Raw genomic sequence first — 71,669 nt, forward strand, 5'->3', positions numbered from 1 at the left:
CTTTGCCGCCCAAATAAATTTGAAAATATCCCGCTGTAGGGTTTTTATCTCGGATAGAGGTATACGCACCGGGAGAGTTTCAAAGAAGTAAAGTAACTTCGGGAGGATCGTCATCTTGACCGAAGCCACTCTACCCAGGAGGGAGATGAAATGGGAGTTCCATTTGGCCAGAAGGGCCCTAAGTTCTTTAAAAAGAGCAGGATAGTTGGTCGCGTATAGTGAAGAGTATGTAGGAGTAAGCCGGATGCCCAGATACTTAATAGAGGACTCAGACCACTTGAATCGGAAGACAGATTGAAGGTGTGTTATCGTGGAGCTAGGGAGGTTGAGGGGCATGATTTCAGATTTAGAGGTATTTACTTTATACCCAGAAAGTACTCCAAATTGGGAGAGCAAGGCCCTGAGTGCCGGTAGGGTCGTATGAGGGGACGACAAGGTGAGGAGGACGTCATCTGCAAAAAGCATGATTTTGGACTCCTTGCCTCGGACTGATACACCACGGATGTCTGGGCAATTCCGGATGGCCGCCGCCAGGGGTTCGATACAAAGGACGAACAAAAGAGGAGAAAGCGGACAGCCCTGGCGGGTGCCATTCCGAATTGGAAAGGTCCCAGACATCATATGTGGGAATTTGATAGCAGCAGTAGGTCGTGTGTATAAGGCCTCAATCGCAGTCAGAAAGGGTCCCCGAAAACCACAGCATCGGAGGGTCTCAAACATGAATGGCCACCCTAGGCGGTCAAACGCTTTCTCAGCATCTAAACTAAGTATCAGGGCCCTCTCCGACTGCTGATTAACTGCATCGATAACATCAATTGCACGTCGAGTGTTATCCCCCCCCTGTCGTCCAGGCACAAAACCCACTTGATCGGCATTGATAAGTGATGGCAGCCAATAACCTAGGCGGGTGGCAAGTAGCTTAGTAAAAATTTTAAAGTCTGAATTTAGGAGGGAAATAGGCCTGTAATTGGCACATTCTAAAGGGTCCTTACCGGGCTTGGGGATAAGTGTAATGTAGGAGTGGGACAGTGTTGTGGGAATAGGGGAACCTTGCATAAAAGAGTTAAAGAGGGACAGGAGTCGAGAGGATAACTCAGAGGAAAAGGTTTTGTAGTAGAGGTATGTGAATCCATCTGGCCCCGGTGCTCGTCCCGACGGGAGGGATTTCAGTACTTCTGATAGCTCCTCCTCCGTAATAGGTGCATTTAGGGTTTCCAAGGCATCTGCAGACAAAGTCGGCAAGTTGCAGGCAGACAGGAACTCCCCAATACGCCGAGAGCGAGCATCTGGGTCAGAGGGTAGAGTAGAAGGTAGTGAGTATAGGTCAGTGTAGTACTGCAGAAAAATGGAGGATATATCAGCAGGGTTATAGTGGAGTCGCCCACCAGGGTCCCTTAGGACCTGAGGAGACTGGGCCAACGCCCTATCATTGAGCATATTTGCCAGTAGCGTATGTGCTTTGTTGCCCTTCTCATAGAATCGCTGTTTAGAATAAACAAGCAGCTTTTCAACTTTAGATAGTGATAGGTCTTTTAAGCGGGCTCTCGCAGCTACAAGTTTCCTCAATGTCCGAAGGGAGGGGGACTGAGCAAGGGAGCGTTCTAGGGTTTGAATGTCACATTTGGCAGCGTGCATGGCCAATTGGGCGTCTTTTTTCTGTCGCGAACTGAGGGCTATACAGTGCCCTCTGATAACAGCCTTATGGGCTTCCCATAGAGTCGATTCAGAGGTAACTGTCCCGCTGTTCTCTAAAAAATAAGTGGAAAGGCATGCTTTGATTGAATCACGGGAAAGTGGGTATTTTAGCAAGCTCTCATTCAAGCGCCAGTGACACTGGCGGGTGGGGGATTTAAGACTTTTAAAGCACACCAACACCGGGCCATGGTCCGACCACGAAATCGGGTCAATAGAAGCGCTTTCAAGGAGGCGTACAGTAGGAACATTACCAAAGAAGTAGTCAATTCTAGAGTGCACGCGGTGTGGGTGTGAATAGAATGTGTATTCCCTCTCCGTAGGGTGGTCAATACGCCAGAGATCAAATAAATGATGTTTGCGGATAAGCTTACGGAATTCAGCAGACAGTCTGGCCTGGTCTACAGGCACTGGACGACCCGAAACCGAGTGTCTATCCAACTTCTCAGAGAAGGACAAGTTGAAATCGCCTCCTAGTATTCTGGGGGCCGGGGGGTATTTTGCGAGTTTATTGAGCACCCTACGGAGGAAGGGGATTTGACATTTGTTGGGGGCATAAACATTACAAAATATAAGAGGCTTTCCGTGCAGTTGACCTTCCACTATTACAAAGCGACCTCCCGGGTCTAAAAAGGAGGAGGAGACTTGGATGGGAAATGAGCGGGAAAAGAGAATCGCTACTCCAGCTCGCTTAGAGCCACTAGATGCGGCAACGGCTGTGGGGAAGGCATGCCTAGCAAAGGCAAACGTAGCAGCTCCATCAAAGTGAGTTTCCTGAAGGAATGCCACATCAGCCTTCGCATGTTGCATTTCCCGCAGAGCTAGTCTACGTTTCACATTAGAATTAAGGCCTTTCACATTTAATGTCACACACTTAGCCATATGGGTAGCATGATGAAACGACCAAGCAAATGTGATGGCTTACCCACACAGAGAATACCTTATGGCTGACAAGTCCTGGCCGGGTCATGTCCAGTATTGCAATCTCCGCGGCAGAGACCCTAGAAAGGAAGGGAAGGGGACAAAAGGGGGGAGAAGGATCGACAAGGACAACAAAGACACAAGACAAACAAAACAGGAACCCCGTAGGGTTCAAAGCACTCGGCTCAGGTCCTGGGTACATAATGCCAGGAAGTGGGGAAGAACAGAAAAAGTAATGGAAACTCGGTGTGGAACACCGTAGAAAACACAACCAAAAGGTTGAGCAACAGTATCCCCTTAGGGGGGGGGAAGGAATCACCAACAAAAGATACATAGTGATGTACAACTTCAGGTAGAGAACTCAGGCCATCCAGCTATGAAGGAACTTTACAATTCTAAAATAAGCCATGTGAAAAAGAAAAGGAGAAAAACAGGGCCTCTCGGCAGCAGAGTGAGAGGACCATCAGGGGGCTACAGAGAGCACAGCGGGTCGTTGTAGAGGTCTCATGGAACCTTAGTCAGGTCTGCTTCTGGGCCGGGTCCAGGCTCTCCAGAGCGAGGACGTCTCCTCTTCTGACGTGCAGACTGCCACACCGGTGGAGGGGGAGGAGGTGGAGGTGCAACAGTCCAATCTGAGATCTTGGGAACAGGAATGTCCAGAAGATCACAGAATTTCTGAAGGTCTGCGAGGTTACGGAGAACAGCGGATCTGCCATCTCTACGGGCAGATAGGGCAAATGGAAAGTTCCACCGATACGTAGCGTCATAGTCCCGCAGAGTAGTTAGGAGTGGACGGAGGAGGCGGCGTTTCTGCAACGTTATCCACGACAAATCGGGGTAGAGTTGTAATGTTGCACCATCAAAGTCCAACTCGCGGAGGGAGCGCGCTTTTGCCATAATTGCCTCCTTGATGGCATAGTCATGTAGGCAACAGATAACATCTCTTGGTGACCCATTGGTAGGCTTAGGTCTCAGAGCTCGGTGCGCCCTGTCAAATTTTATTTTGTGACTGGGTGGCTCACCTAATATGGTGTTAAACAGGCCTTCAAGAGTGTCCATCAAATCGGTGTCTTGTGTAGCCTCGGGGAGGCCCCGTATGCGGATGTTGTTGCGCCTGCCCCTGTTATCCAGGTCCTCAATATGGCGTTGCATGTCATCGAGTGCAAGAGCCTGGGTGGAAACAGTGGAGCACAAGGCGCCGATGTAGTCCCTGGTGGAGTCATGGTCATTTTCAAGGGTATCAACTCTCAGGGATATATGCTGTATATCTTTCCGGACCTCCGCAATTTCCACCCTACAGGCTTCCTTTACCTCAGAAATGAGGGACTTAAAGTCCTGCTTAGTAGGGAGTTGAGATAGTATGTCATGCATCTCCCCCTGAGACCTGGACCCCACCACCGAAGTCTCGGATTCAGAGTCAGTGTGAGGCCAATCAGCCTCCTTATGTGAGGCAGATCGGGTATGTGGCTCAGATGACTTAGATGCTATTGCCTGTCCTCCTCGCTTCACCCTGTCCCCTTTTTGAGATTTAGTAGGGGCAGCCATCATGTACTGAGATATGCGCTGCTGGCCCTTTAAAACGGCAAGGTCTTTGAGCAGGGTCCCAGGTACGGAGAGAGGGTGGGGAGATATAGAGGGATCGGGGTCCCTACAGATCTCCAATGTGTCAGGGATAGTACCTGTGGTGGCAGGGGAAGGCCCAGGAGGAACGCCGGCGGAGCTGTGTCGCAATAGAGGCATGCGGTATAGGCCGCAAGATGGCGGCGCCTCACTCCCTCTCCCGGCCTCACTCGTGGCTCCGTCTGAGCTGTGGCGGCGGCCGCTGTACCGCGTCGGTCTCCGAGAGCGGCGGAGACGGGATATGCCCAGGGCCCGGTTCGATGGACCTCCCGGACCGCTGGGGCCAAGAAGATCCCGTCGCCACGTGTCACGAGGCCTGGGGCGCAGCACCACTGCCGGACGTGTGATGTCCGGGGGGATCACCGGGGGGCCGGGGTCCGTCTCGGGGCACTCACAGGATGGTCCGGGGGTCCCCCTGATCTTCCTCTCCATGCACGGAGGTAAGTCACTGCTGTGGGTGCAAGGTTTGGCTGCGGATGTAGCTGGATGGCCGGGAGCTCCTCTTCTATGCTGCCGCTCTCATCGGCGGTTCGCCACGCCCCCCCCTCTGCTATTTCTTATTCTGGATCCGCAATGGTAAAGTATAAAAGATCTAAGCACAGATGCCATCTGCTCTCAGACTCAATGGCCGTCATATTTCATTAGCATCATCGGTTTGAGAACATGTTCCTTTTATATGGAAGGAAAATAAACCCCCTCCTCCACCTCCTTCACCAATCACCTTGTATAATGAAAAGGAACAAAAGGAACCATCCCTGGAAACCAGAGCAGTGACCGCCGTGTCCGCATCAGCCGGGATGGATGTTTTGCTCAGGAATAAACACTTCATGCTGTTTACTTAAGATCCAATCTGAACACTAAACACACAAACACTGGAGCGGGCACATCACATTGAACAGATTGCTTTTTTAAGGAGCAGCGGTGACTCGCACCAGATGTTGGGCCTTTATTACCGTATTACATGGATGACGTCCATTTCTGATCAGACAAGTCGTCCAATTCCAGAATCTGACTGGTCGAAAGTTTATTCAAACAAGATAAGTGGGAGCTAAAATCCTGTTATTAGCTAAACACTGCTTGTCCAAACTATGGAGAGGAGATATCACTTGTAAAAGGCGCAGATAAAAGGAACTGTCCTGGTTACATGGGGGTTAGTGCAGGCAGTACAGTGTGCAATGCCATAAAGGAGAGGTGGGGAGCCAGTTAGCCTCCAGCTGTTGCAAAACTACAATTCCCATCATGCCGGGACAGTCGAGGCAGGGGCGTAACTACCACTGTAGCAGCCATAGCAGCTGCTATGGGGCCCACTCCACAGGGGGCCCGTAGCCTGCTCCTGCAATACCCTGTGCCCCTTGAGCTGTCATTATTTGCAGCACAAGTTGGCCGAGTGGGCCTCGTAGGATCTGCAAATGTCCCTTTAACTGAAAGCTGTGCGGTTATGACTACACTTCACAGCTTAGTGGTCAGTCGGGAAGGGGCCCATTCAAAAGTTTGCTATGGGGCCCAGCCAAGGTCAAGGCTTGGCTTAAGCTGTCCCGGCATGATGGGAATTGTAGTTTTGCAACAGCTGGAGGGCCGGAGGTTCCCCATCCCTGTCTTAAAGGGACCTTGATACACAGTATCAGGAGTTAGCCAGTAGTAGGTAAAAGAGTGAGGAGTGTAGGAGTAGTGAGAAGTCAATCTAGACATCCTGCTTCTAGCATGGGACCTGACCACAGCGTAAAATGCCAGTAACCAAGCAGAACCAGTCCAAAAAGGGTCCACATATATTTCTATAATTTATACAGTTGCAGTGATTGAGAGGAACACATCAGTGTTGAGAGTTAGTAAGGAGAAGTTGTACTATGTACCTTGCTGCATTCCAGGACCTTATAGGCCTTCAGGCCGGGCCTGGTCATTATAGTAATTATACCACTAATTCCACCTGGATAATAAAGAAGTCACAAAATTACCCCTGTCTCAACACAGGTTATATCCAGTCTACCTTTTAACATCAACACCTCTATAATTTATTTTATACAAAAAAGAACCATATTGAGGCTAGTTTACATTTTAAAACCAAATACTTTATTATAAAAATAACAACACACAAAAAAGATTTGCAATAATAGAATAGACCAGCAGATGGCAGTGTACATGCAAACAGGTAAAATTATAGAGATTTCTATTTTTTTAACATCTAGGGTGGTGCTATATATTCTGCTAATTCCCTATACATAGGTTAGTATAAATACTATCGCCGTCGTCCACGCTGGGACTAGTAGTACCGGCTAACTAACCCCAAAGCAAATTAAGATAATATAGTCCTGAACACTTACCCATGTCTGTTGCAATGTCTCTGCCACCGAATACCCCTCTACTAGGTACTATGTACCTTGCTGCATTCCAGGACCTGATAGGCCTTCAGGCCGGGCCTAGTCATTATAGTAGCTACAATTATATCTACAAGACTCTGCAGTATCTGGCACAAGCCAAGTGGTCCACATTAGAAATCCCTTGGCAGAATAGAAACGTGGGACTGTATGTTTATCAGAACAGGAGAGACCAAAGGAACCCCATACAGCATGCCAATCTACTACCAGCGAGAAGCCTTGCTAGGGCTATAAAAGCTGTGAAGTGTACCTCTTTGCTAAAATCTGGATTGTTTTGGTCATATGAAAGATTGTTCTACAGTCAGTTATATCTCCTGCAGTAACCTATTGCATTTTTTGTATATTTCGGCCCTTGAAGGGATGTTTAAATAAAATACACAAAAATTAGAACAACAAAAAAAAAATGCTATATGTTAACCAGCCACACTCCACTCTGTTTAAAAGGGGACACCTGGTTAAAGGGTTTGTCCCCCCCCCCCCCAAAAAAAAAAATTCAACTCGACCGGTGCCATAAAGTGACAGAGATTTATAATATAAATCTATTAAAAATTTTCAAGTCTTCCAGTACTTATCAGCTGCTGCATGTCCCACAGAAGGTGGTGTATTCTTTCTTTTGGTGTATTGTTCAATATATTTAGGATAACCATGAGGGGTCAGCTGACATAGTATTGGACTACTATAGCCAATACTAGCAATAGCTAGCCCAGCATAATGGAAAGGCATTGGCCAAAGAAGGCTACCTACTAACCTTAAAACCCAAATTCCACACCCTATATATTTTATACATATTTTATCTTGGATAGCGAGACCAAACTGTACACAGGAATACTATATTAGGAAAAATTCTTCTGTCTTGCCTAAAGCACATTGGCATATCCAGTAAATACAGGGTTTACCAAACCTAGGTCATCAGCCGGCCATGGCCACCGCGTCTGTGGTCAGCGATTACGGATAGACAGATCGTTCTCATCAGGGTGAAGTTCAGTCTTGAGCTATTTTAATTGAGGACAGTCGGGCGTACCTTAGTGCTACATCCTGTGATTCTGCTGATATGGAGTGATTCATGTCCATGAAGCACAGGGAGCGCCGTATTCTGGGCACAGGGAAGTCTTAAAGGGCTTGATTTATGTGGTGAAAATAGTTTTAGTAACCTGATGGTCGTTCTGGCCCCTGATGGATGGAACTGGATTTAAATGATCACATATTCTCATCAATTGCACTTATTTGCTTCATCCGCAACGTCTCCGGGGAACGTTCCGAGGACTGAATGAGTATTATTCTGGGTTAACCTGGATTCCATTACAATAGGATTAGGAAATGATTCACCAATAGATAGAACATTTTTCCTGCCAGCAATTTATCTATCTTTGCATGAGAACAGCATCGTACGTTAAATTGAGTCATTCATTGGTACATCACAAACTACCTAGATGTCACACAAGTCATTTGTTACAGGGAGGCTGAAGTTCTCTACAAATTCATGTAGTTTAAAAATGTCGCCCGCGACCGCATGATCTCCGCCGGCCCCTCCCGTAACCCACAGATGCTTGTCAGGGCTGGAACAATTTTTCATTTCGGTAAAAAATGGCATCTAGAAATTTACAGGGATCAGTGACTTCTGTGAATTTCATCCGCAAAACATTCCTTATATAATAAGAACTAGGTGAAGGGAAAAGCAAAGTCAAAAAAGTCAAAAATTTAAAGCAATTTTCCACCCTAGAACATAGGATCTACATAGAAGTTTTAGTAACTATGGGAGAGATTTATCAAACATGGTGTAAAGTGAAACTGGCTCAGTTGCCCCTAGCAACCAATCAGATTCCACCTTTCATTTTACAAAGAGTCTGTGAGGAATGAAAAGTGGAATCTGATTGGTTGCTAGGGGCGACTGAGCCAGTTTCACTTTACACCATGTTTGATAAATCTCCCCCTATGAGTATAGAGCAGCATTCCCAATTCTGCTGGTCGTCATTGGAAACAGTCAACAACTCTGTTGACAACCATAACATGATGGCTGAGCACTATAAAGGGGACACTAACCCTAATGTAACTAACAAAGTAAAGGGGGGTAAAGTTCTGAAGTCAGTAAAACTCTACACAGATTACCATATGGCTCTATATAAATGCACATGTACTGAAACAAGATGGGTAGGTGTCACACAGTTATTTTGTCTTTGTATTGATTTGCTGTGATTTTGGAATGATATGCGATGTTTATGTATTCAGTGTTTGTACTTATTATTGGCAGAGATCAGAAAGGTTAATTTACACTCAATAAACTACCGTATATACAGGCCTACAAAACTAGTAAAAATCCTACTCCTATAATAGAGATGGTTCCAGGCCAAGGAGGATGAGTCTAGAGTAGCCTTCCTTAGGAGGGAAGGTTTGCTAAAAAGAAACTCATAGAGACATGTAAAAAGCTTTGATCGGTCCGGGTCTTAGTGTTCACATCCGTACTGATTGGGAGAACGAGCCGAGGGGAAGATGCGCCTGATTTCTTACACAAAGCGAGGAGAGGACTGTGCTGCAGCGCATCTTCTCCCAGCTCGTACTCCCATTCAGTACATGTCTGAACACTTAGACCCTAACGGATCAAAACTTTTGACAGTGACACTTTAAGGCTTCGGGCCAGGCCTAGTGCAGCACATCTGTCTTGTGGAACCTGGAAAATGTGACAATATACCGTATTTTCCGGCGTATAAGACAACTTTTTAACCCTGAAAAATCTTTTCAGAAGTTGGGGGTCGCCTTATACGCTGGATATGGGCACCACATATGGTGGCGGAGCTCAAAAACGTCCACAACCCCGCCGTATGTGGCGACCACTATAAAAAAAAAAAAAAAAAAACTATTCAACTCAGCTATTCAACCTGTCACCCATTCCCGGCAGCCGCGCGCCTCACGTCAAGTTTTCAGAGGTCGCCAAAGCTCTCCCGGCAGCCGAGCGTCTCATCTGAGAGGCTCGGAGATGCTCGGCTGCCGGGAGAGCTTCGGGAGAATGACAGAAGCGCTGGAAGTCCCCAAAGCCTCTGCCATTCTCCCAAAGCTCCTCCGGCAGCCGAGCGTCTCTGAGCTTCTCCGATGAGACACTCGGCTGCCCGGGAGAGCTTAGATGACCTCCGGTGCAGGCAGTGTGCATCACACTGTCTGCGCCGGAAACATGACGGCGAGACAGGTGAGTTGATTGTTGTTGTTGGGTTTTTTTTCAACTTCAGTTAACCCCTGCCTGACCGTAGCAGGGCTCCAGCTAGTAAACTCTGCTGCGGTCAGGCAGGGGTTAACATTTTCCGGTGTATAAGACAAACCCCTGAAAATCTCCATAAAAGTCAGGGGTCGTCTTATATGTCCCCTCGTCTTCTACACCAGAAAATACAGTACCCTCCACCTTAAGTGAGCATCCCACCAATACACCAGTCCACAGAGTGAGGGACCATCTTGTAGAAACCCGTGCTCAAGTAGTAAAACGGCTTCTCAGAGCCCCCCCAACCCCTCACCCCAGGGTTCCCCTCTTCAATAACAGTTGCTAAAATCATTGCGACCAGATTTACCATTTTCTATTGAAGCCCAGGAACTAAAAGTACTAGGGGAGGTGATGCCAATGGCTGATTACAGCCAAGGTAGATCATTTGTGTAGACTTGTTATAGGCTCATTTACATATAGAAATCAGGTATACAGCGCCTCTACATATATAGTGGTGTATACAGGCACTATACCCAAACCCCTGAGATTTATCAGGTTTTATAGCACACAGATCATATACCTGCAGCCAGCTGAATACAGAATACAGAACACACACGGCATCCAGATGCTTCATGACCATTGTTTGAGCTGTGTGAGCCTTAGGGTAAACTGGAGTCTGCCAAAAGAACTTAAAATAAGGGGAAAAAAAACCTTTATCACAAGATTACAAGGCCTTGTTTTTTATTCATTCAACAAACCCAGATGTCTAAAAACTCTTACAGTTGTTTAGATCATCGGCTCGTTCTTCTCGAAAGATGTCACCGTCTGTATGACAGCGTACTCCTGTGTGTTCACATGTTCCTTCCAGGCCATTAATCTGCCATCTCCACCATCAAGTCAAGGGGAAGACGCTAAGCATAGAACATTATTGAGGCATATGGCTGGCATGGGGGGGGGAAGGCTCTTGGCAGACCTCTTTTTATGAGCCAGAGTAGACAGTGACTAAAGGCGCCCATACACCTTGGACTGGTGTGACAAACTCACCACCCTTAGTTATTAAGTGACATCCCGACTGTCGTTGGAGAGAACGGTTGGGCGCGTTGGTTTTTCAGCTAGTCTCGTAGGCTACCAAAGTTTGATCTGTAGGATTCCATAATCTACTGGAATAGGACAAACGGCAGAACCAGCCATAAGTGTGGCTATGTGAATAGTGAAGGGGGTGTGCTTTCATGCTATCAATGTTAAAGACCTGGCAACCCCATTTAATGGGTAACTATCAGCAGGTTAGAAGCATCCAACCTGCAGATTTGTCCCTATAGCTCACAGGGCGCTGAGGATGAAGGTAAGTTTCCGTGCCGTTTTTGTGCACTTTGTAGTTTAATCCATATGCGGTGGTTTCGTGCACTGGGGGTGGGACTCTGATCTGATCTGCCCCGCCCCTTCTAATGAATAATTATCCGGTGCTCTGCAGTGATTGAGTACTGGAGTGACATCACTGCAGAGTATCTATCAGAAGGGGCGGGCCAGTCAAGACAGATCGGTGCACTGAGGGTGATAGTCCTGCCCCCAGTGCACCAAACTGCCTCATTAGCATATGGATTAAACTGCAAAGTACACAAAAACGATGCCAGTGATGAAGGTAAGAAACATACCTTCATCCTCAGCACCCCTTACCCTATAGGGACATGTCAGCAGGTTAGATGCTTCCATAAATGCTGATAGTTTCCCTTTAACCTAACAATATCCTTCTATATCCCCTTCTCCAACAGTACCAATACTTGATATTGTATTATTTATTGGAATTAGATCAGACACCCACCCTTCTCCTTCCCCTATCTGCTTGTTTTCCAGCACTGATTTCTGTAAAGAAGTCAGGCAGAGCAGGGAAGGGGAGGAGACATGCATGCTGCAGCTCAGCCAATAACCTTGCAAACAGCCATCAGAGACGGGCATCATTTGTTTTATTTATTTATTTTTTTAATTTCCCTGTTAGCTATCCGCCCATGTCTGCGGCTCTGAACACTATATAGAGCTGAGAGATTCACAGCAATGTTTGGCGGTAGTACTACCTACACTTAGATCCATCTCCATAGGACACAGTTATATCTTGTGTTTATTATTCTCCTATAACTGGCAATAGGGTCAGGTAGGGGCGCCCACCGTACACCACGCAGCTCTCATCTCTGGAAAAAGGTTCTTTGTGTTTCCTGAATTTCTTTTTAAAGCCTCCGAATCCTTAGAAAATGAAAGATTTCAAATGAAAAATTTCGGAGAAAGCCTTGTATAAATGGTACGCCCGCAGCACTGCTGAGCCTGCTGCATAAAACATGAGCGCTTCCTTCATCTCGTGTGCGGACAGCTGCCATAGCCAAAGGCTCCCGGGATCATCATTGTGGGACGATTTTAGAAACACCATCGAGGAGGAAGAAGATGACTATGTCTGGATAATGACCAGAGCGCATACATGGTCAAATATCCAAAGCATAAAGCAGGGAGTGAACTCTTCTCTATTGACAAGATGACATTGGACTTCCCAAAGGTCGGGGGGTCAAGGACACAACGTTGCAGACACTGTCAGGGGGATGATGGGCTGAGAGAAAGCAGCTTGGAAGTGATGTATTCTTTCCAGTCTGACACAGTGCTCTCCACTGCCACTTCTGTCCGTGTCAGGAACTCTCCAGAGCAGGAAAGGTTTTTAATGGGGATTTGCTACTGCTCTGGACAGTTCCTGTAATGGACAGAGGTGGCAGCAGAGAGCACTGTGTCAGACTGGTAAGAATACGCCACTTCCTGCAGGACATACAGCAGCTGACAAGTACTTGAATACTTGAGATTTTTAAGTAGAAGATTTACAAATCTGTATAGCTTTCTGACACCAGTTAAGTTAACCCCATGCTGACATTGCTGTGCATTATTGTCCGGTCTATTAAAATGTAATGTTATTTATTGTGTGCGGTAAACTGTGTAAGTGAAAATAATAAAAATTTGCTGATTTTCAAACATATATTAGAAGAAAATTCATTAAAAAAAACTATTTAAAAAAAGTCACATCTGCAACGAAGAGATACCGTACAAAACTACAGGTCATGGCGCAAATTTAAAAAAAAAAAAAAAAGGCTATAAGAGCAAGAATAGAACAATTTTGAGCATTTTTGGAAAAGAAAACTGTTTAAATTATCAAAACAATATAAATCTATGCACATATGGGTAACGTTGTAATTGGACCGACATTACATGTCGGTTTTATCGTAAAGTGCACTGCGCAAAATTAAAAAAAAAAAAAAAAAAAAGGAGTACCCCTTTAACAGTACGACTACAGAGGTGGTGGGAAACCTGCAGAGCTTCAGCTGTTGCAAAACTACAATTCCCTTAAGTCCAGGCACGATGGGAATTGTAGTTTTGCAACAGCTAGAAGGAGGCAGGTTCCCCACCCTTGGACTACAGGGTCTTCACTGGCGATGAATGGGTTAAATTGCGGGTCTCATCCCTGGTGTTTTTCTTGGTATCCTTAAATCCCCTTTGTCTCCTTAAATAGATCTCACTGTCCTTTGAACTTATTTATGGTATTTCCTTCATTAAGCAGCTAACGTTTTCAATCTGCTTGCACTCGGCGCGGTCTTTGCTTTCAGCTCGGCAGTTTATGTCAGCGGACAGAACATCTTTTTCTGTTATCTTTAGATTACAAAGACCTTTCATGGTTTTGAATGTGTGTATCAAAGAGAGTCGGCTGCTTCATCTATAAGACGGGAATTATCTGCGGCTGGAGGGAATCTCGACAGACAGTGACATCACGTGTCGCAACCTTCATGGGACTCATTAACATGTGGAGCGATGGCACGTGAACAGGCCCCGCCCAATGCGCTCGGTCACACTAGGGATGGAGCGTGTAGCTAGAGCTGGCCTTGTTATAGGAAAAGAGTCATTGGTAGAATAAAGTGAGTGCCGCAGATGTCGGTCAATACAGCCATTAGGAACATGGCATCAACTCACAACTTTAAAGGGCGTCATCCAGGATAAGGAAAACATACAGTGTCGGACTGGCCCACCAGAGGCCTGGAGAATCCTCCGGTGGGCCCCCAACTTTTCAGGTTACTTTTGAAGGACTTGATGGTGGATGAGAGCCGGATGTGTCCGGGTAGAGAGTTGCAGAGTATGGGGGAGGCTCTGGAAAAATCTTGGAGGTGGTTATGCGAGGTACGAACAAGGGGGGAGTGCAGATGGAGGTCGCTGGAGGATCAGAGGTTGCAAATGGTACAGTAGTCCAAGCGGGAGATACTAAGAGCATTTACCAGCAGTTTTGTGGCGTCAGGGGTGAGAAAAAAAAACAGATTCTGGAAATGTTTTCGAGGTGAAGGAGACAGGAGGTGGTCAGGGTCTGACTGTGTGGTTTAAAAGAAAAGTTGGAGACAAAAGCTGACCCCAAGGTAGCGGACTTGGGGAACAGAAGACAGAGTACAGTCATTGACTATGATTGAGAGAATAGACGGCAGGGTGGAGCGAAATGGGGAAGGAGGATAAGTTCTGTTTTGTACATGTTGAGTTTTAGAAAGGGGGAGGAGAAGAAGGAGGATATGGCTGATAGACACTCTGGAATCCTGGATAGCAAAGAGGTGACATCTGGACTGGAAAGGTAGATCTGAGTGTCATCGGTGTAGAGGTGGTACCTGAAGCTGTGGGATTCTATGTGTCCCAAGTCAAAGATATAGTATAGATAGATAGTATAGATAAGTATAGATGGAGAAGAGAAGAGGCCAGAGTACAGAGTCTTAAGGGACACCAACAGTAAGGGCACAAGGTGAGGAGGTGGCGTGGGAGACACTAAAAGAGCAGTTAGAGAGGTACAAGAAGATCCAGGAAAGGGCTGAGCAAGTGACACCAAGGAATGAAAGAGTATCATCAGTTCAAGGAGAAGGAGCACAGATAATTGGCGTAAGGTTTTGGCAGTTAGCTGTTTTCTTCCAGAAAGAGTGCCACGCCTGTCCTCAGGCTGTGTGTGGTATTACAACTCTGCTCCATACCACACATGAACTGAGTGCTGCTCTTCTAAAAGGCAAAAGGCACTGACTGCGGTATTCCACCACGGGTGTTGCTATTGGTTACACCCTTCATAAAAGCCTGTACTTATTGTAAGTAGTGATAAAGTTTCGCCACTAAATGTTGCTATATTAGGTATGAAGTATGTAAAGGGTTATTATTTATTTGTATGTCACATGGATCTGTGAACCTATGGGAATGTCTTCTTCTATCCTATCATCTCTCTCTTTACTTCTTCTAATGCACTCTTCACCTACTCACAGCGCACCTTAGATACGCTGGGGATAGGAAGTCACGTGGGAGACAGGAAGAGTAGGTCAGTTTTAGTCAGGTTCCTGTACGAGTAGAAAGCGAGACAGGACACAGTTAACAGTTTCTCTTCAGTTTACTTTACACAACACTATGCAGTGTTAAAGGGGTTATCCAGCGCTACAAAAACATGGACACTTTTCCCCCTACTGTTGTCTCCAGTTCAGATGTGGCTTGCAATTAAGCTCCATTTACTTCAATGGAACTGAGTTTCAAAACCCCACCCAAACTGGAGACAACAGTAGGGGGAAAGTGGCCATGTTTCTGTAGCGCTGGATAACCCCTTTAAACTCCTACAGGAGAGGACAAGTCAGAGATCACCTCAACCCATGCCATGGACTAGGAGAGTCACAGTGAAGGACAGTATCCACAGATAGCAGTGAGCTAGGAACTGATCCTGATAGAGCAAACTTACTAAGAGCCTAGGAACTCTATCTCGAAGCGTGGTTGTCTGCAGAAAATCCTCAGCATTCTGCTCATCCCAGGTAACAAGGTCTGGGGCCTTGTGTCACCCACTAGGACAGGTCCCCTGACACTGATAGGGCATTAGGTGGTGTAAAGAGCCAAAGCTCAATAAACGGGCAGAAGTATTCTCTTCTTCTTCTAAGTATTCTTCCACCTTATCCTCCAAAATCCCAGCAGAGCACAGTACTACTTGGGTTGGGACTCTCACGACATCCTCCTCTCTGCTACTCTAGATTGTTTGTATCTCTCAACACGCTGCTCAGTTAGCATGACTGTACTCTTCACCGTATTCCTGTCACAGATCTGGTTGCTGTATTGTCAAGTGTATTATTTAAGTGTTTTATCAAGAGAACTATTAAATGTATCGTACCCTGTCAAGGGAAAGCTGTATAAATTGCTGCACACAAGTACTTTCAAGTAAAAACGAGGTTATTTATGGTAAAGAGACTCTGTGATTCTTCACCTCACACCGACACAGTGTACACTACATCCTTGGGACATTTCCCCTTTCTGTGGGTGGCAGTTCCAATATTCCAAGAGGGTCACTACTCACTACACCACTCCAGCCCACCGTGATATCATCCTAAGGGACCCTGCAGCAGCCCAGCAGGACACTGTCCACAGGGGAACAAGGTACAACCGGCCCTTTAATCTAAAAACAGGTGTGCCACCATACCTGTGTGCCCAACCGGCACTAGCATCACGACATAACATCACTGGGCCCGGCTGTATCTCAAGCCAACCATCATAGAACTGGCGTCACACCTCACCATCTAGCAAGTGACCGCCTGTACCTCCATACCTGGGGTCACCACACTGACATCAGATGTCCCCCTGACATCAAAGGTATGCACGTGACCACAAGGAGGCTTTAAGAAAAGCAGTAATGGATGGCATAGTGGTCTTACAGCAGTGTACTCCAAAGCGTCCTTTTTCAGCTGTTGAGATAGTAACACAGATCATAAGTGGACAGTGGCCCAGTACATTGAGAGATGGAGGTACATACAGATCATTAAGGCACAGTGGCCCAGGTCATTGGGGACGGTGGAACAGATTCTTAGGGACAGTGGGGTGGGGGGGCATGAGTCTTTAACTACACCCCTGACTAGTAGACTACATTGGTCCAGTAAAGCTGAATGTCAGTCTTGGTATATGTTAGTAAGATTTTTTGCTACAATGGGACCAAATGTATTAAAGTGGGATTTTCCCGCCTAAGAAAGAAATGCCATCAATTACTGACTGGAATGGGTCCGACCTGTGGGACCCCCCACGATCCTGAAAATAAAAGCGCATTGCAGGGACATCAATCTTTTGATTTAGCTGCTGCTGCCCTCTGCTGGCAAATTTGGGGTGAAACATCAGTAAACTTAAAAAAAATTGTGGCTTTTATTTTTTTCAGCTTAGATTACGTTCAGAATGCAGGAAATAACCATAACCCCAACATACACATATAGGTAATGCGCTCAATCGACTGTGATGGACAAAACATAGTCACATATAATAAATAGGATAAACGAGATTTGTTTTTTCCCCATAGGGTCTTGTACTTTGTACAACTTGTGATATATTGAAACTAAACAATAGATAGTAGGATAAAACTTTCCTTAAAGGGGATATATATAATGGTTTATTTCCTAGCAGATGCTGGCAGGAGGATCCACGTTATAATACAATTAAAGCTAATAGAGATTAATCTTGGAAAAGATTTCCCCTGTTATCTCAACATGCCAGTTCAGTAACTCTTGGGAAAAAATGCTGAGCACCGGGCTCTGTATTAGCAATAACCTCTCCTCACAGATAGAAAACAAGTGCAATGCTGCCCTCTAGTGACAGGGATGGGGTACTACCACAGTGGGAGTGCTTTATAGTCTGGACACTGTATACTTATAACAGAGTCCTCATCTGGTCCTTCACTCATATCTGCCCCACTGTATGACATGGGAAACATTGTCAGAGCAGAAGGAAGATGCCCCCACTCGAGTCCTCTATGGTCCAGTTGCCCCAACATTTACCGCTAGACCTTATTTTTTATGAACCCAGTCTTTGGAAAAACCTGATGCTCACCATATCCCTCTGCCCAGTGTCAGCCTGGGGTACTTGAGGCTACCAATGAAGGACCAGTGAAAAGCAACATACTGACCCAGCCCCATCCAGGATTGATCTGTTTTCTGTGTCCACAACTCTCTTGTGAATAACAAGCTGGTACTACAACTCTCAGAACACCCTACATTTAGTAAGCTCCCAGGGTATTGCTGAGAGTTGTAGTTTCTAAGACAATGACCCTTTATTAAAGGCTGTGTAGATCAGTGTTTCTCAACCTTAATCCTCTAGTCCCGCATAAGGTAATGATGTGAGGATATCCATGCGGATAGCTGGTGTACTGACCAATAAAAATCCTGTGAAATCCTCAAAACATCACCGGCTGGGAGAAGTGAGGACGGGAGCCGGACTGGTGGCGGCAATCTGTGGGTCACAACCATCAGCAGTCCGTCAATGAATCCTTCTACAGCACCAGCGTTTATCAGAGGATGGTTTGTTCATGTGTACTACAAATCCCAGCACATCCCAAGGGCTGCACGCTGTTGGTAAAGGCTGGGAGTTGTAGTGTTTGTAGCTGCTGTAATTGGAGAGTACTAGGTGCTATATACTGGAGGCTTTGTGGGAGACCTGAATACATAGTTCTGTGGGGTTCAGGTGTGGAAATGACCCCAGAACGACACTAATAGGGGTTAGAACAAATATCTGGTAACATATTATCACCATACATATCACTGTCACACTGTTACTTACCAAATCCAGTAAACCAAGAGCAACATTATTAATGCCAGTATATACACATATTACCACCATACCATCACTTAATAAAACCAACTATACAAAGAACAATTATTCCCCATACACTGACCCATATAGAGGTAGATACAGCTGTATTACAGTGCAGTTACATCCAGTGACTCACAAGGGGCATCCGCTCAGATTGTTGTCTACTCCTCCCCCCCCCCAGAAGACAGTATTCCTCATTTAGATAACCCTGTTGGAGTGGCCCCCTAGCAGTGACTGCCTCCCAGATACGCAGTAAGAATCCCCATGTAAGCCCCACCCCCCTCTTTCAGAACGCTGCGAGTATGTAAGCTCCCTTAACCGGCTCCCGCTGTCTGTATATACATTACCAGTCTCCTTGCTGCACAGGGTCCCAGCTTCCTGCTCTGCCGCCCAGCCAATCAATGGGATTTTATAATATTTCTATTTATCTGTGAAATTTCTTTGGTTATCTATATAGGTTTGTTGCACTATAGATTGATTTAGGCAGGACTTTCTTTTGGGTTGCCAGCCAATCAGTGTGTTGTCAAGCCGCAGCCACTGATTGGCTGGCCGGCAGTGCAGGAAGCCAGGACCCCGTGCAGCAAGGAGACAGATAATGTTTACAGACAGTGGGAACCGATTAAGGGGGCAGGAGAATTACATACTCGCAGCGAGTATGTATTCACAGGGACCTGCCAGGACCTTACCTCGTAGCGGATCTTGCTGCAAAACTCGCAGCGAGATTTCCCCTGCGACTCGTCCTGTGTGAACCCACCCTTACCTAGCTTTTCTTCAGTCATGCAGCATCCTCTCCTGTTCTCTGCAGCTGAGAGAATGTCACTCATGATGAGTGCAGCCTCTTGTGATTGCAGGCAAAACAGCCTGCAGTGACAAGAGTGATTGGCAGGATGGGAAACCAATGGCTCCTCGCTCTGTCAGAGCACTGTCTTACTGGAAGCACTTGTTAGGCTTTGTTGCAGCCCTTCAAGCTTGGGGCCTCCCGGGTGGGCCAGTCTGGGCCTGCCTTGGCCGATAACTTTGTTTCCTTAGTCATAATTTTTAACTCTTGGTAGTTATTTTCCAGATGTCCCAAACAATCGGAAAGGGGATTCATCAGAGAAAATGACTTTCCCCCAGTCCTCAGCAGTCCACTCCCTGTACCTTTTGCAGAATATCAGTCTGTCCCTGATGTTTTTTTCTGGAGAGAAGTGGCTTCTTTGCTGCCCTCCTTGAGACCAGGCCTTGCTCCAAGAGTCTCCGCCTCACAGTGCGTGCAGATGCACTCACACCTGCCTGCTGCCATTCCTGAGCAAGCTCTGCACTGCTGGTAGCCTGATCAAGGAGCTGAAACACAAGAGACGGTCCTGGCGCTTGCTGGTCTTTCTTGGGCGCCCTGGAGCCTTTTTGGCAACAATGAAACCTCTCTCCTTGAAGTTCTTGACGATGCAATAGATTGTTGACTGAGGTGCAATCTTTCTAGCTCCAATACTCTTCCGTTAGGCCATTTTTGTGCAGTGCAATGATGACTGCACGTGTTTCTTTAGAGATAACCATGGTTAACAGAAGAGAAACAATGATGCCAAGCACCAGCCTCCTTTTAAAGTGTTCAGTGGTGTCTCCAGCCCTGTCCTCATCAACACCCACACCTGTGTTAATGGAGCAATCACTGAAACGATGTTAGCTGGTCCTTTTAAGGTAGGGCTGCAATGATGTTGAAATGTGTTTTGGGGGATAAAGTTCATTTTCTAGGCAAATATTGACTTTGCAAGTAATTGCTGTTAAGCTGATCAATATTTATAACATTCTGGAGTATATGCAAATTGCCATTTTAAAAACTGAAGCAGTAGACTTTGTAAAAATTTATATTTGTATCATTCTCAAAACTTTTGGCCATGACTGTACATCTGACCCTTTACCTTTAAGTCCAGATATTACAGTCCAGTGACAGTACAACTTCTCCTACAGTAGAGGCAATGCAACTCACCTGTATTTCCTTTGATGGCCCCCATTATATGTATATCCACATGTATAATTATCCTTACTGAGAAATTTAGAAAATACCCTGCTTTACCCTAGGTTTAAAACTTAATAAAAGTTAAGTGTACCAAAAGAAAAATGTGCATATGCAATTAAAATATTGCTGCCTCTCGTTCCAATCGTATTATCGTATCAGCTAGTATACACTCGTAGCTTTTTTGGGGGGTAACTGTATCTTAGCTGTGGCGCTGGGCACCATCCCCTGCTGGGGTTGTAAGGTGTCAACACGTCACCACATACACTGGCGATTGTATCGGTATATCACTGGAATGTGTTTGGTTATACACACTCCGATAGTTTGATCTATTGTGGGCCACCGAACTGAACCGGGCGGGTCACCACCTATCACCCTAGCCAGGGTGAGATGCACGGCTGCGGCCGCTACTCCGTGCGCTGCCTGAGCGATTTGGTATACGCTCTATTTCTACAAATTGAGTGTGTCAACAAACACGGCTATCCCCATTTCTAGTATAATCGAGAGGTGCAATAGTTAAAACACTATCCGTGTAGAACTCATTTCTACACGGATAGTGTTTTAACTATTGCACCTCTCAATTGGCATTAGGATCCTGTTGCCCAGAGAAGGTGAATGCTTGGGCTGCATCCACCTTCTTCAGGTAGCAAGATTCATGTACTAATTGATGCAAGCCCCAGATTAAAAATTATACAAAGACCAGTTTTACATCATGGCACCAGACAGGGGCATCTCCCAGCATGCATTGCACCTCAAAACCAACTGCTTAGTACACTCGTGTCTTGTAGTCTCTACCTACCACTGGCTTAATCTGCTTCTGCTTTGCACAGTAGACACAGTATCTATCTATCTTCATCTGCATAAAGAGTTAAAGGGGTTGGCCGCTTTATAGTAAAATTGCTCAGTGTACAGTATTAGTAGGAGTACTCACTGTATATACTGACAGCAGCTCCTTGTATACCTCATGGAGCTAAAATCAGGCTCCCCTCCTCCATGCTGTGCTGCCCTGCTCTGTGGTGTTTTGGTCCATAAGATTGCTTACATTGAAGAGCATGTGACCAGGCCCCCCCCCCCCCCCCCAGTGTCCACCACTGAGCCTGTATATGCCTATGAAGGACACAGGTGACAGGGCGTGGTCACATGCTCCTCAATGATAATAGCTCTATGAGGTACACAGGGAGCTGCTGTCAATATATACATTGAGCACAGTTATTAACACTTTGTACTGACCTATTTTACTATAAAGTGGCCAACCCCTTTGTCAGCTGATCATTGCTGTCTTTTGTCTTTCAACATGTTGAAAGACAAATGACAATGATAGCAACGATCTGATGCCGTCGCTCTGTGGAATAGGAGGTGTGGCAGCAGACCGCTGCTATACTCTATGGGCTGCCCGCGGTCCCTCCAGCACTTACGTGCTTGCTCCCATGTAATAGGGGCTTTAGAAGTGTCTCCTTCTGCAGAATGACACACAGCTCATGTATGGGTAACACATGAAAGGAAGCAACCATATCTTTCTAATCAGAGCAATGTTCAGATGTAACAGCCAGCTCCTCGTGTCTGAATGTGGCCATAGAATGTCATCTCCAGTGCACAGCTTGGCTTGAAGTTACTTCCAATCCACATTTCAGGCTACAGTCTACCTAATAGGGCTTAGACCCGCCTCCCTCTTGATGATGTCATTGTCACAAAATGGCTGCCACAGAACAGCCTGGGGTCAACAGTCATTAGGTAAGAATGAGTTTACTTCACTTCCTGGTGGGGGTTGAGGAGGGAAAAGATAGGGAAGAGGGGCAGATAGGCGATTAAAGCATATTACAAAGTTATATAACTTTATATGCTTTCTATCCTTTAATGCTTAGTTATCATTACTCTTATACAGCTACTGCGCTTGTGCAAGACTTCTCTATAAGGGTCAGTTCACACGTACAGACTCAGCGTAAATCTTGCTGCCAGGTCCTGGCAGTTCACTGTCACTACATATTCGCAGGTGTCTGAACAACCTTCTGCTGCCGTCCGGCTCCCGCTCTGTATACATTACCTCTCCTCGCTGCACGGGGTCCCAGCGTACTGCTCTCCCGCCCGGCCAATCAGTGTATTGCCCAGCCGCAGCCACTGATTGGCCGGGTGGGAGAGCAGTACGTCGGGACACCGTGCAGTGAGGAGAGGTGCCGGGCGGCAGAAGGAGGGGTTAAGGGGCCGGCAGAATTACATACATGCATCGGTCGTTTAGACAGCTGCGAGTATGTAGTGACAAGGAACTGCCAGGACCTGACAGACTCGCAGCGAGATTTCCGCTGCGAGTCTGTACGTGTGAACTGACCCTAATTTCTAAGAGTATATTCACTTTTACAATAATCCCAAATGGGGTATTACTATCATCCACGGGATAAGGGATAACTAGGGGAGACCCCCACCACTAACAAAGAACTGAGGTCAGTTATCTACTGAGTGAATGGAGTGACAACCAGCAATGTACGGAGGCACTATAGAGAATTAATGGATCAGCTGTGTGCATACACATTTGGCCTTTGTTTTCAGGCTGGGTGTCTCAGTAGCTGGATAGGGGGATAACTTATGATGAGAATATATGGATTAGGAATATGGTAAAGGTCGCTTTAACAGATACTGGCTGGGTGATTGCATATATACATTTTTATGCACCTTTAGAAAAGATGGCTGAACCTTTGTACAAGGCAAACATTTTAACCTCTTGTATCACACCCGCTACCTACTACAGGGATGGGTTTTGATCTGTTTTTCCACTGACTTCCATTGTAAAAAAAAAAAAAAAAAAAAAAAAAAAAAAAAAATTTTTAACGGACACAAAAGTAGGGACAGCGACGTTTTTGTGTCTGTTAAAAAAAAAAACGGATCCATTTTGATATTAGTTTTTTTTTTATAATGGAATTAAATAGAAAAACTGATCAAAACGGATGCACACAAATGCATAGTTTTTTTCATCCATTTTCTGCAAAAAACGGATTGCAAAAACGTAGTGTGAACCCAGCCTTACTTTGCAACATTTGATTTCCTCTATATTATAATGTACTGCACAATTCTCGCACTCCACAGGCTTGATTTCCTTGTGATTGATGTAAAGGCATATTCTCTTATCACAAATGTATCCGTCTCATACCGTCCCTCTGTACGTCTTCATTGTTGACCGTATATACGGAGGTATACAGGAGCCATGTGACCACAGTGAATAAGAGCCAGTGACGCAGGTATGTGAAGGTATTTTATGTTTAATACATCTGAAAAGTATGCATATACAAAGAACTGAAACATGGAACAAAGCATTGGTTCAATACTACCGAGTCTACAAGTTATTAATTTTGGGAAGATGGAATATATTCCCTACATATTAAAAAGAACTCTGGACAAAAGAAAAAAAATAAAGTGGGTGTTTTGTAAAATTCTTAATAACACTGGTGTCTACCTGCTTATATTTAGGCTGGAATCCTACCCTGAGGACTCGTGGGTAATATTTGCATGCAAAATGTACAGTAAATGGGCAATATCCTGACTGGTCCCTTAATCTAAGTAAAAGGAAAAAAAAAAAAGTAATACATAGAACATCATTTTTTTCAGCAAATTCTAGAGAGATGATCCGGGGTTAGTCATGGGGAATATCTATGTGCTTGTAAGTGAGACGCCAGTGACAATTCAGGGAGTTGTGACTATTACATGGTTAGAATATCACACTGGTCTGCAATACAGATTACTTTCCTCATCTTACATCTCCTGTTGTAGAACTCCAACCCCCAGCATGATGGTGGTTGTACTCTTAACAGCAGCTGGATAGCCATGGATTAAAGAAACACAGAAAAATCTGATACAGATACAAGGAGGGAGGGAGAGCACGGCACAGAAGTAATTGCATGGTCATGCTCCACCCCCATGGCCTTGCACTAGGCACAGGATCAGGTTTCCATGGACAATTCCTTTAAGCCATCATCTTGGTAAGCAGGAGGAAGGGTCTGGCATAGAACACACAGGTGTCAAATTCATGGCCCTCCAGCTGTTGGAAAACTACAATTCCCATCATGCCTGGACTGCCAAAGCTAAATCTTTGACTGTCCAGGCATGATGGCAATCCAGGCAATGAACCCCACCAGACAATGGAGAGATGGGCCGAATAAAAAAAAAAAATTAGTCTGTTACGTATGAAGCATGCCTTGCTCTTAATATAAGACATTAGAAACCGTAAATATATAATAAAATAAAAAAACACAAAAAAAAAAAAAAAAAAGACAAAAAAGCAATGATCAGCACTTGCTTTTTTTCTTCCTCTCTCTCCTCCGTATACACACAACACTTGAACTAATTTCTATGGAAACTCGTGTCGCTGGGCGTGTATCTCAGACCACTTGCTGCCAGTGGCGATGAACGCGGGGGCCTTTGTCATCATTGCAAGGAAAAAAAAAAATAATAAAAAGTTTATATTTAATCTTTAGTTTGATTTAAACTTTTTTTTTTTTTGTTTTTTTTTGTTTTTTTTTTTTAAATTCGTTTGTTTTTTAGTTTGATGCCGACACCAGCTTTGGAGGATGGGCAGGGGGGACAGGGGAGCACCCGCTGATGGGCATTCATAGCAGCACACACTTGCGTTTCTTCTTGGGCTCCGGAGGCTCCAGTGCAGCCAATATCGCTTCATCAAATACATTCTTTAGGCCTTTCTGGAAGGGGTTAAAGAGAGAGAAATGGGCGGTCTCATTTTAGAAAACAAAAACAATATCTAGAACACAAAAATGAAAGAAACTTAAGGCAAATTTAATCCATCAATGGAGAACAGAAGAAGTGTTGATTTAGAGGCCACAAGGAATTTCAGCTCAAAATATCTATATATATTTTTTTTTTTGGAATGGACAAGCAGTCAGTAACAAAGTTCAAGAAAGCAGCAGCAAGCAGAATGGGCACCCTGCGCGAGAGAGATAAAGGGGGGCTCCGGCAGACTGGGGGACAGTCACATGAAGGAAACACTGGCACAACGGTCTCTTCTCGTGTGCAGTAATAAAGTCCTCTGTTTTAACCAGTTCATCTTTAGGAGTTTCTCTTCAACCAAGTCCTTCATAGCTTTCCGGGAATAGTTTACAGAGGTGATCAGGGGAAGGGGATACAATAACACAAAGCAGCCATATATACAAGAATAGCGAAAAAAAGTTACATAAAATGTATGAGAACTGTCACCGTATAGATTAGAGCCCCTATACAAAATTATATGTGGTGGGACGTGATCTACTAAATGCCCCTTAAAGAGAACCAGTCAGCATAATACATAGTCCAACCTAGAGGATATAGACCAGGAGGAGCCAAGCAGATCGATATATAAGTTACTATATATACTAATATATTTTACTGAGTCAGGGTTTAGGTGTCAAGTGGGTGGTCCTAATGAGTGATTGACAGCTCCATAAACTATTCACTGATTAGTACCACCTACTGGACACAGTTTTGTTCACCCAACAAATCTCTATGAATATGCTCAGCTCCTCCAACACTTTGATGTGGTCCTGACTAATATAACGGGGTGTTATTTCAGAAACAGCACCACTTTTACACTGAGGCAGTGTCTGGTATTGCAGCCGAGAAATGACATAATGAAGATGCAGTGCCACCTACAGCACCTACACCCTCCTATGGGCTAGAGGGGAGCTATTTCTGAAAACACTTGTTATCTTCTACCACCTCTTGAGGCTAGATGTGTGCTCCACCGATGGACAATTCTCCCTCTTCCCCATAAACATGCATGCTTGTACTGCCAAGAATACATACATCAGTCCATGAAACTCATAGTATAAAGGAGCAACGACCCCGCACCTGAAAATCTGGCTGTACCTTCTAGACGGACATGGCACACAATGCATTGTAAACCGCATAAAATGTTGCAGTATCAAAAAAGGGAATGAATGAGGTTGTCATCATACCACAAAGCAACAGGACTCATTACAATGCTCCACCCGATGAGAAGAACAAGGCTCCCGACCCACATCAACACCGACTAAGAGAAAGCATTCACGTCGATAAGAAAAAGTAAAGCGTAGGCCCAACAACTAGATAGAAAACTACATAAAGAGACCTTGCATACACACTGCGTTACTTAACCTGTACTGACTGCCGCCTTACATCCTGTATTCTGGTCCCAGAGCTGTATTCAGAATGGGGCTGGTTGCCACAGGAACATTACATCAGCCGCACCTCAGGCAATGCTGTGACATGTATTGTGCAAGGCGTAAAAGAATGAAACCTAAACCAGCAAGCACAGCAGCCTGCAGAACTATGAACGCAGCTCTTGATGGGTAAAACCAGACCTAACTTCCCATCAATACAAGATAAGTAAAGCAGAGTCAATATAAAGTGATACACAGGTTTTTCCATTTATATATAACCTATGGATTTAGATGCTGTAACCTTCAAAACCCCTTCCAACTCCAGCAGGACATGCTTGATGCTACTCACAATATTCCCTCATCTACACATACGGTGATGGCCATCTTCTGCACTGAGGATTAAATGGGTTCTCTCAAGATCGTAACATCACCTTATCCACAATACAGGCGGTAAGTATGTGATTGCTAGGTGTCATGAGAACGGGAGTCCTGTGTCCTCCTGTGTGGTGGTCATACACATACACACTTAGGGTACTATTGCACGGAACGATAATCGGCCCTATCCGGCCGATTATCATTCCGTGTAATAAACACAATGATTAGTCGATGATCGTTGTCAGCAGCTGATCGCTGATGTAGGTTTGGACCTATAATTGTTGGCCGCCGGCCACGCACCACTACGTGTAATAGAGGTGCCCGGCTGACAATTTGCAAAGTAAATATATTACCTATCCATGGTCCAGGGCTCCTCTGCCAATCACTGGCAGGGGCCGTGACCGCAAGAGGAGCCCTGGACCATGGATAGATAATGTATGCCAGTTTAGAAAGGGCTGCAAGGACATTGGTAACGATGTCCATGCAGCCCTTGTTAAATGATTATCGGGCCGTGTAATAGGCCCAGTAAACGAGCGCTGATCTAGCAGATCGGCGCTCATTTACAGTTATTATCAGGCCCCCATCAGCCCGTGTAATAACACCCTTACTATCTCCACCAGTACCACAGAGGGTAAAAACCACAGCAGTGTACATGCTTGACTGCCGCTCCATTGATCTGTAGAGATCTGGGAGAAGGGGCCCTGCATCCTGAAAAGGTTGGACTCCCACCGATGAGATACTTACCCCGTGTACTGGTGAAAGGTTGTAATACTAGGATAGCCCTTAAAGAGTTACCGTCATTTACCAAAACTTTTGATATGTCTCAGTAATCTGGGTCTGAATATTCAGATCCTCACTGATCCCCAAAAATAAGCTGGGAGAATCGCTTGGCTCAGTGGTTCACCCCCATCTCACTGCGGGAAACAATCAGTCTGTGGCAAGATGGGGAGAGAGGTGCTGAGCCAAGCGCTTCTCCCAAGTTATTCTAGGTCCTGGTGGGGGGGGGGGCAAACACCTAGACGCCGACCATGTCTGTCAAAAGTTTTGTTATATTACAGTAATCCTTTAAAACGAATACCCACCCTTGAACACCACTATACTTACTATATAAACTCCTAAGCTTCCGCTAGTCGTGGCTAATCTGTGTCTATGGAGGAAATCACTGATCGCTAAAACCACAATAAGAAACCGATCAGCTCAGAATTTCAGACCTAAAACTGACACGGGGGCGAAGATTCACTTTATCGAATAAGCGCTGTTTCCTTACTAGTTCAACCACGGTAAAGGCAACCCCTAAAATGCATCCGCTACCGCTCCGGACAATGAGAAACCTACGAGCTGAAATACAAGATCTGTAACAAATCACAATTTTTTTTGTATAACACCTTCAAGATTATTATTATTTTTTTAATATCTTTTAAGCAGTCACTACATAGGCAACCCAAGAAACAGTTAAGAGAGTCCAATTTTTGCCTTGTGAGCAATAAAGCAGAAAAATAATGCAGGTAACATGGGGAGAGGGGGGGGGGGGGGGGGAATTCGGTAAGGAAAGACGCACAGGTTTTGCCAACATCTTGGTTTTATTAGTTTGTTGTTTTTTTTTTGCTTGTTGTTTTTGTTCGATCGGCTACAGAAGATGAAGATAGTATAAGCAGCATCGAGAGAGAGGGGGGAGGAAACGGTTAGCACAGTTTAGAATATACAGCACTTCCTTTTTGGCTGAGTTTCCGGAGGCTCGAGGGCAGCTAGGATAGCCTCATCAAACACATTCTTCAGACCTCTCTACAAGACAGAGGGAAGGAAAGAAAAGAGCAGCCAGGTTAGAGGATTAGGAAGAAATTAGCATAGCAACAGATATTAAAGAAAAGAATAAAAAAATAAAAAAGTGCTGATTTCACAGCAGTAATTCCTATATAATCAGAAAATAAGAGACGTCATGCTATTGTTAGTAAGATTAGAGAAGAGGCAGACTAGCTAGTGCATATACCACGCGCACATCCCCCCCAGACCATCCGCCATGCTGGTGCCCTGGTTTAACTTTATGGTCGAGCTGTACAAATAAGTGAGCGTTCAGATAAGGCGGACATGATGCAGCGCACTCTCTGGACTGGATTTTGGATCCGGTCAGTTCAGACATTGGATTGGTTACAAACTTGTTGCAGAGGTTTTCCATTGAGTTCAATATAGAGAAAGAATGCAGCGGTAATTCATTGCATCTTTGAGTCTGCTATGTCTGAACGCAGCCTAAGAGATGATGCTAGAAGGGGGTGCACGTGCTGATGGTTCCACACATAGTATACAAAGAGCTACAAATAACACTAAGCCAAGTGCCAGGCTACAACACAATGTATAGGACACTACATCAAACTTGCGCATTTGGTCACACCATGTGGCTCCTTTTGGGTTTTATGACCACAGATGTACTTGGTTCCAGCTTTATGCCATATCTCCAGAGTATAACGTAAGTGCCACCTAGATGTCGGTCTTACCTATGCGAAGCGCATATAACTTAACAAAGAGCCCCTCAGGCCCGCCGGCTACAGCTGCAGGGCGATTGGGAATTCACAAACATCCAAGCCACTTCTTATGCATTTTGCACTATTCCCATTAACGGGGTAGTGGGTAGTCTAACACAAATGGACAACCCCTTTGAAAGTGTTTTCAGACAAAACAGACTGATGGGCAATCCACAGGACAGATCAGTCACTGATCCGGGGGGTGCTGACACACAGCACCCCTGCTCATCAGCTGTTTGGTGCCCACATTACACTGTGATCGGGACCAGAAGCAGCTTGTCTCCATTCATTGTGTAGCGGTGATAACCTGTAACTACAGCTCAGGTCTTGATCAAGTAAATAGGAGCTGAGCTGCAGTAACCAGGTCAGGCCACTAGAGAGTACATGGAGACAACTGCTTCCAATTGGTTTGCCAATTCCTAAGTGCTTTACGCACCACAGTATATGGGAATAAGCCAACATTCACATGGCCATAAGAAATAAAGCAGTCCACAATCTGCAAAATTACGTCCGCAATGCACACATAGTCCGTAATTTTTTCAACCTGCAAGTTGAAGAGAAAAAAGAAAAGGGAGGGGCAAGTGAATGTGGCCTTAGAGAAAGAGGCTACCAGGTCTCCATAAAGCTGCATAGAGGATGCAGCCAACCATGATTCTAAGGGTCCTATTAGACAGCCCCATTAAGCTGATCTGCTAGATTGCACGTAGTTGGCGATGTCTGTGCAGACCTTGCAGTTAGCATACAATAATTAAGTATTTACTTACCTTACCATGTGTTCCCAGGTGTCTTTGGGGCCTTCCCCAGTCTCTGAAGCTCTGCTTTCTGTTCCCTTCTGGTCCGGTCTCTGCACTGGCAGGCCGCTCAGCCAATCCCTGGCCGCAGCTGCAGAGACCAGGGAAAGCCCGAGGACACCCAGGAAGGTGGTAGGCTTAGTAAATATTATTTTATACTACTATCATCAGCAGTCGGTCACACATTGCTATTACATGTAGCAATGCTCGCTCGACGCTTGATTATTTTTGGTCTGGACCCAAAGAAACGATCAGCAGATAACAGTTTCATCAGCTTATTGTTCTCTCTATTACACAGAGCAATAATCAGCCGAATCAGATTATGACTCCATGTAATAGGGCCCTAAGATTGGGGTCAACAGACCTCTACTCCAAAAGGGGAGGGTCCGGGAGGTGAGGCCAATACCTCTGAGGCACCTACAGCCTATGCATAGAATGCTTAAAGGGGTTGTCCAGCAAAAAAAAAATTTCTTTCAAATCTATTAAAAATTCTTAGGTCTTTCCATACTTAGCTACTATATGTCATGCAGGAAATGTTGTTTTAGGGTACAAACACACACACCGTATACGCAGCAGATTAGATCTAAATAACTGAACACAGCATCAAATCTGCTGCAGATCTGCTGCGTATACGGTGTGTGTTTGTACCCTTATTTTAAGTCTGACACAGTGCTCTCTGCTGCCACCCCTGTCAGAGACAGGAACTGTCCAGAGCAGGAGAGGTTTTCTATGGGGATTCATAGAAAACCGAGACAGAGTTCCTGTCTCAGCCAGAGATGGCAGCAGAGAGCACTGTGCCAGACTGAAAATAAAACATTTCCTGCAGGACATACAGCAGCTATTAAGTATGGAAAGACTTGAGGTTTTTTAACAGAAGTAAATTACAAATCTATATAACTTTCTGACACCAGTTGATTTGAAAGAAAAAGATTTTCGCTGGACATCCCCTTTAAATAGGAATGTCCCTGTAATAGGATGACCCATAAGAAAGTGGTGATTTCTCTGTTCTACATGTCTGAGTATTATTGGTAGCTCTAGTGTGATGTATTAGACCGAAGTAGGAAAACTGTGCAAATAAAACTTGACCATAGCGGCAGAAAACAAACACCGGTTCTAATGCTAAAAAAAAAAAAAAAAGAGTAAGCGGTAAAATGAGCATTAAAGAAATAGAAACAAATAGAAAAAAAATCAATCTTCATAAATGCAAAATAAAAAGAAAAAAAAAAACATTAAAGCAAAAGGAAGCCGTCCGGAACTCAGGACGAGGGTGAACTGCTGACCACAAAAGCCAAAACAATAGGAAAACCAAAATTAGACAACTGAAAAGGCATGACAGTGACATGTCAGTCAAAAGGTACTAACTGGACTCTCCTAAATACATTCTCAAGTGGGTGCCTTTGCCTTATAGGACATGATGCAGCATATATGACCCAAGCATCATTTAAGTGCTATTTTTTTTCCTTTTAAACAGAAACTCATACAACAGATCATATTTCTAGTAATCAAATACAGCCAATTATAAACCGCTGGCAGATTACTATACACCGCACACAGTATATACAGTCAGCATATAGTTACAGATGCAGCAAAGAGATCATTGGCTATAACTCATGAGTAGTGTTGAGCGAGGCACCGAAATGTTGGGTTCAGCAATGTTCTATAAATGCTTGGCATCTGCAGGTTAGATGCAGTGCTAGGGAGCTCCTGGAAAACATTAATACAGCTATAGGGCCTGTTCACACCATATTGTTAACCTTTGCTTATACCGCTAATAGAGGGCTCCGATGGAGGTTACAATGGCATCAGTCACCCATCGGGTTATACATTAAAAATAAATGTTAAAAATTTGATGTGAACATGGCCCAAGCCATACAAAAAATGGAAAGGGACACTGGAACGCAGGGGCTGAGGTGATTTTTGGCAGTATTGGGGAGAATGAATGAAGTAACATGCTCTCACCTTCCCTGCTCCAACTCTGGTGCAAGTATCCCGCAGCTCCGGTCCCGGGCCCTTTCTGGGTCTTAGTGGGGACCTGGAATGGGAGGTGTTAGGCCCTGGCCTGGCATGTCACAGGTCCCCATCAGACTCAGAAGCAGCCAGTAAGGGGTACAACTCCCATAACCATCTGTCAAAAATCACCCCAGCCCAGAGTTCTCCTTAAAGGTGAAACTGCCTAGTGCAGGGCCTGTAGGTTTTGCCCAAAGGGGTTCTATTATATAATAAGTTCAGCTCTGATATAGGTCTTTATAATATAATACGTATAATAAACCAGATAAACAACTACTTCTCAGTCTGCAGTAACTCCTTCTAGCATGTAACACCACTGACGTCACGTCTAAACCACTTACTTCTGTTTTCAGGGGTGCTGGTGCAGCAATCGGATGTCCAAGTGTCAATGACGGGAAGTGAAGAACTTCAGGGGCCTGGAAAACTCAGCAGCTGAGACTCTGACCATTGCACCACTGACTAATGAAGGAGCTAGCATAATCCTGCACACTATATACTGTCAATAGAAAGCTGTGGTGCTCCTGCTGCTAGTAGGATGTAAACTAAAGCACTGAAATCTATTCCAACACCTCAACGATGGTCTCTTATAAACAGGGAGCGCTCAACAGCAATAAACACTTACAATGATACCTTAACGCAGACCGATACACTCAGCTCTGCTGCGACTTTGTGATAGCTGGAGAAAATACAACCCTAGCAGAAAAGAATCTCAGACTCCAACTGAAGCATCAGTCTGTACCCAGACGCTTCCTATTATTGTGGGCCATCTGCTATCACTTGCTCTATGTGGGCCTATTTTCCAAGACATATGGAGCAACTAGGGGTGAGGGTGAATTACAGACTTCCCACTACTATGCCACTGCAAAGATGGTCACACACTTTAGAGATCAGCGATGTGTTATGCTTCCCTTGCAAATATAAAAGGCAAGAAGTGTGGAAACTCACCAAGCAAATCCCTGTGTAATGACTGCTAACCATGAAAAGATGGTGTTGCTGATCCGCTTCTGGCTGCCTACCAGCTGCAACAACTATGGCCTAGAGCTGTGTTATGCTAGAGGAAAATATATGGCTGCATCAAACCCATTTATGATCACACTTTTTTTTTTTTAGTCCATATCAGTAGGGAAAATGAATTACGGGATCTCTAAAAAGATATCACTTAAAAAACCATGATCATTATAGGTTTTTGGATATGCGGACTGTCCATCCAATCTGGGAGTAGGGGGGAAGGGAGGCATGTTCAGAGTGTTATAGTCATAGCGAGAGAAGAAGTGAAAGTGTCCGAGTAATATGTAAGGCCTCCTTACCTGTGTCAGTGCAGAACACTCCACGTATTTCACTGCCTTCAAGTCTCGGGCCAGTTTCTCAGCTGTCTCTGGAGTGATTGGCTTCTGTTTGTTTTTTGCAAGTTTCTCGATTGTGGAGGGGTCATCTCTTAAGTCGATCTGTGTCCCGACAAGCAAGAATGGAGTCTTGGGACAATGATGAGTGATTTCGGGTACCCACTGCAAAATTCAATTTCAAGAAAACTTCTATCAAGTAAGGAAACTAGTACAGCACATTAGATGGCTCATCTAATCAAGGCCCACGCATAGGCCCTCATACTACATAAACATATTATGAAAGGAGGTCCCTTTTTTGGGACCCCCTTTTACAAGCCAGAACAAATGGTCGCTTTGTAGCAGCAGCAGCTGCTCTGGTGGACCTCGGGTGCCCTTGCATTACACGGAGAATACTTGTAAGGATGTGGCTACAATGCGGTTTTGCAGATCATGTAATGTATTTGTTTGATGTTTGAAAAAAAAAAAAAAAAAAAAAAAATTATATATATATATATATATATATATATATATATATATATATATATATATTATACATATATATATATATATGAACCCAGCCTAACATTGTCAGATCTGTCCAGCCACTGACCACCACACTGTAGAAGCTACTTTTCGCTACATAATAGAGCAGGAACCCCCTCCCCCCCCCAAATGGGGGACATATGGACAGTACTTGTTCTAAGAGCACCAAACAGCAGTACAACTGCTTTGTCCTGTCCTGGTGCAAACATAGCACCACCTCTCAGGTTGTGTGTGGTACTACAATTCAGCTTTATTCACTTCAATGGAACTGAGCTACAATACCACACCCAAACGAGGACAAAAGGGGTGATGTTTCTGGGAGAAAGCAGACTTTTTTTTTTTTTTTTTTAAAGCCTGGACAATCCCTTTAAGCTGATAAAAAATTAAGCATCATCTGACACGCTGAGTAAAAATAAAAACGCACGTTACCTTTTCTTTCACATTTTCAAATGAAGATGGAGAAACCACGGAGAAGCAGACAAGGAAGACGTCTGTCTGTGGATAGCTAAGTGGTCGTAATCTATCGTAATCTTCCTGTCCTGTAAGCAGAGTTCAGCATTCATTATTCACAGCCGGCAGTACAGGATGACTTGTACAGAAACATGAACAGCAGGTATGAGGGGGATCAGGTGCACTATTTTTCCCATAATTCAAAGTCTCTATTGTCAGTCTTGGGAAAAGTCTTATCAGCATACAGTGACTAGTAACAAATGCTGCCTGACAGATAAGCAGTGAGAATCTTTCCTCAGGATATCTTTGCATTGTGCTGTTACTCCTAGTATTACTCATGTAAATCTGCAACTGGGCACTACCATTATAGTGATCAGTCTTCAGCGTTTGGCATTGTGAATTCTCTATAACAATAATAAATAAATTCTGCCAATAACAATATGTGTATATATTTACATACATACATAAATTATTGGTGAAATTTATTTAAAGTCTGCTTTAGTACATTCACTTACCTGCTGTGTCAAATAGTCCTAAGGTATAAGGCTCGCCACCGATCATAACTGTGACAGCATAGTTGTCAAATACCTGTGAGACAGAAGACAACCATTAGTGCAAATCCCATCACGCTGCGTTACATCCAGTACTGAACAACCCACAGAGAGTATTCTCAATTACCGGCACATTATGGTTTGTAAAACGACAAAACTCTGAACTTATATCACACAATAATGTACAGAACGGTACACTTTGGACTGTAATACTAGCATACAGAAAGTAGACAGGGAGACATCCCCCCATAACAAGGGGTCACTTTCTAGTTTGTCCATTTATGACGTTATGATGGACGGAGCACCAGGATTGTTGGGGTTCTCTTGCAGAGTCTGAGACAGTTTAAGTAATCACCCCTCAAAAATAGGCTTCAGAACACTAAAGCAGCTGGACCCTTACACACAAAGCATTGCTCATACTTACCGTTGGTACATATTCTGAGGGGAACTTGTTTGTTGTGTATGAAATTAGCAGACATGTTTTACCAACGGCTCCATCTCCGACGACCACACACTTAATAGTCTGCATGGCGGCAATCTTGCGTTGTCAGTCTCCACACTGCTGGCTTAATGCAGACCTGGAAAACACAAAAATGCATAAATGACTGAGAAAACATCAAAAGCAAAAGATAACATATCAACATCCTTATCGCCTTGCTACATATAGTACCGGTGACTAGAAGGACAAGAAGGTGAATGGGCCCTGAACACAAAGTATATACACACCCACATGGCATGGTCCATCTCTATCCAGGGATCAGTAAATGTGAACAATTACACCGCCCTTATGAGCTCTCCTAACTAGTCAAGAACTGGGACAATGGGATGGTGAGGATATGTACAAACTTCTGTGTCACCGGCTGACACAAATATTTGCACTCTTCATGCTGCCAATAACTCTGCGTGTAATGCACCACAGCGGCGGCTCTATAGACAAACCCAGCACACAAGGAAAAGGTTCAAGGCCATTCCCACACTATTTCACGGGACGAGGAGGGCCCGATCAACGATGTAAACGAGCGCCAATCTGCTAGATCGCCGCTCGTTTACTGGGCCTATTCCACGGCCCGATGATCGTTGAGCGAGGGCTGCAGGGACATCATTACCGATGTCCTTGCAGCATACATTACCTGTCAGGTCTTCTGCTCCGCTCCGTCCTCCTCCCCGGGTCCCGCACGCTCTAGCTTCAGAATGGCCTGTCAGTTAACAGGCCACTCAGCCAATCACAGGCCGCGGGGGTCCCGGCCTGTGATTGGCTGAGCGCTCCGTCAGCTGACAGGCCATTCTGAAGCCAGAGCGCGCGGGACCCGGGGAGGAAGACGGAGCGGAGCAGAAGACCTGACAGGTAATGTATGCTGCAAGGGCTGCTTCTCAAATCGTCAGTCGCCCACCGCGCACTGCTATTCAACCGTAGCGATGCGCGCTGGGGGAACGATGATTTTAGGTCTGGCCCTAAATGAACGATCAGCCGATGACACGATCATCGGCTGATTGTTCTCTCTATTTCACAGAGCGATAATCGTTACTGTGGAATAGGGCCCTTAGAAGCAAACACCCCATGGGGTCCTGGAATGGAATAAGAACATCACATGATCCTCAGCGAAGGAGAAGGACAACCTGTTAGGCTTCCAGTAACCATCAGTACTGAGAGAGGACTTCTTCTTTAAAGAGGACCTGTCACCCACGGTGACGGGGTGACAGGCTCCTGACCCCCCGTTAGAGCCCCCTATACTCACGTGATCCCGCCGTGTCCCGCTTCTGGAGATGGTCGGGTCACGGAGATATCGGCGCCCGAAGCCAGGCGCGCGCGCTCTTCAGATGAGTCCAACACTCAAGAGAATGACAGGAGAGTCCAGCGCTCCGTCATTCTCTATGAGCGTTGGACTCATCTGAGGAGAGCGCGCGCCGGGCTGCAGCAGCTGAGATCTTCGTGACCCGACCATCTCCAGAAGCGGGACCCAGCGGGATTAGGCGAGTATAGGGTGCTCTAACGGGGGGTTGGGAGCCTGTCACCCTGGCACAGGGGGTGACAGGTTCCCTTTAAGGAGCACACTGACGGAGAAGTTATGTTCTGAGCTCGCTCGGCCTCCCCCTTCCCCCCTTGGAATTTGCGTGTTTATACGGGATCAATGCTTCAGGTGTGACTTTCATTTTAAAAGATTAGTGACGAAATGGAAGGTGGGGAAAGGGGTTAAAGTCTCCAGGGTAGAAATTCAACAAGGAAATGGCCAGAAGCGAAGATAAAAGTCACATGGTGATACAAGGTTTGGTCAGAGTTATGACAACAGGCGTCATCGTACAAAGGGAAATCATTCATTAATTGAGAGAAATTAAAAATAGGTTGATGACCCATGTGGTCTGAAGTAGGACTCGGCAAAGCTTAGAAAAAAGAAAAAAAAAAAACTTTCCCACCATAGATCTCAATAGTGGACGCCACCCCATACCAATGGCCGATGTTGTGGGTCTGACCCACCACACTGGAGTGTACAGTATGTATATGTATATATATTATATCATATATACATATACACACACAGCCGGGTCAGCCGGAGAGGCATCCATACACCGGCCATACAACCTCAGCTGGCAGACAACTATTCCTCCATTTCTGGGTTATGATATCTAGAGATTAACAGTGTCTCCCAAATCTATGGTTCTCCAGCAAAACTACAACTCCCATTATGCCACAGGTTTAGGAAAACACCAGATCTACAGTTCTTGTAAGACGGCCCTGCCCCCACTCCCACAGGGCATCATCCTAAACCTGCCTCCACAATGACCTACATTTGGATAGTGACATATGGAACAACATTCACGCTCCAGCGGACGTATTCACTGCATGAATCACCTCCAAGAATCAATATACTCACATACATATACTAACCCAACTGGATAACATCACCTCCAAGTAACCCAGTCACATCACACATTGCACATTATAGAACACTGCTGCTTATTTCTACTGACAGGCCCTCATTGTTCTCCTTTATATGAGGCCAGGTCACAGCTCTACAGGCAGACAACGTACGGATCTTCTCACATAGCCCCATTTCGCCTTTATTATCGGCAAACGCCTGGTGAATACATCACACATATTCATAGAGCCCCAGTGATAGGAGAGAGTCCTTCTGGACAGTGTTGGCCTGGAGCGATGCTGTATGGTATATATGTTAGACCTTTACATTGGGGACACAGTCTAAACATAAAAGGTAAAATGCAGCAGACACAGCCTCATACGGACCCTACTACACCTCCATGGGCTAGGGACAAGGTGTCCCCCTCATGGGCATTTCGAAGGACTTTTGTCTGTGGGAGCAGATATTATATATTACATATACACACACATATATACACACACATACAAATACATATATATACATACACACACACACACACACAAACAATAAAAACAATGTCCTTTAAAAGTAGATCAATACAACACACAACATACAGAGCTACAGGATCACTGTATGAATTGGGGAGATTTCTGCTTCTTCCAGGAACCAGGACCCTTCCCCCCTTATACAGGAAATCCCATAGGAAGTCAGTGGAATTCCCCGATCTCATATACGAGAGGGGGATCTTTCTGAATAGCTGACACTGATGTAACAGAAAACAGATCTGCTATGACAGCAAAAAATCATCTAGAGCCGCCATTAGCTATTCATCACCTATACAGAGGCAGATACATTCTCCTGGTATAAACGCCAAGCATCTGATGGGTTACTGCAGCCATGAGGGTACTACCCATCACCTAGAATACTATGCAGTCACTTAAAAAGTACCGGACGGAGGCAAATGCCAAATCTATTGTTGCAGAACATGTCGGCAGTGTAAAGAGTACAGAGAACTAACCCGGGGGCAGCATCAGGCAGGGAGCGGGGCCGGCAGGAAACAGATTGCCCGGCTCCCTGCTCCTACATGCGCACACCCTCTAGGCTTGTCACATGGCAGCCATAGGTCAGCAGCCGGGGAATCTGCCTTCACTTGCCGCGGTTAACTAATAAAAATGAGAGGTGACATGGGTGCCGGATCACCTGTGAGTCACCACATGATTTGCTGCCTGTACACAGCTGAGACAGCGAATCTATGGGCTGAACCCATGTCACAACGCCTCAATGTTATAATTATTGGGAGTCAAGCATGCCGGAGCGTATTACACTTACCGCCACATCTACTCCATCACAAATACAGCAAGGATGGATGCTTAGAGGCTATCGGCCAACAGAAAGACCCTTCAAGTGGCAAAAGAGGAAGTCCCACCCCATCCCCAGAAGAAAGAGGTGCAGACTAAAGAAGAAGACGACACACAAGTTTCCTGCACTCACTTCCTCTCAGAACCACCGACAGTCATCGCTTCCTCTTTCTTACCAAGTGTCCCCGCGTGTACTGAAGGCCTTATGGAGCGGGAGACTTCCCCATGACCTCATGTTTTTGTTAGTAGACCGGCCACAAGCACACGCAGCTGTGGACGGCCGCTGGTCTGGGCTTTCCTAGGGCTGTTTGCCCTTTAGGCCACACCCAATGCTAACAGACAGAATCAAGGCAGATCAAGAACACGGCCATGTAATCACCATCGACAAATATGAGTGGAAGCGTGGGTCATGTGGCGGAGCGTCGTGATTCTGAAGGGAAAGCTCTTTATACCTCAGCATGCAGGGGGACCTCCACTATAACATTTCTTCTTACCGCTGACATTCGCTACATCAGGGGTACTCAACTTTTAGTAAAGGTCCACTTACCGGGGTCTATTGTCAGGTAAAGGTCCAAGCTTAACATCAGTAGTATATAGCCCCCCCTGTGCGCTCCCCCAGTAGTATATAGACCCCTGTGCGCTCCCCCAGTACTATATGGTGTCCCTGTGCGCTCCCCCAGTAGTCCGCCAGTCGAGGACCCCTGCGCTTTATGCTGGACCTCAGCCTCTTGCAGACATCTGTGAGCACCAGCAGCCCATAAAAGTTTCATATGTGGCCCCCCCGCAATCACATACATAAAGGCCAATAGGAGTCTACAGAGTTCAGAAGGCAATATGGTCCATATGAATGCTGCTCCTATTTTTTCCAACGTACATTGGTCCGAACACTGTCTAACACTGAAAACTACACAGAAGCGTTCCTAAGGATCACCATGTTTAGTCAGCTGACCACCACCATTTTTTTTTTTTGCTTAGGCCTGGTCTACACATTGGCGGCTGAGACGGTAACCCACACAGCCTGGGGATGTCCTGCCATATACTTTAATGTGACCTTAACAGTCAGTACTTGTGGACAAGTTACGTGGACGAGGCCTACTACTACATAGGCCATTCCTGTGTGTAGATGGAGGAATACGTTTAATAAATATACTTTATAAAAGCTGTTTATTTTAACCTGGTTTTCTCCAGCAAAAAAAAAAATAAATCTTTGAAATAAACTGGTGCCAGAAAGTGCCAAAAACCTCCAGTCTTCCACTACTTATCAGCTGCTGTATGTTCTGCAGGAAGTTATGTATTCTTTCCAGTCTGGAGAGGAGAGGTTTTCTAGGGGGGGGGGGGGGATCTGCTACTCCTCTCTACAGATCCTGTAACGGACAGAGGTGGCAGCAGAGAGCACTGTGTCTCTCAGACTGGAGAGAATACATCACTTCTTGCAGGACATACAGCAGCTGATAAGTACTGGAAGACTGGATTTTTTATTTTATTTTTTTTTTTTAACTAGAAGTAAATGACAAATCTCTGGCACGTTTTGATACCAGTAGTTTTAAATTTTTATTTTTTTTGCCGGAGTACCCCCTTAAATTTATCATATTATAGTGACAACTAACAAATAAGTATTACAGTATAACTCCTGAGTGACATGCTTTACTGTACTGTGGCACCACCACAAAAATAATAAACACACAGGGTGACAACCATTTTGTGGACATAACTGCAAAACACGATGTGAAACGGGCCTAAAGCTATACAGAAAGTGGTAAGCTATACAGCAGGCACAGGGTTTTATATGACGGAGCTGGGTGTGCCCCACAAGACAAAGAAAATACATAAATCCTCAACTTCAAAAAGTCTTGTTCTTCTGTGATGATGGTTCCCTGGGTGTAACACCAGTCACAATTACAGAGGCAGACACAGGCCTCCAGCCAAATATCATGTATACAGAGGAAGGGAGGCAGACTGGGGACACGGCTGCAGGGTTGGCATGGCTGGCACAGATTACAGCATGGTAGACGTTTAGGGCATGAAAAAATACAGCAGCTTTATAAGTTATGTTTGGTTATGGTCAAAAGTCCCCTAGACAGTGAATGACCACTATTCCCATAAGAGATGAGCGAATTCACAGTATAAGGCTGCGTTCACACGTAACGGATCCGCAGCGGGTTTCTGCTATGGGTAGACAAACTTGCAGGAGGATGGACATCCCGCTGCGAGTATGTCCACAGCCTGTCCCGTTAACCCCCCGGCCGCCGGAGCGGGGACCAGGTATTCTATAAGCTCCGGCGGCCAGGGGGTTAAGGGGGCAGGATGCAGACAAATTCGCAGTAGCATGTCCATCCTGCTACAAGTTCGTCTGCCCATAGGGTGTACAGGGCAGGTATCCGCAGCGAGTTTCCATTACGTGTCAACGCAGCCTAAAAACAGTGAAGCACTTTGTAAGGCTGGGTTCACACTACGTTTTTGCAATCCATTTTTTGCAAAAAAAACAGATGAAAAAAATAGATGCATTTGTGTGCATCTGTTTTGATCCGTTTTTCCATTGATTTCCAATTAAAAAAAAAAACTAGATCAAAACGGATCCATTTTTTTTTTAACGGACACAAAAGGTCAGCTATGTTGTGTATGTTAATAAAAAACGGATCAGTTCTTTTTTAATAATGGAAGTCAATGGAAAAACGGATCAAATGGATGCACACACGGACGCCTTCTGCTTATAAACTTTGTGCCACTCCGGGTGCCTGGAACAGCTGGAAGCCGGACTGGATCCAGGTTTTTCAGGCAGACTGCTGAGCAAATGAAGTGCTCTGCTTTGTTTATAATGTATATCCACCCATCTCTAGTTCCCATGCCTGTTGGGGCTCTCAGGGGTCAGACCCACACTTATGAACTGACTATTCCCCATCCTGTGGACAGGGGACAGGCCCTTCAAACAGACTATAATTTTTTTTTTTTAGGTAAGCTTACCTGCCTACCAACTTGTACTTGAAACAAATGGGAATGAATGGATATAAAACGTAGCCACACAAGACTCCAACTAACCATTACAACAAGGATTCATAGTGTGACAGCCGATATGTGACTGATGGCTTCCCCCCAGGTGTCTGGTGGAATTACCGCAGGTTAATAAATGATGGCGCACTTTGTAACCTTGCGGCTTTATCACATTCCCCGCTATCCTCCCCTCACACTGCGACAAGGAAGCCTAATGAAAGGAAAGCAGGGACAGACAATGTAATACTTGTTAGGGCAGGGATGGACAGAATGCTGGCGATGCTAGGAACCAGTCTGATCACTCCGAGAGCCAATGTGACAGGGTAAGTGGCCCAGCGAGAACATTCCCGGAGATCAAGAGTACAATACAATGAGCACGGCGCCAACAGAGTTTTACTAGAACAAGGACTACTTGGCTGCTGAGATGTGTCCAGCCCATTCACAACAATATAAAAGGACAAACTATATCACCCTGTGTAATAAAGCCAGAGATCAGCTGACGGACAGGCACAAGCTTATTCATTGGGTAGTTTATATGTAATATATATCACTTGCCGGCTATATAAACGTAATGGGTGAATCTCTGCATCCATATTACAGCCCCAATAGTCTTAGCTGAACCCAACAGTATAACAGATGCCATGAAGCTCAGGTCATGTGACCTGCGGTCGGCTCCTGTGCCTGTAATACGGACGCCTGTATTATGCCTATCAGCTCTGAGCCTCAGGAAATGCCATCACACAGCAGACCATAGGAACATCATATCTACCGCTAGAAGTCACATGAGCGGATTTCACAATGCAACCGCATGGAGAAAGCTTAAGGAGCCAGTTACAGAGCTCACGTGCAAGCAAATTCCAGTCCAAAGGGAAGGTAGTGTCATCGTGAGCGTCAGTACAGGCTGTATCATATCCTACGTCAGGAGGAAACGTATGCAGGATACGGACACAGCTCTGGCCTCAGCTGACATCAAGAAACTGATCCCAACCATCTGGAAGGCGATCACTTTGATCAGAGATCGGATCAATATTTAAATTTTCAGTGACATTTCTGCTACGTGCAAACCTGACCATAAAATGTATTTACAAGGGCCGGCTTTGTGGATTCCCCCAACTCCCAACCATCAACGCTAGACAAAAAATAAAGGTGGTGGCACATGTAGATACACCCATGTAATGACACCTTATGAACAGAAATCTTTCCACTGTTCAACGGCGAACACTGAGCCTAAAAACAGCAACAAAGACAAGAGGGAAGAGTTATGAAAGCTGGTGCACAGGAACATGCGGTAGTAGGCAGCGTCTCCATTAATAACAGGGCACCATCCATTTGCTTGTACAGATGAGTAAGCTTCCACAGAGTTAGGGCCCTATTACACAGAGCGATAATTGGCCCGATTCAAACGATTATCGCTCTGTGTAAAAGAGACAGCGATCAGCCGATGAACATTTCTTTAGGTCCAGGTCTAAAATCATTGGTAGTCATCACTATTACACATAGCGATGCATGGCCGTGGATTAAACAGTTAAAGGGGTTGTTCGGCGATAAAAAATTATTCACAGAATAACACACATTACAAAGTTATACAACTTTGTAATGTATGTTATGTCTGTGAATGGCCCCCTGCCCCGTGTTTCCCCCCGCCCACGCTAGACCCGGAAGTGTGGTGCATTATACTCACCGCATCTCGTGTCGTCCACGGTCTCCGATCCTCAGCAGTGACGTCTTCTTCGGGAGGCCGGCGGATCTTCCCGAGTGCCGGCCGCCCTCTGCAGCGTCATTCGAAGCTCAGCCGCGATTGGCTGAGCATAACTGTGCTCAGCCAATCGCGGCTGAGCAGCTGATGACGTGGCCGCGTCATCAGCCGCTCAGCCGCGATTGGCTGAGCACAGTTATGCTCAGCCAATCGCGGCTGATCTTCGGATGACGCTGCAGAGGGCGGCCGGCACTCGGGAAGATCCGCCGGCCTCCCGAAGAAGACGTCACTGCTGAGGATCGGAGACCGTGGTCGGCACGTGACAGGTATGTATAGCGCTTCCGGGTACACGGGCGGGGGTGGTGGGACACGGGGAAGGGGGCCATTCACAGACATAACATACATTACAAAGTTGTATAACTTTGTAATGTGTGTTATTCTGTGAATATTTTTTTATCGCCGGACAACCCCTTTAATACATTACTTTTCCACGTTCCCGACCAGCGATTGGCAGAGCGGCCTGTCAGCTCATATAGGCCGTTCTAAAGCTGCAGCGTCGGGACGCATGCAGAGCAGGAAAAGACCAGGAACCAGGTTTGGGTTCGAGTCGATCCGAACCCGAACGTTAGCGGTGGCTGCTGAAGTTGGATAAAGCTCTAAGGTTGTCAGGAAAACATGGATACAGCCAATGACTATATCCATGTTTTCCACATAGCCTTAGGGCTTTATCCAAGTTCAGCAGCCGCCGCTAATCAAATGCCGAAAGTTCGGGTTCGGATCGACTCGAGCATGCTCCAGGTTCGCTCATCTCTAGTAATAAGTGAACGCTAACAATATATAAATATACAGCCCTTGCTAAACAATTATTGGGCCATGTAATAGACTAGCAGATCGGCGCTCGTTTACAATATTGATCAGGCCTTCATCGACCCCTGTAATAGGACCCCAAGCCTGAGTTTGCGTGATCCCATACTATTCAGAGACATTTAATTGCCAATAGTTTGGCTCCAATCATGTATAGTCACTTGCCATATCTGACACCTCCACAACAATTTTGGTAAATCTCCCGCAAAGTGTAAAACTTTTACTTTTAAAATAAAGCAGAAATAAAACAAAGCTAGTGAGGCCATTGCTCAGCCATAGCGGCCACATGCAGATACTGACCGTGCTGAGGAGGCGGCAGGGATACAAGCCTCCCGGATACAAGGCTGGGCTTTGTTTCTTGCATTTTTCACATGCCTTATTTGTATGGTTTGTGAACTCACATAAGAGCTGGGAAATCACCAACCCAAACAAAAAAAACATGCTAAAAATGCAACCAAACTGCACCGTGTGAACCCAGACAAAGAGTTTCTCAAGGAACCTTGGTGTATTCAAAAGTATGAACCCTCTAGGCCATGAACAAAGCAAACCATGCCGACCCCAAAACTCAAAATGTAGCTTTTATGTAATGTACAACTGTAAAGATGGATCATACACTGTGCAGAGCAATGATGGGGAACCTGTGGCCCTTCAGCTGTACTACAATTCCCATCATGCCTGGTCAAACCTTTGGCTGTTTAGGCATGATATCCAGGAATTGTAATTTTTCTAACAGCTGGAGGGCCGCAGGTTGCCCATCCCTGGTGTAGAGAATCAGCGCCTCTCCTGCTGTTTGAAAACTACAATTCCCTGCATGCTTTTCTGGTATCTGGAGAGCACGGGTGTGGATGAGATGCAGTATGTGGTTGGGGCCCTCTCAGGAGCCCTGAGGACCATCAGGATATACAATAATCAGGTTTCAGAGAACAACAGGAAAGGGCCTGTCAGCCGCCCCTCCCCCACCTCAGCACTCATCAATATAGAGGGTGACTGTGCTGACACTACAACACTACTATACTATAGCTGAATGAACACAACACTGTCATTCTAGGACACCAGAGGCACTGCCGAACCTTACCTAGCTCTGTTATATGCTACTCAAACAAACACATTAAATAAAGAAAACTGAAATATAAACCTACGCACATCTCGTGCCACAACCCCATACTGATAGAGATGAACAAATTTACAGTAATAGTGAAGCGATTCATTATCTCTGCAATCCGCTCATCAGCCGGCTCTTTTTTAGCAAACTTCTCCCAGTTTCCCAGGAGTGGATCCAGCTTTTCCCAGCTTTTCCCCCGGGGAGGAGCGGCACTGAGTTAATAGGCAGCAAGCTGATGATTGCAGAGATAAAGAGCTTCGCTATTACTGTAATAAAAGGAGCCGCCACCAAATTCATCAATGTTCCCCAACCCGTGGTGCTGCAGCGGCTGCAAAACTACAACTCCTAGAAATGCCTGGCCATGCTAAGGGTTGTAGTTTAGCAGCAGCTACAGAGCCTTAGGTTAGAGAACACTGAAAAACACCAAACCTTACCTAAAGCGCACATGGTTTCATCTTGTATAAACCATCTCCCAATAACTTTAATAGTCTATGGCAGGCATGGGGCACCTGTGGCAAAACTACAATTCCCATCATGCCTGGACAGCTAAAGCTTTGGATCAGACATAATGGGAATTGTAGTTTTGCCACAGCTGGATGGCCGCAGGTTTCCAATCCCTGGTCTATGAAACCATTGACTGAAGCTAAAATCCGAGTATGCTGTGGATTCCATCATGGGAACACACCCTTATCGGGCTTTAAAAAAAAGAAAACAGCATTTTTATAGGTTTCTATCAGTCACACACGTATGAGGATATGTGACTAAGGAGGGACCATAGGGATTTGCTAGACTTCCTGCCAGGCTTCGCACTGAAGATCCCTATGATCATCCTTCTCTTCTCTCAGAGAAATGGCTGATAGCTGAGAACAATAAATGGCATTCATCCAGATAACACAGGAAAGAGTCTATAGGTTTGGGGTCTCTGTAAATGGGACCTTTCCCGGTACCCTATAAACATTGGCTATGCACAATTGTTAACATTCCCCCAAAATAAGTCACTTTCACTGGAACAACGGCGGAAACTGAGGAGGCCGAGGCGTGACCTATGACAAAGTCTCCTCCGCACAAGGGAGAGCGGCAGGAACGGCCCATTACACACAATAACTTATTTATAGGTCAGTAAACTAAAACCTTGTGTGTTCAAGGCAAGGAATAGTCCCAACACTGGTCCCATAAATCACTGTCAACGAAGAATTATGTCTGAAAGGAAAGACCTGATCCACCATCTTATCATCCCACCGATCAAAGCCGACTGACAAAAAGATGGAAGAGAGAAAACCATCAACGGCAGATCTGGTACAGGAGCTAAATCTATTATCAATACACTAACATGTAAATGCTAATAGTAACTACAACTCCCAGCATGCCTAGGGTCAAGTCAATTTAGCCAATTCTCATCAGCCATATCATATATGACCTAAATGTAGACAATCTACATAGATCTACAATCTATCTATTATTCATATATGACCTAGGTATCAGATATCACAGACGAATGTCGCCACAAGAGTAAAAACTTCAGTGCATCAGGTCCACCATAAGAGTGAATGGGATGATGTCCAGGCATGATGGGAATTGTAGTTTTGCCGCAGCTGGACGGCCGTGAACTAGGAGGACAGAGAGTACGTCCATCACTATACCTATTCACAATATGGCAGGGCTGAGGTGTAGCTATGCCTGGCTCTTTACTCAAAAGACTGGAAACCTATATGGGTCTCACTGTAATACGGTGTCCCCAACCTCTCCAGCTGATGCAACACTACAGTATTCAGCTCTCAGGGCATGAGGAGAATTGTAGGTTTACACCAGCCAGGGAGCATTGTACTAACACTACTAGGTGGCCGGTGACTCCGGAGAAGAGCTATATCACATACAGGTCACACAGTCTACACCCCTCTAACCAAAAGAAGAGAAAAATTGGATTTCTTGATGCGATTCAACAAAGTAGAAAGCCATATCCGCCTAAACTTATACTGCTATTAACATAGGAAACAACTATAACTAAAGATGACTGACAATAACCACAACGCTGGGCTGATGGATGAAGAACGTCCCTGTTGCCCATAGCAACCAATCATAGTGCAATCCAAGATAGAAAAAACAAGGCTGGGATGGACAGGAAGAATGAAAGGCGAGAAAGAGCGAAAAGGAATAAAAGAAGCAAGAAGAGAAGAATGAAGAAAGGAAGGCAGGAAAGGAGGAAAAGAAAGGGAGAAAGAGAGGAAGAAAGGCAGGAAAGGAGGAAAAGGGGAGAAAGAGGAAGAGAGGCAGGAAAGGATGAAAAGAAGGGGAGAAAGAGGAAGAGAGGCAGGAAAGGATGAAAAGAAAGGGAGAAAGAGAGGAAGAAAGGCAGGAAAGGAGGAAAAGAAGGGGAGAAAGAGAGGAAGAAAGGCGGAAAAGAAGGGGAGAAAGGAAGAGAGGCAGGAAAGGAGGGGAGAGAGAGGAAGAAATGCAGGAAAGGAGGAAAAGAAGGGGAGAAAGAGGAAGAAATGGGAGAAAGAGCAAAAGTAAAGAATGGAAGGAAAGAAGGGATGGAAGAAAAGAGAAAGGAGGAGAGGAACAAAAGAAAGAAAGATGGGAAAGGGAGGAAGGAAAGGAAGGGAAAAGGGAGGAAGGAAAGGAAGGGAAAAGGGAAGAAAGAGCAAAGTAAGGAAGAAAAGGAGAAAAGGAATAAAAGAAGGAAGGAAGGTAAAGAGCAAAAAGCAAAAAAAGGAACAAATGGAAGGAAGGAGAAAAGAAATAAAAGAGGTAAAGGAATAAAAGGAAGGAACATAAGAATAAATAAATGGAAGGAAAGAAATAGAAGAGCAAAAAGTAAACAAAAGCAGAGAGGAAACACAAACCAGGCAGCTGCTCACCATGTTTCAGAGGAGTCGTGTTATACTTCTGGGTCATATAAAAGGGTTTTCTGGGATACAACAATAAACATCACAGGTGCCCCAGTCACGTGATGCCTCCATGCTTGCTGGTTGATGTCCATAGTGATGTAGCCTGGGGTCACCTGACCTGATCACTACCCCACACTCCAGCATGCAAGGCCCAGGATTATGTGCTGCTTGTCCTGGTGCAATTCAGAGGCCAAGTACAAATATCTCCTATATAACACTGACACCAACATATATACACAGAGACACCCTGAGCCATCCTGGCTGCTGACAGTCAGAGACAGCACAGGACGGCAATGCCTGGTACCATCACTGAGGCTGTCCTCACTTCACTGCCCCCCAGCTGCTGTATCACCCAGCTGTCACAGGCTGTGTGAGCATGCCAGGGTGGATAAAAATCAATGATTTTTTTAAAAAAATCAAAAAAAATCGGATTTTTTTGATTTAAATCGGATTTTTTTGATTTAAATCGGATTTTTTTCAATAAACTGCTTTTTGAGGAAAATATTTTACCATCCAAAGGTTCTTCCATCATGAGATAAAGCGGAGTTGTTTAACTCAGTAGAATAAAGGCTGTATATGTTCTCAAATGTTACAACATGAACAGAGTTGAGAAAAAGACCTTAATCCTATTGTTCTACAAACCTATGAATACAGAATCATCCCCTTCAGTACCAAGTCCAAGAAGTTAGACAATATGTTTCTGATTGTTTGGACTTTTTTTTTTTGTTTAGCCAAATTAGTTAACATGGATGTTTGTTTAAGCAAATAACGTATGCTGTAATGTTGTTATTGTTTCAGTTGAATAAATCCATTTAAATTGTTATTAAGTTCAGGATTATTTTTCTCCTTCCTAAGTACAACAGAACAGTGGTGTCCAAATATGAATGATTAACCCATTAAACTGGGGAGAAAAAAGTAATATAAAAAGTGATTCTAAAAATCTTCATCTACTTGCATGTTAAAGTAGCAAGAACTAGTTTAGGTAGAAACTTTGATTTAAATCACTGATTTAAATCAAGCCTTCCTGACTAGTGATTTAAATCGTGATTTAAATCGTGATTTAAATCAGTTTGATTTAAAACAAATCCACCCTGGAGCATGCTGGGAGTTGTAGTACAGGCTGAAGTGATGCAGTAGGGTGACATGTAGCAGCTGCCCCTCCTTCCTTCCTCCCCCCTGGCTGTGTGGGCATGCTGGGAGTTGTAGTCTAGGCTGTGAGGATGCAGTGGGGTGACATGTAGCAGCTGCCCCTCCCCCCTGGCTGTGTGGGCATGCTGGGAGTTGTAGTCCAGGCTGTGAGGATGCAGTGGGGTGACATGTAGCAGCTGCCCCTCCCCCCTGGCTGTGTGAGCATGCTGGGAGTTGTAGTCCAGGCTGGGTGTGAGGATGCAGTGGGGTGACATGTAGCAGCTGCCCCTCCCCCCTGGCTGTGTGAGCATGCTGGGAGTTGTAGTCCAGGCTGGGTGTGAGGATGCAGTGGGGTGACATGTAGCAGCTGCCCCTCCCCCCTGGCTGTGTGGGCATGCTGGGAGTTGTAGTCCAGGCTGGGTGAGAGGATGCAGTAGGGTGACATGTAGCAGCTGCCCCTCCCCCTGAATGTGTGGGCATGCTGGGAGTTGTAGTCCAGGCTGTGAGGATGCAGTGGGGTGACATGTAGCAGCTGCCCCTCCCCCCTGGCTGTGTGGGCATGCTGGGAGTTGTAGTCCAGGCTGTGAGGATGCAGTGGGGTGACATGTAGCAGCTGCCCCTCCCCCTGGCTGTGTGGGCATGCTGGGAGTTGTAGTCCAGGCTGTGAGGATGCAGTGGGGTGACATGTAGCAGCTGCCCCTCCTTCCTCCCTCCCTCCGGCCTCCTCCCTGCTGCATTTCCGCCCTGCTCCCCATCCCCCCATCATCATCCTGTGGCTGATCCATCACTGATCACCGCCGATCATATCGATGACAGTCAGTAGTAATGGAGCGCGGACAGACTGCAGCATTGTCCCCGCCCACAGCCGGGCGCCCCAGTACACACAGCCCCATCACACATAGCGCCCTGAGCAGAGGGGTCCCCTCCCGCCGGGTGTCAGGGTGCCGCCGCTGCTCCCTCACCCAGGCGGACACACCCCATCCCCCGGCTCCGGGTGACCCCAGCGCTGACACCGCCCAACACAAGAATTCCGGGTCACATCACACCCGAGCCGGGCGCCTCCCTACACCCGGAGCGGAGAGTGCGGCCTAGACACACACGGAGCCTGAGGGCGGGCGGCATTGCGCTATTACCCGGTCTCTGGATGAAGCCGGACGTCCCGGGTCACTGACACCCGATGCGGGGGGAGCCCTGTATGCGACGCTCCGATTATCCGCCCGGTCTCGCCTTCACACACCGGACCACTCTGACACCCTTCGCCCGATCGTTCCCTGACAGAAATCCACACGACTTCACCGGCCGGGTAACAGCGCCCACTTACCTCACTCTCTCCCCGTCTCTCCACCGGGCGTTGGCAGCTCTACACAGGGTTTCCTGGGCTGATGGGCAGGGGCAAGCAGAACGTCACTACGTCACCGCGTTCCAATGGGCTGAGATTGCAGTATAATCTATGGAAAGATACAGCGTCCGCCATCTTTATTGTGGGCAAACATAGCTTTTTATTAAAGGCAGAGCGAGAATTATCGCACGGATCTCTTGATTGTGCCTTTTTATCGTGTCTATTTACATTGCACTTCGTATATATGGCCGTACCTGGAAACAAAAAGTATATAACCAATGAAAAGAATGAGATTGATATGCCCCTGTCAAAGATGGCCGTGAGAGTGCGTCATTTCCGGTCAGCTGCAGGCAGCTTCCTCTTTATCGAGTTTCAGGCTGGCGTTTGAACTATAGGGGTGGCTATGTGCATTGTGTGCTGATATTATCCTGAGGGGTGTGCCCTTATTATTACAGCTGGATGGCGATGTGATAGCAGGTAATGTAGTATATATATGACCGTTTTCTCCAACTTGTGGCTTTCCAGCTGATTTAGGGCATGATGGGAGTTGTAGTTTTGCACCATATGGAGAGCCACATGCTGGGGAACACTGATATGTGCACTGTGGTGTAACTACAACTTCCAGCATGCCCCAACATCTCATTGTGTTCTGCACTTTTTTCTATTTCAGGATCTGATTCTTCTCTGATTTAGTCGGCTCTTTGGCATCATGGCGGACAGAAGTAGCAGCGACTGGATGAGGGATGTGGCGTCCTTTACTTCTAGTCCTAAATCCTTCTTACTGAACGTGGCCGCCGAAGGGTTTGTGGACGATCTCTTGAAGGACCTTAAAAGTGGAAGTCTGAATGAACTAACTAAGGTATGACGTGTTACTACATCTAGCGTGCATTGTCCGTCTTTAACATGAGTTATCAGTGTTGAATTAGTGGGGGTACGACTGATGCCACCCCCTTCTCCCCCGGCTTCTATTTGGGAGTGGCTCTTAAAGGAGAAGTCCTGTGAAAATTTTTATTAAAGTATTGCATTGCTTCACAAAAGTTATACAAATCACCAATATACACTTATTACGGGAAATGCTTATAAAGGGTTTTTTTCCCTGCACTTACTACTGCATCAAGGCTTCACTTCCTGGATAACATGGTGATGTCACTTCCTAGATAACATGGTGATGTCACTTCCTGGATAACATGGTGATGTCACGACCCGACTCCCAGAGCTGTGCGGGCTGTGGCTGCTGGAGAGGATGATGGCAGAGGGATGCTCAGTGTCCCTCCAGTGCCCTGTGTCCCTCAGTGTCCCCCTGCCATCATCCTCTCCAGCAGCCACAGCCCGCACAGCTCTGGGAGTCGGGAACGTGACATCACCATGTTATCCAGGAAGTGACATCACCATGTTATCCAGGAAGTGACATCACCATGTTACTTAGGAAGTGACATCACCATGTTACTTAGGAAGTGGCATCACCATGTTACTTAGGAAGTGGCATCACCATGTTACTTAGGAAGTGGCATCACCATGTTACTTAGGAAGTGACATCACCATGTTACTTAGGAAGTGACATCACCATGTTACTTAGGAAGTGACATCACCATGTTACTTAGGAAGTGACATCACCATGTTACTTAGGAAGTGACATCACCATGTTATCTAGGAAGTGACATCACCATGTTATCCAGGAAGTAAAGCCTTGATGCAGTAGTAAGTGCAGAGAAAAAGCACTTAATAAGCATTTCCCATAATAAGTGTATATTGGAGATTTGTATAATTTTTGGGGGGGCAATAAAATACTTCAATAAATATTTTCGCCGGACTTCTCCTATAATTGTACAACTTATCACATGACAAGAGGTTCAGTATCTAATCAGTGGTCGATCTAAGCGCTAGCACCCCCCCCCCCCCCCCCCCCCCCCCCCCCCCCCCAGTCACAAGAACGGGGCTCCTGTGTCCACCCCCCCACCCCACCCCCAAGTGAATGAAGCAGTAGTCCAGCATTTCCTGAGTAGAGCAATTCAGTTGACCTCTATTCTTGTGATTTTTGGGGGTCTTAGTAGTCTGACTTAGACACTGTGGTTAGTTGAAAGGTTGTAATCTTAGGATACACTCTTGAATTCTTAGGATTGGTAGGGGTCTTTGTGTTTTAGTGGCATCGTCAACTAATATGAGTGAAGTTTTAAAGTGACTGTACCACCAGGCCCAGGCTGGAGCACTGGAGGCAGGCCAACCCTCCCTTAGTGGGAAGAAACCCCAGCCCCTCTATGATACGGTTCCATTGATTCTAATGGAGTCAGGTCATGGAGGGGCTGGAGTTTCTTCCCACTAAGGGTGGGTCGGCCGCCTCCAGTGCTTCTGCCTGGGCCTGGTGGTACAGTCACTTTAAGGCCCCTTTACACCAAATGATTATTGGCTGCACCAATAATCATTTGGTGTAATGGTGCATATTAAAAGACCACAATTGGTCGACATGCATGATGTATGATGAAAAATCACGACAGCGATGGTCTGCTGAGAGTCACTCCATGCAATAGGAATGGCAACTGCAGACCATGGGCAGTCCCTCCGTTCTCTGTCTGTGACTGAAATGGCTCTGACAGTGAGCGGGGAACGAGGAGGAAGCAAGCACTGACATGACAGTTCGGCGCTCCCATCCTCCTCAATATCGTGCCCTGTAATACGGCCTTTAATGTACATTCATATGTGCAAATCTAGAGTGTGACTTTACCCTTAGGTTACATTCACAAGTACCGTATCTGCTGCAGATTTTACACTGCGGCTCTTTGGTCCATTGTTTGTGTAATCAAAACAAATCAGTACATTTAATATCAGTTGCAGAAAATCCGCAGCAGATCCAGCAGTGTGCATGACTTGTTTGACACCACTGTCTGTCATGTGTAAGGTAATCACCCAGAGCATACAGGAAAGGTATGTATTATATTGGCCTTGTCTGGGTGGTTTCTGCGAAATGGAAAAATGCATATCCCTGGCGAAAAAAAAGGGAAGACACGGTTGTGGTCCTGTATCATGCGCAGTAACTGTATGACATGTTTCTCTTCTAAGCTCAACTGTGTCTACTCAGGACATGGCTATCTTCAACCACCGATGTCGGCCATGTTAAAGGAAAACTTCATCCAAAATGAAAGTTTGGCTGCAGGTATGGGAACATAATAAAGAAGCTCTACTTACCTGTCCCCGTGCCACCGCAGCACTGCGTCACAGGCTGACTGACCACCACTAGGCTCCAGTTTCTCCTTTGCTCTGGTTTTGTCACGAATCAGTGGGAAAGACCCGCTCAGCCAGTCAGTGACTGCAGCCATGTCCGGCCCCAGTCACTGACTAGCTGAGGGGGCACTCCTGAGCCTGGGTTGTGATGTTCCAGGAGCCCGTGTGGGGGTTTGGGAGAGGTAAGGCAGCACTGCAGGGGCATAAGGATGGGTGAGTAGAGCTTCTTTATTATGTTTCACACCCCATTATCTTCAGCTGATTTTTCATTCAAAGTGACTGTACCATCAGGCCAGGGCTGAAGCACTGGAGGCGGGCCAACCCACCCCCAGTGGAAGGAAACCCCCACCCCTCTATGACACTGCTCCATTAGAAGCAATGGAGCCGTATCATAGAGGGGCGGGTGTTTCCTCTCACTGGGGGTGGGTTGGCCTGCCTCCAGTGCTTCAGCCTGAGTGTGGTGGTACATTCCCTTTAAGTATTCGGTGGCTGTTTGTTGTTATGCAGAAATTCACCTATTTAGCTCTCTGGACCAAAATTACTTTAAATGAAACCTGATATGACTTTCATCCTGTCTGATCCACAAATCATCAGGGTGGTCCCGGGCAGCTTCACCCCAAGCCATCAGACTCGATTGATTTGAAGACTTAATTGTCCCTCTCATTTTGAAAAACTTTTGACTTATCAGAAGAATTGATTCCTAATGTTTAGTCCCTGCCCAGTGTCTAGACATTACCTGGAGAAGAGAGCAGAAGGGCATGTCATATTGTCACTGACCTTATGAGAAAGTCTTCCTGTAGATATCTAGAGATTGTTCTAGGTCTCAACACTTGGAACTCTAGCAGTCATGTCAGAAGTTTCTAAATTACAAGGACACTTTAAAGGGGTTATTAAAGATTAGAAAAACTACTTTCTTACAAAAACAGTGCCACTACTGTCTTTAGGTTGTGTGTGGTATTACAATTCAGCTCCTTTCCCTTCAATGAAACTGAGCTGCAAAACCCCACACCTGAACTGAAGGCAGAAGAGGTTCTGTTTCTGGAAGAAAGCTGCTATGTTTATTTAAGCCTGGAGAATCCCTTTAAAACAATAAACATCTCCCTATATCTCATCCTTGTTATAATCCATCCAACCTGCGGTGACTTGTTTTTTTCAGTTACATTTTTCTAATAAATCCACTGTGTATATTTCAGGTTACAATGCTGAATCTGTTCTTAGAATTTCCAACCCTTCTGTGCCCAGAAAAGACATCAGGCGATATTACCACAGAGATCCTGATGAATATTTTACAGGAGACGCCAGTGAAGAGTATAACCTTAAGATGCCACCTCCTGTTAGCAATCGAGACCATTCAGATCGCTACCGATAACTTCAACTGGAATTGCAAAACGGCCCAGGAGTTTGCCTCGCTGCTGATGCACATCATATCAGACGTCAATGATAAGAAGCAGGGGGCAGCCAACAGGCCTCTACGTGTCACGGCCTGCGAATGCCTGCGAGAATTAGAAAATTGCTACCCTGGGCTCCTCTCCCAGAGACTGGAACAACTATACACCCTGCAACAGCAAGAGGTGTCTAGTGCACATCAGTCCTACACCATACTGTACAGCATAGCTCTGAAGAATGCTATACAGCTCCTGGCGCAGAAAGACGGCCCTGCTAATGGAGCCCTCAAGCAAGTGCTGATGAGCAATGACAGCTTCCTATGGAATGCTACAAAAGACATGAAGGAATTACGACCTGCGTCAGGGGAACAATTGTTCCTGCTCCCCTCCAACAATGAGACCAAAGAACTCAAATCCATCCTGGCTCTGCTGTTAGAGGACTCCTATCTCCTTACACCTGTGTGCCAAAACGCCCTGTTCTGGCAGATCATACAGGTAGTGGCTATGGTTCGCACCATATCCCCGGTCATCTTTAAATCACAGCTTGTACGGTTATTCGGTACAATGGATATATCGTGTTTTCACAGTATACTGCAGATGAAAGCAGTGTTTACAGACAGTCTATTCACAGCGGAGGATGAGCACTTCCTCCTCCAGAGACTGGTGGGCATGACCCTGCACCCCTTGCTCTCTACGCCAGTCAAGTTATTCTATCTAGATTGCCTATTGCATTTTCCAGAGAACAGACCCCTCAACTCCAACCCTGGTGAGAACCTGCCCGTTCTGCTCACCGTCTACATGACCTCCTCCCTGTTCCCTAACATCTTCAACGACTGCAGCACGATGCTCTGCAGACAGAACTTGTTAAGTATGGTTTATCTGGAGAATGAGGGCTTTCATGCCGAGAGGGGTATAGGATTCTTATATGAACATCTCATGTCTCTGTATAGCATGGTAAACAGAAATGCCAGTCAGGAAATTACGGCCACCTTTTTCCGCGCAGCTTACCTATTTGTGCGATACTTTCACTTTTGCGAGAAGCACATGGAGAATCTGACCAGAAGCCTCCTAAACCTGTATAAGGACAATAGCACCTTGGCCCCATATTTCATTAATCTGATTCATCAGACGCAGACCCTGCTAGAATTCCAGGCTTGGCCGGTCTCTTTGTCCAAAGCGTTACAAAGGCAAATAGTGGAACTTCCCGTAAATCTGTTAACATTGAAGAACCTTCCATGGCATCTTAAGGTTCTTGCCAAAGTAGCCCAAGAGAATACGATCCCACAGACATGTACAATAATGTTCCTGAGGAGAATGGTGTCTCACTCAGATCTGTGTCTTAAAGGAGACTGGGGGCTGGGTAACGCTCTGTTGTCCGTGTGCAAACACATCCTCCAACATGAACATCTCCATAAGGTGTTCATGCCTTTGGCGGATCTCTTACAATATCTAATGCATCAGTTTGCAGACATTGACATTCAAGACCGATCCCGCTTCTATTACATTCTCCTTACCAACGTGTCCGGCGACAAGCTCGGGAAAGTTCTCAACATGTCACCTACTGATGGCCAAACCAAGACTCGATCCTTGTCTTCGATTATGACAGAAAGTGAGAACTTCTCCACCTTACTGACTATCCACAACACCAAGAAGACCGTTCTACAGTTATGTCCAGTTCTTGATCATGCAAAAATTTTACCAGCTCATCCGGAAGCGTCTACAGGGGGGAACAAAGAGGCCGATTGCTCCATCGAAGAACATTACCAACATCTTGCTCACCATCGATCTTCCTTACTTGCCTTAAAGTATCACTTGACTTTCAAAGGAGACATTGAAGAAAAGTACCAGAAATTATTCTGTATTGTTCTCCAGTTTGATTTAACAGATAGTTTTTATGAACCAATAGGTGCCATCAATGTCCCATGTCTGTATGTTGGTCGAAAGCCACCTGTAGTTATGATAAATGTGGTCCCAAAGGTTCCCCATCCATCCTATTTAGTTGTGAATGCCACATTCAGCACCCAAGAAGGATTGACTTATCATACACAGCTTGATCCGCTGCCTATATCGTTCCCAGAACTATTTGTCCCGTTCCTATTGCCTGCGTCTTGCCACCTATTTGACAAGCTTTGGCATGCCCTAAAGGCAGATGACCTGAAAGACAATGAAGAAAGCATATTTAGCGGTAAGATGTCTGAATCATCTCTCCATGATGTTGTGCTGTCCCATTTCTCCAAATTTGTTGTGTCCCATCACGATCACAAATACAAGATCGGTATAGTCCTGCCCCCGAGGTCCCACATATTGATGTGTGCTCAGGTTCAGGATGACACTGCTCAGTTCCACATTAGAACTGATAACTGGAAACTACTGCCCTTCCTGAACACTCACCTTCTGGACGTGTCCTCTAAGACGTGATCAGAGACATGGCTGCTTTGGGAAATTAAAGTTTATATGGTAATAATCCTGACTGCTGCATCGGCCTCCGAGCTGTGTGATTCCAGAATAGATGTTCTACAAAGCTGTGATTTTATTTCGTATACTGGTATATAACTATTATAGAAGTATCAGTAAATTATATATTTTTGATAATGTGTTCTAGTTGTGGTTTTAAGTATAATATGAGCATCATGAAGTCACAAGTGTCTGTGTGTACTGTTATAGGACGCTTCTCTTCCCATGTGTCTGAGAACTAGACAGCCTTATAGACTTGCATTAGGGGATCTGTCCAGATCATGGGATGCAGCCAGGAGATAACATATTATGAAATATCAAGTTTTTCAAGTGACAAGTGAGTTTCAAAGTGATTTTAAGGCAGCCTATAATGACAATTTAGGCCTACTTATCACCACTTGTCTTTCATCCAGGATAGTTATAGCCTGACATTGATGTGGTTCTGTATTCTGCTGATGCAGCATATTGTAGGTACAGTTACAGCAGGCTCTCCCCCCTCCTGGCTTGAGTAATGTCCCTTTGGCTGGGATACGACATAGCTGTCCAGCTCCAGTAGCGCCCTCTCTATAGTATGAGGCTCAGCTAACATAATGGCAGGAGGAGGGTGTGGATGCTGTATTTTTCATCTTTAAGTTGAGTGTTAGGGTATGTGCACACTAAGAAATTCTCACAGATAACTTGCCAGGAATTCCACCGCTCATCCCCACACGCTGCTATTTCACTCTCCGCCTGTCCCATAGACTCCATTCTATGGTCAGGCAGATTCCGCTGTCTGGCCAAAGAATGAATATGTCCATTAAGAGGACGGTGGAATCTGCCTTACCACAAAATGGAGTCTATAGGACAGGCGGAGAGTGAAGCGGGAGTGCGTGGAGATGAGCGGCGGACTTCCTGGCAAGTTATCCGCGAGAATTCCTTAGTGTGCACATACCCTTATTTTGAAGGGGGAAAAAAAAAGTTACACAGACATGAACTTTTGATCACCCAGGGTCTGGTTGTGCACCATGGATTAGTAAACCGGGCCAGAAGAAGCACACATCTGAGCACTTCTCTTCCTGGCTCGCTATTCTGTCTGACTGCTTGCAGGAGATTGGCTCTATAGACTTACAAACAGAACCTGATTCCGGCATGAAACCATGGAGAAAAGCCATCTTGTCTGAGCTGTTTTTAACAGCACTTTGTGATGTGTTTTACAGCAAGTCCGATGGGCACAGACGACAAAGAACAGGAGCTTTCCAATTGTGAGTTGTAAAACATACTGAGCTACTCTGCAACCTTTTCAAGCGTGATAACCACAGACAATTTTTCGGGCCTTTGGGCAACAGAGCCTCGTTGGGCCCCTCATCCATCCACCATGCACAATCACCCGAGACTCCACTAACCTACACATGTTACTGACACTGACTGACCCGCAGCATTTACAGCTCATTCTTCTCCCTCTGTCAGGCTGCTCTCCACACTGTAAGGTTGAGGACCTCGGGTAATGTAATCAGGTTCTTCACCCTTCTCTCTGTGCAGGTCCTGCTCCGTCTCCAGTGTCTTTTTATGTTCAACGCTCACCCTGCACTACAAAGGTCAGGCTGAACATTAGAACACCAGGCCCCTCTCCCTCTCTGGGCCCCAGTACACCCAGTGCTGACGCCAACCCTGGTGATTACACAGTGAAGGGGAGGCTGAGATGTAAGTTTCATTTGTTGTCTTCTCTATCTAGTGGTGTCATCTTTCACTGTAATTCTGTACAGATCACTTTCCAGCAGTCTCCTTATCACCACAGACAATAGAAAGTCTCTGCTTAAGGCCCTATTACACGTAACGATTATTGGCCATTACGGACGATAATCGTTCTGTGTAATAGAAGGCAACCATCAGCCGACATTAACGTGGTTATATTGGACGTATTGTGGCGCTGAATGGCACGAGTCACAGATAATACAAATAGCAATGTTTTAATTGTCTCATAACACGTTTCAGGGTCTGTGCCCCTTTTTTCAAGTTAGAAAAGATGCTCTGTGGTGTTGACACTTATTGGCTTACTAGAAGTCCCTGATCTTGTGGCTCAGAATCTCGGATGAATCTGGACTGGCTGCTGTGGCTTTGTTCCTATCTTCACTCATGGTGTTTTGTGGTGTTGTACTCTGTGTACAACGTACAAAGGTGAGCATACCAATTTTGTGCCCCCTTTGCTCTATGTTATGGTATCACCCTATGGCACCTATCATGTCTTTTTAGCCTACTTATGTGTGTGAGCACTAGAATATCATATAGATGGAAAATCAAATCTCTATCGGCCATATTACAAGAAGCAATGTAGAGGAGGATCAGCGCTTGCTTCCTCCACTTTCTCTGCTCGCTGTCTGTGCTGTTACACGCAGAGATATCAAGTGAGGAAGGGGCAGCCCGAGCGATCTTCAAATTATCCAGACAGGTCATTCAAATAAGCACCAGTCTGCTGCCGCCGTGCATGTCAACTAATCGTTTTACATTATTATATATAACCTATTACACCTGCAGCAAAGTTTAATATGTAAAAAAAAAAAAAGTGTGATGTAAGTCATTTGATACATGACCGAGTCCCTTTAAAGACTGTGCCTGGCAGACACTCTGTGATAAGAAATCCATTTCTTTTTATATTTGCCAAGTCAAACATTAAAATATTAACATATTAGAAAATAAAATCATTTGTCTCTTCACACAGCTTATAGACAGATGTCTTGATAGAACACAGTCTTATATAACACAGATCCCCTAGCTGATAAGGGGGTGCCGTCCATAGGGCAGGGTAGGGCATAAGGAGGTGGTTTGGTCTTGGATACATACAGAGGATCAGTAAGGACTGGGTTAGTTCATCAGTCCTCTGAAGTTGGGCTCCGCACTGGAAGGAAGAGCAATCTGCTCATTCAGTAATTTATCAATAATGTTAATTTCAGCATCTCGCTTCTCAATGTTCTCAAAGGGCGTCCAGGACATGTCGTGTTGCAGTTTGTAGGCGGCAAGAAATTCATGAGGACAGCTTGAACCCCAGTCCTGCAGAGAGTGGGGAAATAAAAAGGGGTTACTGAAATTAAACGAGTTCAGATATAATGTTTGTATACAAAACAATCTGCAGGAGTAGTTCACTTTTACCCCTGCTGGTGGGATGTAGTATTACAGGCATTGTGAAGACTGTGGGTAAAAGGGATCTGTGGCCACTCAGCCCTGTAAGGAAAACCTTTGATACAGACTTATAAGTTCTGATCAGTTGGGAGAAGCATGCAGCAGCGTGCTTCACTCCCGGACTTCCACTCAACCTGACCCATTGCTTTATGTGACACCTGCTGAGTGATTCCATCTCCCCCCGTGCGACTGATCGAGAAGCCCCCAAAACCGAGCCCATTATTGGCACAAGGCACACACCTCACACCATCTGCCACACACCTCAGTTTCTCCATTAGTGACAACATCCACCTGGACAGACACTACATGTCAAGATGGTGATTTAGACTTAAAGGGATGAACATATATCTCCTATATATAGATCAGTTTAAGTAACTTGTCTGTAAAATCTCACAGCATAATCTGCTGGAAAATAAAGGGAATCTAACAATATGAAAAATCACCAAGCGTTACCTTTGGGGAGAGAATGGAGAAATATCTCTGCCCACTTTCCCGTTGATAGAGGTAATAAATGTTTCCCGGTTTCTTCACAACGTTACAAGCAGCATGGTGCAAGTCAGCATCTCTCTTGGCTTCTTCTAATACCTGAATATATAAGGGGACATATTAAAGTAAACTTAAAGGGGTTATCCAGCGCAACAAAAACATGGCCACTTTCCCCCTACTGTTGTCTCCAGTTTGGGTGGGGTTTTAAAACTCAGTTCCATTGAAGTAAATGGAGCTTAATTGCAAATCGCACCTGAACTGGAGACAACAGTAGGGGGAAAAGTGGCCATGTTTTTGTAGCGCTGGATAACCCTTTTAAATAGACATGAATGAATCTACAGCATTAGTGAAGCGCTTCGCTAAGCTTGGCCGTTGGCTTGTCAGCCTTCTGCCTTTGAACTCCACTTTAGGTGTCTAAAAAAGCTGGCTGCAGTCCTGGTAAAAGTTTCCCAAGACTGCATCTAGCTTTTCCAGGTTCCTGGAGCAGAGGTCAAAGCCAGCCGGCTGACAAGCCAATGGCTGAGCTTAGCGAAGCGCTTCACTAATGCTGTAGATTCGCTCATCTCTAATCTGGAAAAATGACTATACATTAACCGAGGTCTTTGATATGTGGTCAAGATACCTCCCTGAACTTTAATGGGTATAATCACTTGCAAAAACTTTTGACATGTCCTAAAGATATATTAAAACTTTTGACTAGTCTGAGTCTGGGTGTTCCGACCCCCACTGATTGTTAGCTAGAGACCGGAAAAGAGATTTGCTTGCTGGAGACAGGATCCATTGTGATGGATGGAGGCCCATTTACCTGTATAGTGCATGCTGCCACCTACTATGCAAGGTGCTACATATAAGTAAATAAACAGCCCTTTCATACATGCTGGAGGTCCATCTGTCGACATCTACACCAGTCAGTAAGTGATAGCATATCCTACCAATATACCATCACTATCTATGGTGGGGAAAACCTCTGTACTTCATGTCAGATGTCACTTTCACGTCACACTTACTTACCTTTCTTGCTTGCTCCTGTAACATCCTGATCTGCTCCGCTATAACAGTTAACCTATTACAGGCATTGGCCCTTATGAAGTCATCTGCCTGTAGGACGGAAAAACATGAACAAGTATTTAATATGTAAAATATTCATTGTAGATTTCAGCAATTTTATACCATGTGCTCTTTCCACTATGCTCAACACCAATGTGTTCTATGAACTGTGTCGACCTGCAGTACCAGACCCAACCTTTGGGCAAGTGTTGCGCTGTTTCTGGTAAATGCAGGGCACTCTGCTAGTGTGCTGCGGTATACATCTCCATACCCTTTTAACAGGTTGGCAACATATACCACCAACAGACAGGGTATTTTTTAGGGCTTTGATACCAGTAGCCTATGTGCAGAGCCCAAAGTGTACCCAACTACATTAATAGTAAATAATTAAACATGCTGCTATACACTGGTTTATGGCGGTAAATGTTTCTCGAGGCCGGCACGGTTATGTGATTGTGAACAAGAGTTATGTTCTACAAGCGCCTGTGGCTGTCAGGGCATGCTGGGGCGTGAAGTTCTGCAACGGCTGGAGGGCCACAGGTAAGCACGGGCGTACTGTCATTTTAGATATAATCTATGTGTTATCCATGGAGTGCAGACCCGGTGTTGATAGACGTAATGCTGCCTGTCTGCAATCCTAGGACAGCTGAGGTGCCCAGCATACATGTGTTATACTGACAGGTGGAATGTCAGGCATATCAGATGTCCAGATTATTGGTTGCCATACTAAAGGACATTGGGGGAGATTTATCTGGCTCAGTTGCCCCTAGCAACCAATCAGATTCCACCTTTCATTCCTCACAGACTCTTTGGAAAATGAAAGGTGGAATCTGGTTGGTTGCTAGGGGCAACTGAGCCAATTTCACTTCACACCATGTTTGATAAATCTCCCCCATTGAGTTCATTGTGTGGCCCGTATCACCCAGCACTGGGGAAGCCACAGTACATAGAGGTGGTACAGTTTTCTACAGCAACACAAAGAATATATCCATACATAGAAAATCTGATGGGGCATGCCACATTTTTAAAGGGGTGTTCCAGCCATGAATACCTTTAAAACAAAGGGGGTGTTTAAAAAAAAAAAAAAAAAAAAAAAACTCACTCACCTTCCCCAATCCCCTGTAGCTCTCAGTCCTGACTGCTCATTGGCTAATGGTGCGTTTACACAGACAGATTTATCTGATGGATTATTAAAGCCAAAGCCAGGAATGGATTTGAAAAGAGGAGAAATCTGAATCTTTCCTTTATAGCCTGCTCCTGGCTTTGGCCTTAAAAATCTGTCAGATAAACCTGTCTGTTTAAACACATCATAAGGCAGGTCACCGCTGCAGCCAGGGATAGGTTGAACAGGCATTTCCCACAAGGTCAACATCTCAGAAGAAGGTGTAAGAAGCATAGATTGCGAGGCGCAGAGGATGGGGGCAGATGAGTATTTTTTTTTTTTTAATTCCCTTTTTTTAAAAATTCCTGTCAGGAATGTTCCTTTTATATAACAAGAAAGTAAAAGGGATTGTCTGGCCACGTAAACATAAAAAAAAAAACACTCAAAAACATCTAAAATAAAAATAATAACACTCATCTTACCACTACTCCACTGTCCCGGGTACTGTGACAGTGCTCACTTCCTGGCCCCTATTGACACTGATATGTGACACTGCAGCCGGTCACTAGTGCATCGCTATAGTCGATGATTGGCTACAATGGTCACATGTCTGTGTGGAGAGGGACAATAAGTATAAAGATCAGCGGGGCACCCAGGAAGCAAAAATAAAAGTAGTGTGTGATCTGTAAGCAGGCTTATTTTAATATTTTACACCATTCTGAGCAGTTAAAAAAAAAAAAAAAAACTGGCCAGACATCTATCCAGTTTTCTATATACCAAACTGAGAGGTCCCTGATCTGTCAGGTCCCATAATAATGGGCTTCACTCAAGTTTCATTGAATAATATTACTGTGTAAAATACTGACCTTCTGCACCTGCTGAGCGAGTTCCACAAGGTTGGAAGGATCGCCTATACGATTGGTTTGATAGGTGCTTACAAGCTGGACCCCTGCAGGCCTTGAGCTACTTTCGACAAGAGACACTAAAAATATAATGTAGCCATTGAAAATAGTTTATAACAGATCCAATAAAATAAACACTACAAATTAAATGACGGCTAACAAAAGTAAAATTCTCATTTTTTTATATATATTGCTGCCCTGTTGGTAAACATAATAAACAAGCTTATCTCTTCATGCTACCCCGGTGTCCCCTGTTGACTGTAGCTCTGCTACTTCCGAGACAAATTTGTCTCAGGAGTGACAGCCTGCTCAGCCAATCACTGTCCTTAGCACGGCCTGCGATTGGTTGAGCGGACTGTCACTTTCAAGATAAGTCAACTAGCTCAGAGGAAGCCAGCTGACGTAGGACAGACCACTTCCTTTAACGCATTTAACACTGTGATTTTCTGTGGGTCAGGCTGGTGATCACATGACCCAGTTAGAGTAATGAATGGCAGGGATGCAGCTGTGCTGCTGGAGTACTAGTAATGGTGAGTTCCATATATAGGCAGACACCATATAGCATACTAAAACCAAGAAGTAGCATACAGCCTGCACATCATGTGCCTGGGTGAGGTTCATATATGTATATACATCAGAAACATAGATGTACTATAGGCAGCTGCCATGTGAGAGGTGATTGATTATACCACCCAGCTTTCCTGTGCATATAAGCTGAGATTCTTATTTAATAACTTCACAGAAGAGAAATCCAATGGCTTTAACTTTACTTTAGTGCGGAAGGTGCAATTTCTGTAAAGTCCCAGCAATCCCTAATGCCCCCAGGTAATGTAATACACGTACTGTCAGCTACTCATGTTACACAATTATTCACCACTATGTGTTAAATAACATGAGATACATGTGCAGACACACTACCATTACCATACTTATACAACCTGAATCACACCATGATGATGTGCTACTCCACATATCAGTATATGGTAACAGGATCCCTAGTGAGGGGTAAAGATGAGCAAATTTACAGTACAAATGAAGCAAATCGCTTCGTTAGCTCGGTAATCTGCTTATCAGCCGGCTGCCTTTGAAGTCCATACCACTTTGTGGCGCTTCACCCTGGGTGCCTGGAAAAGCTGGACACATTCCTGGAAAATTTCGGCCAGGACTGCAACCAGCTTTTTCAGGCACCCAGGCAGAGCAGCAGAAGGCTGATAAGCAGACTGTCCAGCTAACAAAGCAATTTGCGTCTCTAGTGAGGAGTATTTCTATGTATTGATGATGTCACAGCTCTGGATCAGTGAGGACATTAATGAAAAAGTCCCAAAAAATACCCTATTGATCAGTAAAATTCTCAGGTTTGAGACCTAATACTTATTAGAAGGGCTAGGACACTTCGATAGCATATGATATGAATTAAAGGGCTATTCCAATCAAATATAACTTTTGATATGTTACAGCCCATGATAAGACTAACAATTCCTTCCATACATGTCATCTTTTCAGTCTGCTTCCCCCAGTTCTGAGCTGCTACTTTCTGCTGAAGACAAAAAACTGCGTGTGAGCTTTTCTCTCTGTCTCCCCCTCACACCCTCGGAAGGGAGGGGCAAGTAAGGAGAGAAAAGCTCACACGCAGTTTTTTGTCTTCAGCAGAAAGCAGCAGCTCAGAACTGGGGGAAGAAGACTGAATAGATAATGATTAGAGATGAGCGAACCAGGTTGGGGTTCGAGTCCATCCAAACCCGAACGATCGGTATTTGATTAGCGGGGGCTGCTGAACTTGGATAAAGCTCTAAAGTTGTCTAGAAAATATGGATACAGCCAATGATTATATCCATGATTTCCACATAGCCTTAGGGCTTTATCCAACTTCAGCAGCCACCGCTAATCAAATGCCGAAGGTTCGGGTTCGGATGGACTCGAGGATGCTCCAGGTTCGCTCATCTCTAATAATGATATGTCACTTCTTTGGGTGGACAACGGAATACGCCAGCAAATATGTCTATGGAACGGGCGGAGCTTCAAGCGGAGGCAGTCCGTCAGAATCCGCTTGAATTCTGTAGTCTGCATGTACTCTAGAACTACAATGTTCCTGAAGACTGCGCCAATGATGAAAGTAAAAACCTTACCTTCCTCCTCTGTGCCCAGTGCACTATAGGGACATATTAGCTGGTTAGATACCACACAGAAAATACACCGCAGAATACAGTATCATGCATGCGGATGAGATTTTTACCCCGCACACCATGGTCCCCTAATAAGTCAATGTCTGTGAACCCTAAATGTGACCTGAATCTGGATACCGGTACCCTCTAGTGTACTCAGCACACTATTCTCTATGTATTGTGCTATATATGCAGCTTGTATATAGAGGTATACAGCAAAACAATCACCGATCCCCATAACCTCCAACCTCGCTTAGTGACCATATGTACTACAAGTTATAAGACAGCAATATACTATTAAATCCCTTTAAGAACAAACTGTATAGGAAGGATTCAAATAATGGTGTTATTTATTAAAAAAAAAAAAAAAAAAACTACAATTCCCATCATGCCTGAACAGCCGAAGGCTGTTCAGGCATGATGGGAGTTGTAGTTTTGCAACAGTTAAGAGATACAGGTTAGAGAACACTGCTTTAAATCAATGTAGAAACCTCCTATTAAAGTAATAATGACACATTGTGATCCCTGGCTATATACTCTCCATAAACTAGTGCATATATATATATATACCAGTATTTACCTGTAGTGACGTGAGGACCCTGCCCGCTCTCCATGCTCTCTCTCCTGCAGTCGCTCTTTACTCAGACACGAGCATGTTACAAAACAGCTGAACTACCAACTGCTGGGAACCCTGACGCCCCGGCGGCCATCTTTGATAAGGGAAGCGGGACGTCATTTTTTTTTCTTTGTCATATAATAAAGTTATTTGCAGTAGAGAAATACGTTTCCTTTCACTGTAAAAGTTTTTTTTAAAAAACCACGTTGAAATACTAAACCTTTGCGTCAGACGTCACAGGACAATGTCGTTTTCAGGCCAATACTAAACATGGACACTCAGGCTGGGTCCAGGATCACGTGACGTGTTGGGCTGCAGCTTGGAATATGTGTCAGCGAAGTCTTTAAAAAGGGGCGGTACTATAGTCGGTAAGGACGGCATGACGTCGGAGGGTCACGTGACCTGGTAAAATGTGTAAGAGAAGGTATAGAGGCTGACTGAGGAGAAAGTAGGGAATACAGTCAGTCAGAGGAGAGAGAGGACATAGAGACAGTCTGAGCAGAAAGTAGGGAATTCAGGCAGTATGAGGAGAAATGGGCGTCAGAGAGGCAGTCTGAGGAAGAAAGGACCAAAGGCTGACAGGTGAGCAAGGGGAGGCTAGAGACAGTCTGAGGAGAAACGGGGGGAGGGGGGAGCATAGAGGCAGTCTGAGGAGAAACGGGGGGAGGGGGGAGCATAGAGGCAGTCTGAGGAGAGACTGGAGGGAGCATAGAGGCAGTCTGAGGAGAAACGGGGGGAGGGGGGAGCATAGAGGCAGTCTGAGGAGAAACGGGGGAGGGGGGAGCATAGAGGCAGTCTGAGGAGAGACTGGAGGGAGCATAGAGGCAGTCTGAGGAGAAATGAGGGAGCATAGAGGCAGTCTGAGGAGAAATGAGGGAGCATAGAGGCAGTCTGAGGTGAAATGGGGGAAGGCTTAGAGGCAGTCTGAGGAGAAATGGGGGAAGGCTTAGAGGCAGTCTGAGGAGAAATGGGGGAAGGCTTAGAGGCAGTCTGAGGATAAATGGGGGAAGGCTTAGAGGCAGTCTGAGGATAAATGGGGGAAAGGCTTAGAGGCAGTCTGAGGAGAAATGGGGGAAGGCTTAGAGGCAGTCTGAGGAGAAACGGGGGGGAGCATAGAGGCAGTCTGAGGAGAAACAGGGGGGGAGCATAGAGGCAGACAGGGGAAACGGAGAAGGCTTAGAGGCAGTCTGAGGAGAAACAGGAGGGCATAGTGGCAGTCTGAGGAGAAACGTGGGGGGCATAGAGGCAGTGAGGAGAAACGTGGGGGGCTTAGAGGCAGTCTGAGGAGAAATGGTAGGGAGCAAAGAGGCAGTCTGAGGAGAAATGGTAGGGAGCATAGAGGCAGTCTGAGGAGAAATGGTAGGGAGCATAGAGGCAGTCTGAGGAGAAATGGTAGGGAGCTTAGAGGCAGTCTGAGGAGAAATGGTAGGGAGCATAGAGGCAGTCTGAGGAGAAAAGGGAGGGGGGATTAGAGGCAGTCTGAGATAGTCTGAGGAGAAACGGGGGGAGCATAGAGAAAGTCTGAGGAGTAATGGGGGTCCTGGAAGCAGTCTGAGGAGTAATGGGGGTCCTGGAAGCAGTCTGAGGAGAAACAGGAAGGAGCTTAGAGGTATTGTAGAATGTCAGAACTCCACGATGACCTTCTTCACCATCTGCAATAGCAAACACTGAGAGAAAGCAGAGTATACAAATACATCACCTAGGATATTGTATAGAACAGTCACATGTCATCTGTCCACGAGGAATATTACACTTTTATGGAATTGGGCACATTTAGTGATAAGTGGCCAGTGATAGATGACTACTTGCCCCTCTGGAGGATTTTTTACATTTTTTTTTTTATTTTGTCCTTTCATTAGGGAACTTCCATACTACAGTATAACATCTGTGTATTGTATATGTTTGTTCGGCCTCACTGTGGTACACGTTTTATCTATGGGACTGAATAGCATGGCACACTGGGGTACTTTGGTTAGGGTTAAACAGCGATTGTTGTCATATATGAATCAAACAGCCAAAAATCTCTGTGTCACACTATTGTGATTGTACTGCACCACAGCTAAGGTAACTGAATGGGGTCACTACAAAAGGCCTAGACTGTGACTCAGCAATTATCTTTTAGGGTACGTTCACACTTACCGGATCCGCAGCAGATTTCATTTAAATAACTGAACACAGCATCAAATCTGCTGCGAATCCTGTAGGTGTGAACGAACCCTTAGGCCCCATTTACACATCCGTGTCAGTTTTTATTGTCAGGAAATCCTGATCAGGAGGCCTCAAATGGCATCAGGAAAGTATCAGGATTTCCTGACTAATCCGTTTTTATTATCAGGAAAAGCCTTCAGGAATTTCTGATCAGAAGAAAAAAATAGGACATGATGGGAGATGTAGTTCTGCAAACTGGATGGTCAAAGCTTGCAGAACTACAACTCCCATCATGCCCTGCTGACAGGTCATTATGGGAGTTGTACTTCTGCAACCTGGATGGCCACAGGCTGCAGAAGTACAACTCCCATCATAACTTCACAGCAGGGCATTATGGGAGTTGTACTTCTGCAACCTGGATGGCCACAGGCTGCAGAAGTACAACTCTTATCATGCCCTGCTGACAGGTCATGATGGAAGTTGTACTAATGCAAAACTGACAGTTTGGGGGGGGTGATCTCACCTGTCCGGGCTTCAGGTCGGCGCTGAAGGTCGTATTTGGTGATCGCCGGTGCTGCTCTGGTCCGGGGGGGGGGGGGGGGTCGCTGTCGCTGAAGGCCCTGGCTGGCTGTGATCGCCGCTGCTGCTCAGGTACGGGGGGAGGGGGGGGGCTTGGTCTTGAGTCGCTGTTGGTCTTGGTCTCACCTGGCCTCGCTCCAGTCTCCGCTCTGTGCGCTCACCTGGCCTCGCTCTGGTCTCCGCTCTGTGCGCTCACCTGGCCTCGCTCTGGTCTCCGCTCTGTGCGCTCACCTTGCCTCGCTCCGCTCTGTGCGCTCACCTGGCCTTGCTCCGCTCTGTGCGCTCACCTGGCCTCGCTCCGCTCTGTGCGCTCACCTGGCCTCGCTCCGGTCTCCACTCTGTGCCCTCACCTGGCCTTGCTCTGGTCTCCGCTCTGTGCGCTCACCTGGCCTCGCTCTGGTCTCCGCTCTGTGCCCTCACCTGGCCTCGCTCCGGTCTCCGCTCTGTGCGCTCACCTGGCCTCGCTCCGGTCTCCGCTCTGTGAGCTCACCTGGCCTCGCTCCGGTCTCCGCTCTGTGCGCTCACCTGGCCTCGCTCCGGTCTCCGCCCTGTGCGCTCACCTGGCCTCGCTCCGCTCTGTGCGCTCACCTGGCCTCGCTCCGCTCTGTGCGCTCACCTGGCCTCGCTCCGGTCTCCGCTCTGTGCACTCACCTGGCCTCGCTCCGGTCTCCGCCCTGTGCGCTCACCTGGCCTCGCTCCGGTCTCCCCCCTGTGCGCTCACCTGGCCTCGCTCCAGTCTCCGCTCTGTGCGCTCACCTGGCCTCGCTCCGGTCTCCGCTTTGTGCGCTCACCTGGCCTCGCTCCGGTCTCCGCTCTGTGCGCTCACCTGGCCTCGCTCCGGTCTCCGCTCTGTGCCCTCACCTGGCCTCGCTCCGGTCTCCGCCCTGTGCGCTCACCTGGCCCCGCTCCGGTCTCCGCTCTGTGCGCTCACCTGGCCTCGCTCCGGTCTCCGCTCTGTGCGCTCACCTGGCCCCGCTCCGCTCTGTGCGCTCACCTGGCCTCGCTCCGGTCTCCGCTCTGTGCGCTCACCTGGCCTCGCTCCGGTCTCCTCTCTGTGCCCTCACCTGGCCTCGCTCCGGTCTCCGCTCTGTGCGCTCACCTGGCCTCGCTCCGCTCTGTGCGCTCACCTGGCCTCGCTCCG

At 45.8% G+C, this 71,669-nt stretch overlaps 3 protein-coding genes across 6 annotated transcripts; 1 reads left to right on the forward strand and 2 right to left on the reverse strand.

The window, feature by feature from the left end:
• Positions 1-23,640: 23,640 nt before the first annotated feature.
• CDC42 (cell division cycle 42) lies at positions 23,641-51,349 on the reverse strand. Of its 3 annotated transcripts, none has more exons than XM_069948757.1 (6): positions 51,261-51,349; positions 35,503-35,656; positions 35,043-35,115; positions 34,507-34,616; positions 33,520-33,717; positions 23,641-25,092 (listed from the first exon to the last, which is right to left on the reverse strand). In XM_069948757.1, exons 2-6 carry the CDS (start codon positions 35,605-35,607, stop codon positions 25,003-25,005), a joined length of 576 nt encoding a protein of 191 aa, XP_069804858.1. In that variant the 5' UTR covers positions 35,608-35,656; positions 51,261-51,349; the 3' UTR covers positions 23,641-25,002. The 3 variants fall into 3 exon arrangements, with proteins under 3 accessions (XP_069804858.1, XP_069804859.1, XP_069804860.1); XM_069948758.1 differs by lacking the exon at positions 51,261-51,349 and adding an exon at positions 51,073-51,247; XM_069948759.1 differs by lacking the exon at positions 23,641-25,092 and adding an exon at positions 28,499-28,680.
• A 228-nt stretch (positions 51,350-51,577) lies between these two features.
• Positions 51,578-58,343, forward strand: AP5B1 (adaptor related protein complex 5 subunit beta 1). The gene is made up of 3 exons (XM_069947181.1): positions 51,578-51,755; positions 51,949-52,137; positions 55,688-58,343. The coding sequence occupies exons 2-3, from the start codon at positions 51,988-51,990 to the stop codon at positions 58,295-58,297; spliced, it is 2,760 nt and encodes a 919-aa protein (XP_069803282.1). The 5' UTR covers positions 51,578-51,755; positions 51,949-51,987; the 3' UTR covers positions 58,298-58,343.
• A 2,592-nt stretch (positions 58,344-60,935) lies between these two features.
• On the reverse strand, positions 60,936-68,321 carry C12H1orf50 (chromosome 12 C1orf50 homolog). Of its 2 annotated transcripts, XM_069947173.1 has the most exons (5): positions 67,766-68,321; positions 64,988-65,103; positions 62,984-63,070; positions 61,940-62,071; positions 60,936-61,357 (listed from the first exon to the last, which is right to left on the reverse strand). In XM_069947173.1, exons 1-5 carry the CDS (start codon positions 67,797-67,799, stop codon positions 61,172-61,174), a joined length of 555 nt encoding a protein of 184 aa, XP_069803274.1. In that variant the 5' UTR covers positions 67,800-68,321; the 3' UTR covers positions 60,936-61,171. The 2 variants fall into 2 exon arrangements, with proteins under 2 accessions (XP_069803274.1, XP_069803275.1); XM_069947174.1 differs by lacking the exons at positions 64,988-65,103; positions 67,766-68,321 and adding an exon at positions 63,620-63,707.
• Positions 68,322-71,669: the final 3,348 nt, after the last annotated feature.

Source organism: Dendropsophus ebraccatus, chromosome 12 (genome assembly GCF_027789765.1).
Source record: "Dendropsophus ebraccatus isolate aDenEbr1 chromosome 12, aDenEbr1.pat, whole genome shotgun sequence".
NCBI classification, from domain to species: domain Eukaryota; kingdom Metazoa; phylum Chordata; class Amphibia; order Anura; family Hylidae; genus Dendropsophus; species Dendropsophus ebraccatus.

Coding starts and splice junctions, on each gene's coding strand:
- AP5B1 (XM_069947181.1), top strand. CDS start 51,988: ATGGCGGACAGAAGTAGCAGCGACTGGATGAGGGATGTGGCGTCCTTT. Junction 52,138..55,687: donor GTCTGAATGAACTAACTAAG/GTATGACGTGTT, acceptor TGTATATTTCAG/GTTACAATGCTGAATCTGTT.
- C12H1orf50 (XM_069947173.1), bottom strand. CDS start 67,799: ATGGAGAGCGGGCAGGGTCCTCACGTCACTACAG. Junction 65,104..67,765: donor GGGTCCTCACGTCACTACAG/GTAAATACTGGT, acceptor TTATATTTTTAG/TGTCTCTTGTCGAAAGTAGC. Junction 62,072..62,983: donor TACAGGAGCAAGCAAGAAAG/GTAAGTAAGTGT, acceptor TTATATATTCAG/GTATTAGAAGAAGCCAAGAG.
- CDC42 (XM_069948757.1), bottom strand. CDS start 35,607: ATGCAGACTATTAAGTGTGTGGTCGTCGGAGATGGAGCCGTTGGTAAA. Junction 34,617..35,042: donor AGGACTATTTGACACAGCAG/GTAAGTGAATGT, acceptor CTCTGCTTACAG/GACAGGAAGATTACGATAGA. Junction 25,093..33,519: donor AGTGTTCTGCACTGACACAG/GTAAGGAGGCCT, acceptor AACCCCTTCCAG/AAAGGCCTAAAGAATGTATT.